This window comes from Heloderma suspectum, chromosome 2 (genome assembly GCF_057233095.1).
Source record: "Heloderma suspectum isolate Gila_16-S chromosome 2, 16-S_ref, whole genome shotgun sequence".
In the NCBI taxonomy this organism is placed as follows: Eukaryota; Metazoa; Chordata; class Lepidosauria; order Squamata; family Helodermatidae; genus Heloderma; species Heloderma suspectum.
This window is the reverse complement of record NC_139459.1, coordinates 258,546,333-258,617,931: the sequence shown is the minus strand read 5'-3', so window position 1 is coordinate 258,617,931 and position 71,599 is coordinate 258,546,333. Positions and strand designations below refer to the sequence as shown.

The following is a 71,599-nucleotide window of genomic DNA, read 5'->3' as shown; positions in this document are numbered from 1 at the left end:
GTATATTGTTACTGTGCTTTTGGATTCTATATTTCAATTGTTTTAAATGGTTCAACTGTATATTCTCAGGGAATCTAGGTTATTGGTGACCAGGGCTGGCCCTCTCATGAGGCGGAGTGAATCCCCCACCTCAGGTGTCAGAGATGGATGAGTGGTGACTTGTGCACTCCTACCCTGCCAGGAGGACCTGTTGCTGCCACTGGCAGCCAGCCAGCCAGCCAGCCCTCCCTCCGCTGTTTCCATTGCTGCTGCTGCCGCCCCCTCTCTCCCTCCCCATTGCTGCTGCCTGATCTGTGGATCCTCTCAGAGCAAATGGCAGGTGGTTGAGCTGTCTGAAGAGCCGCATCGTCCAGGAAAGCAGCCAGTGCAGCTCTTCAGAGAGCCAGCCAGGCTGAAATGCTTGGCTCTGAGGGGCCCTTCCTTAGAGCCAGGCATTGTGGGAGGAGGGGTGTCCCTGGAGATTGCCCATGGATGGGGTGGTGATGGGGTAGGGAGAGAGGGGGGTAGGTGGGGGGGGCATGGAGGTAGATAGGTGGGGGTGGGTAGGTGGGCAGGTGTCAGGACCTGTGAGCCGTGCTGCTGTGCAGTAAAAACAGGCAGAGACTCAAACTTCCTGTCAACACCCCTTTATCGTGCCAACAGCGGCCTTTCAGACTACTGAAGTCAGTAGGGGCCAAGGACTGCCCCCAGGGCCTAATTAGCCAAGCCTGAGTTCTCTGTTAGGGAAAACCCCAGTAGGGAAGAGAGTTGCCCCTAAACTAACAAAAGGCTACAACACAGACCTCCAACGGCTTTCTAAGATCCTCCTTCAGGGTGGGTCCTCCCTCCCTTGTCTCCGGCGGGTGGCCAACCTGGCAGAGAGTCTCACTCTTTTCATAAGTTCCACCCTCTTGGATCGACGGCGGACTCTTGTGTCTGCCGAGTTGTGTGCCTCCTCCTCCTCCGCCTCCTCTGTGGGAAGCTGATTCTCACAGGGAGAGGACAAGACGGTATCTGCATCTGACCCTCTCGACTGCTATGCCTTTGGGAAGATTCTCCTTCTCTCACTCCTGGAGAGTCTTGGGGAATTTCCTCCCCCACCCTCTGTCCCAACTGTTCTTCTCCTGGCCCTGCGCCTGAATCAGAATCTTCGGAATCTTCGGACTTCACAGGGAACCTGGGCCCAATCCTGACACCAGGGAGGGAGGGAAACAGACATGGTGGGAGGGGGAGGGAAAGAGAGAGATGTGGCACGTGCGGGGGAGATCGTCATGGCAGGCAGGGGGGAAAGGGAGACAGATGCAGGGGAGGGGAGGGGGCGGTGGCAGTGGCAGTGGCGGCTGGTGGCACATGTGCCGTCCCGCCTCAAGCGGTGGAAGAGCTCGTGCTGGTGCTGTTGGTGACTATTAACAAACATAACAAATAGCGCATAGGTAAGATGGGCAAGTTCTGGGGGGTGCTTTTCAAGGGCCTGACTATGGACTGAAACCTCCATCATGTCTGAGTCAGAAGGGTGAAATGGTGTTCTGTGCATTCTACATTAATATTTTTGGAAAGTTTATTTCCAAAGAACTGTCTGCCTCCATGTGCATTTGTCTGTATACTAAGAACTTCAGCAAGGGCCTTCTCGGTGCACCCCTGCTGAGGTGGTGGCTACCTGGGGAAAAAAAAGGCAGTTACAGTGGTGGCAGCCCTACTTTGGAATGCTCTTTGCAGAGAGATTTGTGTGATGCCTAATTTGATGTACTTTCAGTGTCATTTAAAACCCTTTTTATTTTCTCAGGACTTTTAATCTAATTTATTTTACCTCTGCTGCTGCATTTAGGTTGCTTTATTTATTTATTTCAGTTTATTTTATTTTATTTCAGTTATTTAATATATGTGTATCTCACATTTCTTCCCTCATGGAACTCAAGGCAGCGTACACAGGGTTCCTAGGCAGCCTCCCACCCAGGCACTGGCCAGACCCAGACCTGCTTAGCTTCAGCGAGGCGGCTGCATCGCATCCCCTCAGGCCACGCATATAGTTTTTGTATGTTTTTAATTTTTTTAAATGTCTTTCTAATTTTTTGCAAGCCACTCAGGGAATTTGTTTGTAGGGCAGGGTAGAAATAAATATTTAGCTGAAAATGGCAGTAATAGAGCTGGACTGTATTGCTGGCTGAAACAACTGGCAAGCTGCTCTGCGTTTACAAGGGTGCCACAAAGTGATCTGGCAGGCTTAACAGATGGGCCTGAGCAGCTGTCTGTCAAAAGAGAGGCCCTGCCTCTATGATAAAATCCAGGAGCTGAGGAGGGACTGAACACAGCCTCACTGGCACTTGGGCCTTGTCATTTAGGGAGAAGGCAGTTAGCCAGAGAGAGACAGACACAGAGAGAGAGAAGCCAGGAGATTTGACTTAAGCCTATCCTTGTGACGTATATAGTTACAAACATAAGAACATAAGAAGAGCCCTGCTGGATCAGACCAAGGGTCCATCTAGTCCAGCATTCTGTTCACACAGTGGCCAACCAGCTGTCGACCAGGAACCCACAAGCAGGGCATGGGTGCAACAGCACCCTCCCACCCAAGTTCCCCAGCAACTGGTGTATTGCTTCTGGTGCTGGAGGTAGCACATAGTCATCAGGACTAGTAGCCATTGATAGCCTTTTCCTCCAGGAATTTGTCCAACCCCCTTTTAAGCCATCCAAATTGGTGGCCATCAGTATGTCTTGTGGTAGCGAATTCCATAGTTTAACTATGTGCTGTGTAAAGAAGTCCTTCCTTTTATCTGTTGTCTTAACCTTTAAAAGGTTGTCTTAACCTTTAAATGACTCTGGATAGCAATAGTATAGCTTGAATTGGTAACAGGGCTGAGGGTTTTTTAGGCTTGAGGGCCTGTTCTGTATGTTAAACCTTGTTTTCTATTTGTAAACCTTGTCCTTTTGGCTTATGAATGAAGCAAGTCCCATTTTTAGTGAAACCTGTGGTGTGCCTCTTTACTGGAGATTCCTTCGCTACTGGCCTCATGTCCTCCACCTTGACTACTATGTAGATTGAGAAAGTTTAAGGGTGCTCCCAGCCCAGCCAGGGGAATGTGGCAAGTAAGTCAAGCAGTGGTGGCAGTAACCCTACCTGAGAAGAAACTGGCAATTTTAGAAAATGTCTTTAAGACTGGAGTGCCTCCTAGGTCATAGGGAGGCATTAGGGATCATATAGCCTTCTGGTGGCGTTTTAATGCATATAGGCTATATACGCGATGAGTGAGGAGCGGGGATGAACCTGCTGGCTCTACCCTGGCACCCTTCACATGTGGAAAGTGACTGTCTGCAGCAAGGACCCACCTCTATACATGGAACCCTGGAAAATCAGAGTTCTAAATCTTGGGGAGAGGGTCCATGGATAGAAGGGCCTTCTCTGAGGTGGCCCCCACTCTGGAACACCCTCCCTAGGGAACTCCGCCATGGCCCCTCTTTAATGAGCTTCCGCCATGCATTAAAAACATGGTTGTTCAGGCAGGCATTTGGGGTGGGTTAGGGTATTTTTTAGAAAAATGATGTTTTTACTGTAGAATTTTATTGGTTTAAACTGTTTTATTATATATTCTGTACATTGCCCAGAGTGGCTGGGTGACCAGCCAGATGGGCAATTAATAAATTTAATAAATGAATAATAAATAAATAAATAAATAAAAGGCTCCCCATTGCCCTCTACACATGGAGGGTGACAGTCACAAGAATGGTGATGGAGAGGGAGCAGACCTAGCGTGTTCATCCCTCCTCCCCTTCCGTATGTGTAGAGTTTATATGCACTAATAACACCTGCATAGGCCTAGGGTGACACTCTGGTTTCTTTTCTTTCCTTTTTTTAGTGTCAAGGGTGAAAATAGAATTAGGCTGGATGAGAACACAGGTCCATCCATCTGGACTTCCCAGTTGATCTTCTTTTTACTCTGGTCACCCCTCCAAACAGATGAAGCTTAGTGCCAAAGTTTGCAGCGTAGTGCAAAGAACAGGAACCTGCACATTCAGAACTCATTGCCGGACTATTTAACAAGCTGGGCATGCATATATATGCAACGCAGAGATACACACATACATCACATAGAGACTCTAAATTAGAACTTACAGGTATGATTGAAAATCAGTTATATGCAAAGTCCAGAGGTTAATTCCTTGTATGTCTACCACTATAACAGCTGAAGTGTTTCCACAGGGCTCAGTGACTCCATGGACTTCTGATGATGTCCAAGTGACATCATAATGTTCATATGCTAGTTCAGTATACCTTGTGTCCAGAACAGAAGGGAGATCCAGACATTTTCACATATACTCATTAAGGAAGAGATACAGGCTGTTACGGAGAAAGTGTACAACAAAGTGGTTCAAGAGGAAAAAGTGGGGGACTCTGTTGCTGGAAACATGGGATAGGCAACAAAGGAGAGTGAGGCATCATGCTAGGAAAGCATCATGAGGAACCATTTTAGAAGCCAGTTAGTAACTAACCTGTTAGACCCAAAAATGTGAAGGATGCTCAAGCACAAAGAAAGAACTGTGCCCAAACTTGAGGGCAGTTATAGGTTTCAGAACAAACAGTACAAAGAACGTGATGGTTCTAAGGCTGGTTCAAGATGAGTCAGAATAAAGAGAACAAAAGTTCAGCTCTGGGGAATGAAAAGAAAGTTCAGGGCAGTTCTTGGCCACTTGACTGAGTTCAATCTAGCTGTAAGCTCAGTACAATATTCAAATCAAAAGATAGCACTAGGGTTGCTCAGGTGGTATCTGAACCTGTTGACTTATGTAGTGTGTAGGAATACTTTAGGATTGGACCATATTTCCTGCCAAGGCTCTGGATTGGCCAATTTAAAGGTACCATTGTACCTTAGCTAGCTGGGCAATCAGGCAGGCATCTGTAGCTATATAGGGATGACTCCTTCCATTATATAATCAATGGAGGAAACACATACACATTTACTCTGCAACAACCTTCAGGTCCTTATCATTGTTCCTGTCAGATTTCCATGCACCTTCTTCTGGAACAAAATGGATTCTTGAGCCAAGATGTCAAGGTAATGTCAATGAAAAGCATAGCACAAAATATATGTGTTTAGAGAACCAGGACGTCTGATCTCCCCTGCAACACATTTCACAAATGGGATGCAACAACCACAGAAAAGGCCCCCAGTCACCAGCCACCTCTCTTCAGACAGCAGGGAACACAGAGAAAGTCTTCTGTGGAAGATCTTAAAACTAACGCAGGTTCATGAGGAAGAAGGGAAGCTTTATTTGGTAAAATCTTCAAAGTTGCAACATTCTCAAAAAAGTATTTCCACTTATCCTTTTCAATGTCTGATCTGTCTGGTTCAGTCTTCAAACTGGGAGGCAGGGAGATCCATCCATTGCCTTATGGGCAACTGAAACAGAGCGACTTTCTGCACAAGGCATTTATTGTCATGATTCCTCACTCATGGTAGTTTGCAGGTGCTTTACTCCTCCTCCAGGGCCTCTCCCATACTTTGCAACCATGTGTGTGTGGGTGGGTGTTTTCTGATGAAGAAAGTCTGGTATTTCTGTGAAGGGCGGCATGAAAACCTGGTGTATTTGTGCCATTCTGCTATACCACAGCACCACCTAATGGTTGTGTAATGGAACATATAGAAAGGCAGAGAAAGAAAACCTGCGGAGAAAAACACATGGAAAGGAGCTGCTCTTAATCCCACAATGAATCCGGAAGCAAAAGCCTCGGTAAAGTGGCAGGTTAAAAGCCTCATGTAGAAAAGCTGAGAATCTAGTCATGGCCATTCTCTGCCCCCCTCCCCTCATGAAATTGCCCACATGCAGCACTCTCTGATCTGCATCCTAGACTAGCTGCGTAGGTGTACATCATTACCATGACAGCATCATTACCCTGCCTTCACTGCCAGACACTGGTAATACTGAGGTAATGCTGCATCAAATGTGATATCATATGCCTATAAAGCCCCTCTAGGACACCTGCAGGCAAAGTATGTGCCCATGAGGAGCCATGTCAGGACGCATCATTTACCTTCTTCCCCTCCATCACTGGAGAAGCTGGTCAGTGTGTGCCATGTTCTGCTGGACACTTTAAGGGATGACAGATTTGGGGCAGACATTTAAATTCGGGTCCTTTAAGTTGCTCCCTAATCTGTCACCCAATGTGATGGGTGACAGATCTGTCAATCCTGTCCAGTCTCCCCAATCTGTCATCCTGTCTAATGGCAGGGGAAGTTCAACCATGAAGTTAGTGGTCATCTGTTTCCACCTACCATGTACAACTTTGTGAGTTCGTTACACCATCACTGGGTATAGCACCACTATATGGTTGCAAAGTAACCATAGTTAATTACACTGGCACAAACACAGAACTCATCTCCAAACCTACAAAATTGCAGATAACAAGTTATTGGATGAATTTCCTGGGTTTTTTTTTTTTGCACCATATCCAAGGTACAGTTTAGATATAAGGGTTGGCTGAGAAGTTCTCAGCTTGGGTCAAAATCTAAAACAATTCTAAGTAGGATAAGAACTCTTCAGCCATCCCTTCAGCCTTCCTGGATTTTGCCACCCACCCCTTGCTGCTGCTGCGATTGGCAGGAAGTTATAGTATTATGGCAAGAAAAGGAGCCTTAACAATGGAAACAATTGTAAATATGGCTCTTTCATTTCTTTGACTAAAACACCCAGCTAATCCCACAGATGAAGCATTATTTAGCCATTGCTTAGCAACAGGTAAATTGCTGCTGCTTTCTTCACTGCTTTGCAAATAACAAGAAATACACACTAAGAGTGTCTGCTGTAGGAAAACACATCCGCTCAAAATACTCTAGCCATCACAGTGAAAAGGAACCCACCCGCCCTCAAAAGCTCAGATGGGATGTACCATATGTTCTGGTTATACACTCACATCGCAACAAGAACAATCATAATGCCAATATGAGAGATTTCCATCTCTCTTTAATGCTAATTAACACATCTGTCTTGAAACTGCACTTAGGAATTGCATCACGTCCTGTGGCTTCAAATCCAGCTTTCAGTAATTAAAATGGTAATCAGAATGAGAGCCGTTATTGTTTCCAGTGGAGTGTCTTTGCCCTGGAAGTTCTCGCTATTCCGAGTCTTTGATCTGCTCATATGTTCTGCCCCTGGACATCGCTTAATGTGATGAAGTTACTGTGGAAATGTTGATGCGTTCTTTGGGTGATTTTTTTTTTTTAAAGTAGTTCTCTTCATGGCATGTTATGGAAAGACTGCCTCCGTCTGGGTAGACATGTGATATTCATGCATGTGTGTAGTGTGTGCACACACCATATACATACTCATCTCCAAACCTAAGAAATTGCAGATAACAAGTTATTGAATGAATTTCCTGGGGGTTTTTTTGCACCATATCCAAGGTATAGTTTAGATATAAGGGCTGGCTGACAAGTTCTCAGCTTGGGTCAAAATCTAAAACAATTCTAAGTAGGATAAGAACTCTTCAGCCATCCCTTGTAGATTGATCCCTTGCTTGGGCTGCAAGTCTTTTGTTGCAGGGATCATCTGTCTTTTATGCTTAGTGTAGCAACATTGACCAAGGCGACATGCCTCAAACACATGTGTGCCATTGAGGTGGGGAGGCTGCACCAAGGGCCTGGGATGCTGAATTCCACAGCCCTGGATTCAGGAAGTTCTTCATCATAGCAGTAGTAGTCATAGAATAGTAGGGCTGGAAGGGGCCTACAAGACCATCGAGTCCAACCCCCTGCTCAATGCAGGAATCCAAGTCAGAGCATCCCTGACAGATGGCTGTCCAGACTCATCTTGAATGCCTCCAGTGTGGGAGAGCCCACTGCCTCCCTAGGTAATTGGTTCCATTGTCATATTACTTTGACAGTCAGGAAGTTTTTTGTGATGTTCAGCCGGAATCTGGCTTCCTGTAACTTGAGCCCATTATTCCGTGTCCTGCACTCTGGGATGATCGAGAAGAGATCCTGGCCTTCCTCGCTGTGACAACCTTTCAAGTACTTGAAGAGCGCTATCCTATCTCCCCTAAGTCTTCTCTTTTGTTCAGAGCAGAGCCAATATCAATTGTTCTTGACTCTGCCATGCTCTCTGGGCCCATTCAACAGAGGCAGCAGGAAGGGGACAGAGAACTCCGGCAGAAGTAGTAGTAAAGGTCAGCAGGAGGAGCCTGTCTCTTTTATATGGACTCTGGAGATTTGTGAATTCAGGTAGTGGAGTTTCCCCACCTTCCTTGGTTGGTGGCTCTTTCTAGTAGTTGTCCATTACTTCTTTCTCTTATGTTCTGATCGGAAATCTATAGAACTCTCCATACCAGTTCTCACTTCACAAATGGCCAGAAGTCCAGGATGGGGCATTTTCCTACTGAACATCTTCCTCCTTACACAGTAACCACCAGCCACAGGAGTCTGCTATTGTGAGAGGTGTACATTTCCTTTCTTGAATACGGGGCCATTTAAAGAGTCTGCTAAATCAAGGGGAAAAGCTGTTTCTACTCTACCACTTTCAGGGTGCAGATGGGAGACAGCATGTCCAAGCACTCTGCCATTGAAACTGTCCTTGTATAACTCAACCTAGCGTGAAAGGAGAAGGATTTAGCTTAGCATCTTCCCTGGCATGTTATGTTTCTATATACATGCATGTCTGTATGTCAGAAGCATTAAGACATGTAACCACCATCCACTTGCAACCTAAAGTGGTAAATGTAGAGATGTGCCCAACTACCTTACAGAGTGGGCCAATCTGCAACACTTCTACTTTCTTATTGCTGCCACTGTTCCTCAATTTGCCCCCAGAACTTGACTGACAGGAATTCCAAAGTCTATGAGGTTTTACCTGGGAGGGTAGCAGCTACCAGCTAACTCCCAAGTCACCGCTGTTTCCACTTTGTCTCAGAGCAGCTAGCATGGACAAGCAATCTAGCACACAGGGGGAAAATCCTTGGGTGTTCAAGGTATACTGCCAATTCCCAGGTACCAAATTAAGAAGCTCAGTTCAGATGAGGGAGAAGTCAGACAGATAACTCATAAGGAAATAAAACCATTTATTCTCTTAATAACCTGCAGTGATCTGATTGAGAAACTCCAAAACTTACTTATGAAGCAAAGGTCATGCCCAGCATTCCAAGGTGACAAACCTTGGAATTCCTGGAGAATTCTTCCTGGAGAATCAGGAAGGGGGCTTATGTGAAGTGGTGACATCTGAATGCCTCCAAACTGGGAGGCATTCAGTCCCAATGCCAAACCACTCTAGGCATTGGGAGAAAATAAGAGTTGAGAATATTAAAAAACTTTTATCTGTATCATGGTAATTTAAATTACAACTTGAATTGCAGGGAAAATACTTTGAGTATCAGGAGTCTGTATGGGACCAAAGGACTTAACTTGGGGAGGGCACTACAGACTCCAGATATAACCCCTGTATAGTTGCCCCCTTATACTATAAACCGGGGGAGCACAACCTGCAGGCCGCAGGCCGCCTCCAGATGCCTGTTGTGCAGCTCCAATGATTGGTCTCACCCTCCCCTGGGTCTCTGGGAAGTGGCTGAGGAAAGCCCCCCCCCCAGTGTCTCCAAAGCAGCGGGCATCACTAGAGGCTTCCTAAGAGAAGGCTGTGAACTTCTATGGGAGCAGTGCCTCCACACAGACTATTTCCATAAAGTAGCACAACACATTTATGACGCTGCCTATGAGAGAGGAACAACCGTTTTTGTAAGGGAGACTGATAGCAGGTGGCGGCGGGGGGTTGGCAGACATGACTGCCCCACACAAGTTAATGCCCTGGACCTTATTCACCTCAGTCATCAATTCTACAGAGTAATGTATGGCACAATCTATGAGAAGAAATTGACAAGAGATTGACTGCCATCTCCTGGCTGGTTATGTAACAATACATTCAACATAAGTGATTTCAACTAGGGCTGTGCACAGACACCCCCCCCGCCCCCGCTTTGGATGCTGCTTTGGACCTTCTGAAGCAGCCCCACTTCACTTCGGACTGATTCAGACCCAACCTCCTTCAGTTCAGATTCGGATCCGAAGCGAGATTTGGGTATCTGAATCATTTGGATTTGATGTTTTCCCATTGACTTGCACTGGAAAACAGAAATGGCCATAACGTTTTTAGTTTTCATGATAAATACATGAAATTTGGCAGCCTCCAGGGAGGGGATTCTACCTGCCAAATGCCTGACGCTTTGGTCCAGTAGTTTTTGTGCTAGGCACAGGTGAGATTTGATTTTTTTTCAACAAAAACTCTCAAAGCAAAGAGCTATAGCTTTTCACTGTTTCCAAAGAAGTACATGAAATTTGGGGACCTGTCAGCCCCTATGGAGGGGATTCCATCTGCCAAACTTTGCCCTAGTGGTTTTTATGCTAGGCACAGATAAAACGTGCTGTTCTCAGAAACTCAAACCAAAGGTCATAAAGGGATAATCAGAGAAGTTAGGTGTTTAAGTGGTGATTAGGAGAAGGTCACTATCCCTAATCTCTGCTGTAGGTTTCTTTGAAGTGCAAATAACCCCTCTTCCTTAGTACTACTAAATTTGGTTATCTGGGGCCAGATAAAGTTGGCATCCAGGCTGTGGACTACCAATTTGCCACCTTGGACTTAAGAGATGATTGATTCGTGCAACTGCCCTGTGGTAAAAATTTGCTGGATTTTTAAAGTCTGGTCAACTTAATGTGCCGAAATCCATCTTTTCTAAATCCATATAACTTCCCTCTCTCTCTCTCTCTCTCTCTCTCTCTCTCTCTCAAGTACTCTGTTTGTAACAGTAGGGATGTTGGAGAAATCTGCAACAAATTCAAGACACTGAAGATGCCTCATATTGGGCTTGCTTGCTTTGCCACACATTGGAGTATTATTTAAATAATAGATGTAGTGCTTTGCCCACTGTATTTTGAAACGTGGACGTGTGTAGTGCTTTGCTTGACCACAGCATAAACACACACACACAGACACACAAGAGCAAAAGAAAAGCAAATTCAGAACTACCTACAAGCAAAGAAAAGGGTTTTTGATTTGTTTTGCTTTAGATAAAAGATATAGAGTTCAAAAATGAGAAGGGAAGGAATACAGGAATTGAGAGGGGTGGAGGTGGGGGGAGAGCCAAGAACAAGGAAAGGAAGGAAAATACTTAAAGGATCTAGGAAGAAAGACAGGGAAAACTATGAAGAAAGAGTTGAATTGAGAAGGGTGGGGAGCCAAAGAACAAGGCAAGGGAAGTAAACTACTTTTTAAATATTTCTTGGTTTTTTTTTAAAAAAATAAAGTATCTAGAAAGAAAGACAGAGAAAACTAATAAGATGGTTGAATAATTCTGTAGGGCCAGGGGCGGGGTGGGGCTGTAGCCAAAGAACAAGGCAAGGAAAGGAGGAAAGCAATGATTTTGGTTTTTTAAATAAATTATCTAGAAAAGAAAGGAAATAGTTGAACTGAAAAGGGCTGGGTGGGAAAGAATAAGAACAAAGTTGCAGTATGACACTCTCTCTCACACACACACCACAGATCTAGCCAACTAACCAACATCTCTCTCCAGTAACCACCTCTCTCTCTCTCGCGCGCGCAATGAAACAAACACAGGCTTTTCTCTCCAATATATACAGTATTCCTCCTCCTCCCACCTTCCAGTCAGTGTTTGGAGGCTGCTGGGTTAAGTTCAGTCCTATTTGGCAACTAGAGTTGCCATTCGTCAAAGCAAACTCCCTCCTCCTCCTCCTTTCCCCCTCCCTCCTCCTCCTCTCCCCCATCCTGATCTTTCTCAGGTTGATACATTTTGGAGACAGGCTGACTGGGCTTCAGAAGGCATCAGAAGAGCTCTGAATCTTTGAGACAGACTGGGGTGCTTTGTTGGTGACCCACTTTGCTTTGGAGTGCCTCAGTGCTGGTCTATTTGCTTTGGATCACACCGAGGCACCCCCAAAGCACCTCAATTTGCATCAGGATTCAGATTTAGCACCAAAGCGATGCACAGCCCTAATTTCAACTGCTGTCTTTAACATTTCTTTATCAGGCTTAGATATGGCCTTAAGACTTGTATTCAGAACTGTCCAAAAATGCACATCTCTGCAGCTTTTTAATGTTCAGACACGTTATCTGTTTAAACATAAGACATGCATGGAGATCCATCACTTTAAGAGAATCAAAATTGCTGAGAGATCTGGCCATTTTAGAGGTATTTCCAGGTGTTTTCGTATAAATCTATGAAGCAGTCTTATACAGTCAGACCATTGTTTCAGCTTCTGTTTGGACCACTATAAATCATGGATTGAATCCATATTTGGGCATGTGTGACTGGGCTGGAGGAAGTGGACACCTCCGTCCCTCTCCTCCCCATGGAAGCACCCTGAAAATGCTAAAAAGATGGTCAGGGGACCCTGCTGAATGGAGTGAGCAGTGGTGCGCGGGAAGAATCCTTGAAAATATTGGGCAGAGGCACTTCCTGTGGGTTGGATCCAGGATCTGCCTTTTGGAGGAGGATGGGGCTTTCCACAAGAGAAAGGGCTCTGCTCATCAAAAGTTGTTCTGCCCAATTTTGAGGGATGCCCCTCTCCGCACACCACAGCTCATCCCATTCAGCAGGGTCTTGTCATTCTCTGTGTAGCATTTCCAGGGCGCTAGAGGGGCTGCTTTGGGGAAGAGTGGGTGGGGAAGTCCACTTCTGTCAATACAGTTGATCCAGGGAATATCTGGATCCAACCCATGAGCGGAGCCCTTGTATCAACAGAGGCATACCTCTGGACCAGCGGAAGGCTGCTCCCTACAAGCTCCCATATGCCACTCAATGTCCAAAAGGTGGTTTGTGCACGTCCAGTGAGGGCTCTGTGAGCTACGAATCAGGAAGCTGCTGCTTCAGAGCTCACACTTGATAAGCTCACTAGGAGGTCATGTTGGAGATGGAGAAAGTGTTCCAGGCAAGAGGCCTGACACACAGCAAGAGCTCACAATGAGTTCATATCGGTGCAGAAGCGGCCTTGCTAGCGTACCTGTCCATGAACTGGGGAAGGAGCTTGTCCTCTGTTCACTTAACTCCCAGGAGGGGAGAGGGGTTCAGTCCACTTAGCCCCCATCTCTCAGGGCCTCTCACCACATATCCTCTTGTGTGTGGGTCTTCTGCCATAGCTCTTGTCAAAGACATTTGGCCTCATACTGGGGAGAGGGAGTGTTGTCCCAGGTCCTCTACACCCATATTGCCCAGGGGAAGAGGCTTTTGCCCCAGTGCCTTTTCCCTCCTTCTCCCACCTGGGAGTTTGCCTCTTTAGCTTCAGCTTTGCAAGGCCTCTGGACAATTGAGAGAGGGCGCCCGTCTATCAACAAAACAGTATATGCATTTCCCAACTTCACCCCCCCCCCCCGTGTACACGTCACTTTTCAGCTGCTCATCCAAAGTAGCTGACAGACAAATGGTAACATCAAAATTAAGAAAAAGTACATTAATAAGAACAGCAAAATTGACAAACAATGGGGTGGTGGGGAGATCAGACAAGGTTTGGAGGAAAGTGATAACTCAGGGCCAGTCCTACCACTGGGCACAGTGAAGCACGTGCCCCACACAGCAGAATTTGGGGTAGGGGAGAGAGCTCCTCTAGAGTTCTGGCTAGTTCTAACTGAAACCCACAATGGATTCACAGCCCCACCAGAATCGGAGTCACCAACCTCCACTGCTTCCCTCTCCATATAACCCCACGTATCTAACTAGCTGCCTGATATTTTCACTTGGGATGTTTCATCATAGACTAGGGGCTTCTCTACATTAAGCAAAAATCCCACAACCTTCCCAGGGCTTTCTTCTTCTGGAATCTTTCCAAATTTATGGTTGGCCCTTTTAGGTGGTGAACACATGATTTGGAATTGAAAACTTCCCTTCTTGGCAATGGCAATGCTCTATATGTTCAATGAAACAGCACCATCTAGTGGCTGAATTATAGCATGATGTTGGCATGACACACTGCTGATATCATGCCATTACCTTTTATTACAGCTTACCTCTGATCTTTTTGAAAGCAGGATAATGGGGGGATAACGGGGGGAAAGTGTGGGAGATGTTCTGGAGGTTGATGACATCGTGTAAAGGACCCGCAAACCTGTGAATGACCAATCACGAGCATGCAATGAATTGCTCATGTAGAGAAGCTCCTGGTTTGCGTGTAACAACAACCTACAGGTTTAAAAACTGATTGGTTGTGCCTGCCTCTTCTGCTTTTACTCAGCAACCCATGGTTGGCTCCTGCTGAATGTGATGTCCGAACCCAGACTGCTGGGTTGTTTAGCCTCTAAACTCCCCAGGGGACTGGGTTCAGACATCATGGTTACATGGTAACCAATGGGTTACTGTTACATGCGAACTGCCCCATAGTATCAAATTCAATATGTCCAGGACTAAGTTTCCCATTGTTCCTCCCAAGCCTTCTTTTCTATGTACCCTCTTCCTATCCACTGAAGCTACCATCCTGTTGATCAGCCATGATGCCCTGATCCCCCCACCTCCTTTGCCTCCCATATTCAGTTCCTTGGCATTGCACTGACTCTCCCTGTGAACAGACGGCCGTTCCTCTCTAGATCTCCCACTATGACAATTCCTTAATTTAATTTATGAGTCGCCCTATAGATGAAGCTCTCAGGGCAACATACATAGTAAAAACGAACACAACACAACCAATAACATCATTTAAAAACAAAAAGTTAAAAGCAGCAATAACAACATTTGAAAAGTGAAGGTTGGCCAAAAGAAAAATTCCCAAAGGGGAAAAAATGCTAAAATCCATATTAGTGAAATATCTTTATTAGGCCAATTCAAAAGTCACAAAATACTGTGCAAGCTTTTGAGTTTGTCAGAACTCTTCATCAAGCAAGATGGTAAACAAAGCAAAAACAACAACGACCCCAAAACGAGGAGGGGGAGGAGGGAAGGAAACAAGTGGCTTATGTTCAAGCTATGGAGTCTGCCTTTGATTACAGTCTTAAGATAGGAAGTGGGAAGGGGCTACAGACATTCAAATTAGGCTCTTCCAGATACTGAGATGGTTTCAAATTACACTAGGGACCTTCCCAAGGTTGCTCGGAAAAACAAACAAACAAATGTAGACACACACCCCTTTGCTCCATCTTTAGGCAAAATATACAGATTCCTTGGTAGGTGGAAACAGAACTAGAGAGAAACTAGAGAGTTTCCATATGGACAAGCTGAAGATAATTTGAGACAGTGTACTAGAGGAAAAAAAAAGCAATGGAAACCAAATTGGATAGTTTGACCTAGTGGCTGAAGGGGGTGTCCCCTCAGAAAATAAAGGCGTGGCTTCATATCGTATAAGATCATATTCCTCCAGTGTAGGATTCCACTGTTGAACAATGGAGGGAGCAATCCTATGGCTGCTAGTCAATGGCTAGACAGCCATAGGATAGGTCGGTTCCCAGGAACCAACCTTGGAGCCTGCACTCCAAGGTTGGTTCCCTGAGAATCGACCTCCACCCCCTCCCACGCTGCCCCGTAGGCAGTGGGGAACGGCTCTGTTCTCCGTGCTTGGAAGAGGAACATGGAGTGGCAAAAATGGACCCAGGAATCCGAGCTCTCTGCCCCCTCCCCCACACAGCCAATGTGGAGAGAACTGTGCTCACTGCCTCCCCAAGGTCACAAAGACAACGTTGAAGACAGAAAGGGGGGTTTCCTGTGGGCAGGGAGGAGACTGGGGAAGTGGGGATACAAGCTGTCCCCATCCTCCTTCCCTCCCCCTCCCCAACGCCTCAGCCAGATGGGCCAAAACGCCTGTCTAGCTAAAATGCAGAGTGCGGGGAGTGCAAAGGTAAGGATTGCCTCCGCAGCTCCTCCTGCTCTGCACTGGACGGCCATAAACCTCTGAGCTTGGAGGCTTACAGCCATCTCCATAGGATTGCACCCTAAATGTTGTATTCTCCATGTCACACAATGCAGCCTCCTCCCATTTTCCATCTTAAGACTGTAACCAAATGCAGACTCCATGGCTTGAACACTTCTTTCCTTCCCCTTTTTTGCTTTGTTTACCATCTTCCCTGATGAAGAGTTCTGAGGAACTTGAAAGCTTGCACACTATTTTTGAAAACTTTGAGCTGGCCTGATAAAGGTATTGTGCTCATATGGATTTTAGCATTCCCCCCCCCTTTGGGAATTTTTGTTTTGGCCAACATGGCTACCTTCTGTTCTTGTGTGATCCGGAGAGTGCCATGTTTACCAGTTCAACAGCAGGTTAGGGAGACATTTTACTTCCTTTTTCATAATACTAGGACCTTGGGTCATCCAGTGAAGCTGAGTGTTATTCCTAAAGCAGAGGTCAGAACTGTATTGTGTGTCAGAACTTTGGCCATGTTGGCTAGGAATTATGGGGGTTGTTGTCCAACACAGTTGGAGGGCTCCCGGTCAGAGGAAGTTGAACTAGACTACCAGAACTGATAAATGTTGTTGCTTATAAAACCCTCCCCCCATGACCACGGTGTGCTTCCATGATGCATAGGTAAGAAAATGAATTAGGAAACTTTTTTTTTAATAGGCTCTTTCTGAAAACCTGTCTTACCAATTACGCACCCTTCTCAGTTTGGGTAGCAAAAGTAGAGTAATGCACAAGTTATGTATAAATTAACTTGTGCATAATTCTACAAGATAAGGGGCTCAGCGGAACAGTTTCCTGGCTGTCCAGGAATTTCAGTGGGTTTACTGTAAGTAGGACTAACATTAGACACAACCCTTAGGAACGGCGGTAAAAGGGAACTATGAATTAATTGAAGCTTAAATCCTGCAACTACTTGTGATGGCGTTACGGGAAAGTTTCGCGTTTGCGCTCCAGCAGCCCAGCAAGAAACCCCTTTACTTGGAAGCAAGCCCCCCCGGCCCCGATTCACCTCACTGGCAAGGAAGTATGGATCGGGCTGCAAGGGTGCTCAAGGAAAGGCATCTCCTTTCTTTTTTAACCTCAACAACAGTATACAGCCCCCCTCCATCAATGGAGCACCGGTTAATAACTCCGAGGATGCCGGAGGTTAAACTGAACCATCGACCGAGCGCTCGCCTGCGCGGCGGGCAAGCCGGCTAAAGCGCCGCCAAGCTCGGCTGCCCTCGGCCGTGCGCAAGAGACGGCGCCCGCAGATTGGCGGAGCCGCTCCCTTTGCGCGGAAGGCCCTGCCTCGCCTGTCCGCCTCTCCGGCGCTCAGCCTATCCGCAGCCGGGGGGCAGGCGGGCAGGCGAGCGTCGGACGGCGGTGAAGTCACGTCCCTCTGCCTGCCGGGGCGGGTCCATCCGTGTGCGTGCCAGACAGCGCCGGGCTCCGTTGCTCTCTCGCTACTATGCTGGCCTCCGCGCAGGGCAGATCCGCCCCGTTCCATTCCGCCGCCGCCTCTGCCTCGCTCTCCCCAGCTGCCATTCATCAGAAGCCTTGTTGCGGCCACGGCAAGGACCGGGAGAGCACGGTAAGGCCAAGCACAGCCGGCCGCTTCTTCCGAGGCATCGCGCCAGCCCAGACCCTGGGCCTGCCGCGCGGGGATCGGGAGGGAGAAGGGGAGGAGGGGCGGGAGGGAGACGGGATGCCGGGCGGGAGCGGGCGCCCATCGAAGCCGCCTAGGCTCGCCTGCTACGCCATTTCTGCAGCCGCAGGGGAAAAGGATGCCGAGGGAGGAGGCGGCTTTGAGTCACCGCAGCAGGCCCTGGGAGATGGCAGCCTGGACTGCGGCGAAATCGCCTTGCCCTCCAGGAGCGACCCTTGGCGCCCTGCCCTCTCCATGTCAAGGCCGCGCGTGCTGCGTGGTCGGCGTGCCGCAGGCCTCAGAAAGCCATCGGGGCAGCCGCCTACCTTGCTCCCTCCCCAGTCATCACCACCAAGAAGTTAGAAGGGAATGGGAGAAGAAGCCCCTTGGCGGGCATCTGCTTCCTGAAGCTTGGCCATTAAGTCCCCTTAAAAACGATCCCCCCCCCCACCTAATCCTTCGTCCCCAGACGGCGACGCCTCCGCCGTTGGTTTCCCTAGCAGGCCCGCCTTGCTCGCCGTTTGGCACCTATGTTAAGCAGCGCCATTTGCTTGCCTGCCCATCCCCGGCTGTGGCTCTGGGAATGTAGGGAGGAGGAGGGCGTTTCGCGAGGGGAGCCGCCGCTTCCTTTTCCTCCGCGCTCAGCGCGCAGAGCTCGAGGTGACCTTCTCTGGAGGCAAAGCGCGCTTTGCGGCGCCGTCTTTGGGCTCCGTGTGCACGCTCGCTCCTTCTCTCTCGCGCTCGCTCCGCATAGGCCTCGAGCGGAATGCTAACAGCGCTTACGAGCAGCACATGCTCAAATCCTAGGGAACAGCAAGGTCGCACAGCCCTGCCGTTGGCCACAGGAGACAACGAATGTGTGGTTTGCAAGGGCCAGATGCGGCCCATAGATACCGTTGTCAGAGCAGTTTCTGGTTCCATTCCAGCCAGTCTTCAGCTTCCTGACTTGGGCTTTCTCCTTGCCCTCTAAACGCCCTTAATGTTCTTGCCTGCTGTCCTTCTATCTGTAGGAAGAAGGCAAATATGGTGGATGGGTGGAGAATAGGAAGTCTTGAGGGTTGGCCCAGATAACGTCCTGTATGTTGAATGCCTACAAATGGATTTAGACTGGTCCGTATCAGTGAAGAAAGCTGCATGTCTTAAAAGGTATCTGGAGGCAAATAGGATCTAGATTTTCAAATAAAATCTAAGGGCACCGTCTAGTCAAAGTTGACCACTTTTTTGGGCCCATTGATTTCATTGGGAAAGATATACACATAGCTAAATCTCTTCCACTCAAGTCACTAGGAATTAAAAGTGCTTAGTTTTGGCTGGATCATGGCTTAAGTATTTAGTATGCCATTAAAAACCACCACCACCACCAGATCTTCAGTATTTGAGGGGCACAATCAAGCCAAAACTAAGCACCTTTATATTCCACTGATTACAATGGGAAAGACTGAAGCATGTCCTTGGTTCTCCCGTTGATATTAATAGGATACAAAAGTACTTTGGCTGAATCATATCTAAGGTTCTTTGATAGTAAATGCTTTCTGGACTTTCCAAATGTGACCACACATTTGATTTGTGTGAACACTGACAATTATGGCTGGGTGTAGATCAGCCTTCCCCTCCTTGGTGCCCTCCAGCTATGTTGGACGGGCTGGGGCTGATGGGAGTTTTAGTCCAACACATCTGGAGAGCACAAGATGACATAAGTTGTATTTGCTGCCCTAGGCTGAAGTCTACTCTCATTCATAAAGTCAATAGAATTGCTGAAGTTGATAGAGTTGTACAGCGTAGAAAATGGACAAACCATTACTTATACTTGGGGAAGGGTTTATCTTTCTCTGTATATTCCTTTTTGTATGTAATAGAGTTAAAATATATTGACTATAGCACAGATTCAAACCCATTAGCAGTCAAAAGCACAGGGATAAAACATAAGTGCATGCTTTGAAAATGTGCTTTGGTATTCAGCAAAACTGACACACCCCATCCAATTCTAGTCATGCTTGTAAAATATATTTGTGGCCTGAATATGGAGGAAGAGAATGCATATTCAAATGCACATCCTAGTGAAAGCAGTGGAGTGCAGATAGATGGTGTTCACATTCAGATGCACATTCAAATGTACATCAGATTTATGTTTACAGTCTCTGATTCAGCAAAGAAGAAGCCAGTCCAAAGATCTTAGCTGGATTGGGGTGACAGATTAGAAACTGAAGTGGATTGAAAGCCACTCAACTAAATAATGATGTAAGCTGTCCTGTGTGTCTTGCCTAGCTCTCAGTACAGATGCCTGCTTCCAAACAAGTCTCCCAGGAGCAAAATAGACTCATGTAGCCATTCACATACTACCTGCCCATCCCCCGCTGTTGGGATATTTTACATACCTTTCCAGACACAGATACTGATCTCTGTGGGACGTAACACTGAGGCTATTGTTTCCCAGTTGTTCCATTTGCATAAGCCATTGCTCTTTCAGCAAGGAGGCATGCACTGGTGATGTGCTTTAGTTTTAATACAGTCCTTTCAGTAGAATATGTCTCATATGGGCAATGTTGGTGTATTCTCCAAGATACGTCATTAAAACGCACTGCAGTAGATTTAGAAAAGAGAGATCTGTTTAAACCGCTCCCTTAATATAATTTTAAAAATCCATGGAGATTCTGCAAACAAGTTAATGATAATTTCATCAGTATGACATTTTGTTGTTTTGGAAAGTAGATATTTTAAACACAAAACTTTATTTAATTGATAAATAGTGTTCTTGATAAATTCAGCCATTCCTGTTCCCTTCCCATGTTCTCATCCAGTTTGGAGGGTGGAGTCAAAACTGAGTGTTTACACTGTTGCATTCAGATTTTATAAATGGGTATCTGAAGGGGTCTCAGTGGATATCAGTATTGTAGTGTGGGTTCCAAAGTATTCAGAGAGAAGGCTGAGAAAACCCTAAAATGGCCAATGGAGTTTTCATATAAAAACACTGACCCAGTGAACCATGCACTCACTTGTCCTTTTACCCACTATGGATAACAGGACTTGAGTGCAAACTATTCCATCTTAGATAAGGTGAGATGGACAAGTTAGGGATGGGTAGCAGTCAAGGACTGACAGATGGTAGTAAAGTTGAGATAGGAAGGAGTTTAGGTGACAGTGGAGGAGAAGGTAACGTAAGGTCTGGATCTCAAGGAAAGATTTAAAGAGTGTTTGTGTGCATGTACATGGTATGTGGGAATAATGGCTTGATGGATAGAGAGAAAAGCTGCTCCATTTAAAAAAATTGGTGCATCTGAAAAAATTGGAGCACTAGCAAAACTTTAGATAATTGAATAAAACCCCATACATATAGTGGGAAGAACTGCTTGGGCCCCACTGGAGTGTGCATACCGGTTTAGCATTAGTAGACTTCATCCCTCAATGACATAACATATATCTAATTTGAGAGTCACTAAAATGCAAACATTTGCTTAGCAAAACTATTAGCAAGTCCTTCTTCTCCTCAGGTCTTTTGTATGGGCAGATCTTGTCCCATGCTAAATATTACTTTAGTCCACATGACTGTGCAGCCTCCGCTAACTTGGTGTGGGTTAAATCTGGAGTTTATGTCCATTGACTGTGGACAGGAAGCCAGGACCGGTCTTAATCACCTGCATCCCTTTTGTCTTCAGTAACATGAATGTGTACATCTAACTGAGGCTATGATCATATGAACTCTGTGGGGTTATGTGCTTAATTTCCGTCGCCTTCTTCGCTTGTTCACACACCACTACTTGGGCACCTTGTAATGTTACTAAGGTAAGCAAGCAAAAAGGCACAAGCCATTGCACTCCCACGTGAAAACTTCACTGAATTTCTCCTGCCCCTTTTCCTTTTTTCCCCAGGGACAATTGTTTTTTCCCCTCCTCCCCCATGGCTGAAAAAAACATGGGTTGAAAATATTGGCACATTACTGATTGCTGGCTTCTTGTTATGGGAAATACTGCAATTGATTACCTTCTGGCTGTTCTTAGCAGTAAGGAGAGCTAGATTATGTGGACAAAAATACACAGTTACGTGATGAAAATCAGTGTGAGAACGTGTTGTGCCAATACGGTAGTTCCATAAAATTCTGGCTACCATATTTTGCCTTCATTATCTTCAAATTGTCTGAGCACCAGACACTGTGCAAAAACCAGTCCTGATATTCTCTGACTGCTGGTCAGTTTGAATTCTGTTACAGTTATCAAACTCTGTGAAAATGATCCTTTATTTGTTACTTTTAACACCCTGATGTTTATGATATACGTAGATCTGGGATGGGGGAATTGTGACCCAAGGGCCGTAAGCAGCTCTCAGCCTAACTTTATGTGGCCCTCAGCATCATCCAGCTCTCCAGATATTGTGGGCCCTCTCTTGCTGCGTGGTCGTAGGTCTGGGAATCACTTCCTCATCTGCTTTGTGAGCATGTGCGCGCGCGTGCCTGTGCATACAAGATAGAGAAGAGATACGGAGGCACAGAGAAAGGAAGAGCATGCAGTGCTACAAATTCTGCCCACCATTGGCTCTGGCTCCTCCCACCTTTGACTGTTCCCCCTCCCAACTTTTCCCATTGGTCAATGGTCCTTCATAGGGAAAGTGTTCCCCGTTCCTGATAGACATGGTAGCCACTTGATCATCCCTGACCTTCCATTGCCAAATGCTTGTGATACCTTTAGATATATTCAGCCTGAAGAAAATGGGAACCTTTATGCTAACATCATTCAAACACAGAGAGATGTTCTTTACAGAAAAAGGTCTGGCCGGGGAATGCTGTGAGTTGTAGGACTTTTTTCTGCCCAGACATGCAGAGGATTGTGCCTTAAATGTTCCAAGGCCAAGGATCCAGAACAATGTCAAGCTATCACATCTTCGTGACTGTGTAGGTTTATATTTATTTTCAAGGAAAGCTCTTAAGCCTTTTTATCATCATATAAGAATGCTTCCAGTTTAGATGTTGTGTCACACGGTTTGAAAAGGTTCCTGCATTGGAAATTGTGAAGGTAGAAACATTAGGAAACAGTGTATCATGCTTTAGAAATATAATAGTTTCAAGATACAATCTGTAGTTACTACTACTTAAGTAGTAAGGCTCCGGACTCTACTGAAAGCAGAGTCTTGGAAGTTCTTGAATTTTGATGAGACTCAGAATAAGTGTTCACATTTTGCTCTTAGATGTTAGTTTTGATTTTCACATATATAGTATCTTTTGTAAACCAGGGAAAGTAGTAGCAATTCTCAAGGGTAGGAGAAGAGAGAGTTGCTGTATTTCTCTCTCTCTCTCTCTCTCTCTCTCTCTGTCTCCCTCTCCCCCCCCCCCGCCCCAGTTTAGACATCTGTATTTGAGACACTGCCCAACAGTACATTCACTATAAGGATTGTTTCATACATGATGTGGTAGCAAACCTGGGGTTTGCTACCACAGCTATGGATCCCCAGGTAATGCACCTGTATGATGCATGTATGTTTGCATAACATGTTCATCATATTTAACCATTATATTTTAAAGTGTACGCTTTACTTTTCTTAGGTGTATTCCTATGATCTATGTGTGAAGTGGCTTTAAATTTGTTCCCCTCATTGGCTTGAATGAATGATTCTTCAGAATATAATGAGCTATCGTAACTGTCCTATAAAGTAAAACGGTGAATGCATAATTGCAGAGAACTATCTGGGACTGCATTTGTATGGTTTTGTCTTCCATAACATTTAAAAAAAATCATTAAAATCTGTATATAATTTTTGGAATCATGAGGAGATACTAGTCTGAACAAAGCTCTCTGTTAGTCTCGCTGTGGCAGGAACTCCTAACACTGACTTGCATTTTGTCCTGCTATTTCTGTCTTGGCTATCCTTGAACAGGGATTGAGTCATGTGATAGCTTTATCATCTGCAAGGCTGGGATTCAAGACACCGACATTCAGTTTCACTTGTGACCCAGTCAGAGTTCATATTTGCAGACCCTAGAAGTGATAGATAAGGGCACTTGCTCAATATACTCTCGGCTCCTGCAGTATTAAGATCTTTTCACACTCTTTAAGCATATCGATCTTGCAACATGTGGAAGCTGAGGGCTTTTCCTTTCAGCTACAGCAGCCTAAAATGATTGATCAGGTCTTGCAAAGCGGAAGCAAATATGTTTTTCTTGATGATACATATCATCATCAAGGTTAACCAGAGAGAACACATTGCACTATGCTTTTGAAACCAGTTTTAGGTAGGGATGGAGGAATCTGTCCATTTTAGTTTCTCTCACTTTCTCCAATTTTTCCAGTCTTCAGTTCATTCTCTCCTGCTTCTACATCTTAAAAAAAAGTATCTATGAAAATCTGCGTGCATTTTTTTACACATTTCTCCTAATATACTCATTTTCGTATGCATTTCCCCCCAGTATATGCCTTTTTTTGCAAGCAGGTTTCTGTTTTTTCTATCAGTATATGCATTTTTGTGTGTACATCCCCCTAATATATGCATTTTTTGTTCCAAAGGCTGCATTGCAAAATCCTGAGAAGTGAAAATACTGAAGGATAGCTCCATTCCAGTTCACATATTGATTCAGGAAATGCAAATTTAATAAGTTCTTATCAAAATGTGAACTGAACCAAATTCTCCGCTATCCCTAGTTTCAGGCTGTAATCCTATACACCCTTACCTTGGAGTAAGTCCAGTTGAATTAATTGAGGCTTACTTCTGAGTAGACATGCATAGGATTGCAGTGTCAGACAGCTGATTCCTCATGGAGCTGAGAGCTGTTTTAGAACTAATTTCCTGTTAGATCCAGGATTAGCTCTTATTTTTCCTTAATTTCAGTAATTGCATAAGATGGGATTTAGGCATCTCCCACTGTTCTACAGAGTCATAGTTTAGACTGCTGCATTAAAGTGGCATGTCATGGTTGATTCATCACTCAGCCATTGCTGAAATTTTCACGCTGTGAAAGCTTGCTTGTAAAATCAAGCTGATATCGGGGACTTGGCTCTCTTCAATTCTACCTATCTGACCTTTAGAATGGAGTTGCAAGAGGTTGGAGTCAAAGCAGTCTGACTGATAACTGTAACATGAGATAAGCAGAAAAGCACCCTTAGGATGCAATCCTGTACACGCTTAACTGGGAATAAATTCCATTGAACGCCATGGAGCTTACTTCTGAGTAGACATGTATAGGGCTGCACTGTTGAGAATGTAAAATACCATGGTGGGTGGCATGAAATGTTGGCTGGGAGCTGTTCCAATATCCATATGTTGTTTCCCTCTGCTTGCAGAAGTGGTCTACTTGCATAAAAAGTATAGCTCTGATGAAGGAGACCTCTGGAGATAAGCTTCTCTGAGCTGGAATTTCTGGTTTTGGAGCACACTGAGGCTACTCTGTGGAATTCGAAGAGTTCCCTTCTTTGATGTACAGTATTCAAATGGCATGTGAATGGTTTGTGTAGTTGTTAGTTTTTCCCAGTTTTCTTGAACATTTCTTATACAAATCTGCTTTTAGTTTTAGCCCTTCAAATTGACATGCTGAGTGTAGGATTCTTGGAGACACAGAAGGACCATCCTGCTGGATGTATGGGTGTGCTTGATCCTCCAATCTTTCCCTTCCCCAAAGATCTGTCTAGCTGAGGAGCATCCATTTTAACTTTACTGAGGGATGTGGGAGGCTGGGAGTAGCAGCCTCAGGGAGTACCCTGAAGGAGATGGTCACATAATGGTTAGTTAGTATCTTCTGATGTCTCTCTCTCTCTCTCTCTCTCTCTCTCTCTCTCTCTCTCTCAATCTCTCTCATCTAATGTAGGCTCAGGAGCCTCGACTATGTCAGCAGCCCTACTATGCTTCTTTGTAACAAGTTTTATGGGTATGCTTGAGTCAGTAGTTCAGTTCAAGCCCAAAGAGTGACTCTTGACTTATCTAACAGTGGTATCCAGGTCTGGCGTGCTACAACTTGTTGCACTTAGTGCTTCAGGCTGGAAATAGCAGTTAAACTACCTATCTGACATCTGTGCATTGGTATTGCTCTTGTAAAAAACAAATTGTTTCTGGTCTAGAGCCAGAATAAGCAACAACGCAGTCACTGATGATCACTCCAAAGAGGTTTAGGGAACCATGTCGTGTCACGTTTTGGTACTGCAGGTTGCTATTGGGAATGCCCATGTTTACCTCTTTGGCATATTCTTACATTTGCTTGCGTTTTCCTTTGGTAGAATTGTGATAATTCATACTATAAATGACAAAGGATAGTCTGGCCACAGTGGTTCATGCATGCTCTGGTAACCTCCTGATTTGGATTACTGTAGTGCGTTGTACATGGGGCTGGCCATGAAGACGACTTGGAAGCTTCAGCTAGTGCAGAATGCAGTGGCCAGAATTCTAACTGGTACAGCCAGGTGGATTCACATCACAGCCATTCTGAAGGAGCTGAACTGGCTGCCTATTTGCTTCCAAGACCAGTTCAAGGTGTTGGTGCTTTAAAGCCCTAAACTGCTTGGGACACAAATATCTCTGGCAGTGCCTTTCTCTATACCAGCCTGCCCATGACTAAGATTGTTAGGGGAAGCTCTTCTCCAAATACCTTGGGTACATTATATGCCAACAAGGGAGAGATGCTTTCATGGTTGCAGCACCCAATGATGGAATACCCTCTCCATGCAGGTATGACTAGCATCAGCTCATAACCTTTTTGTGTAATTGGCTGATTCTGTCTGTTTTACTGTATTGGCTGCCTTTTTTGTTTCATTCCGATAATGTGGTCTTTCTGTTTTTATTGTTTTAATTATATTTGCCCCGGTATCCACAAGTATGAAGGGCAGTTTTCACATGTTGTAATAAATAAATAAGGCCTCTGGAAGATGAAATCCATCCTCAGCATCTGTCATTTACAGGCAGAGAGGTGGGGATGTTGGCAAAAGAAATTAAGGGCACAGTCCTATGCATGGTTAGATATGACTGTCTGGGGAATGCTGGGAGTTGTAGGACTTTTTCCATCCAAACATGCATAAGATTGTGCCCTAAGCCATGTACAATTTCCAGCCTCTTGAATGGAGCTGGTGGACTTACTAATAGATCTGTTGGTCTGTTAAAGAAATGAGGGTGAAATATTTAGTGCTTGAAATAAACTATCCTACATTATGTGTAATGAGTGAGGTAAGCTGCTAAGTTCCTTTTTCATATTCATTTAGATGAGAAGCGGAATCTGCTATGGTGTAATGGGTTTTGTCCTTCCTGGCTATTTCACCTCAGCTTTGAAACTCACTCTCAAAGCAAGCTCACTACAGCCTGACATATCAGACATTTAGGAGAAGGGCAGCAACCTTTAAAACGTTATGTCACTCTGCTCTTTTATAAGTTTGTTAACTGCATGTGTCCTGAAAGCTAAGCATGGGGTAATGTGGATCCTATTGTTATGGAATTATTGTTTTTACACTGACTGTTATGTGTTGACACTTAACAAGGTGTTGGATCCGGCCACAGTATTACACAGTCTTGATGGCTTTATTTTTTGTGTGCTTAGTTTTTCTGATGGATGCTTTAGGCTTCCAGACTACTTATTAATTATTTGTTATTAAAATATTTTAAAATTGCCACTCATCTTTGTGGATATACTAGCTGGAAAAAGTAGGATTAAAATGCTTAAATAAATGATACAGCATCCTTCCCTTTTGGAAGGAGAAAATGTAAAGTGTGTGCTCTATATGGGGAGAACAGTTACATTAGCTAGGGCAGATATTAGGTGGCATTTACTGAAGTGGTATTCTAGGACATGTGTGCCCAGCAGCTCAGTTCTTGTGATCTGTTGATATGGAGGAGGTGTTTGTGTTAATGATCAAGTTGTAAATCAAAGCCACAGAATATTTAATCTTGTCTTAATTTTCTTTAACATATTTTCAGGTGATGACTATTGATCCAACATTACAAATAATGGTCACAAATCTAGTGCGGAGTTAAGTGTTTATTGATTTCAGTGGACTTAATTCTGCAGTTTGTTATTCATAGAGCCATTGTGGTGTAATCGTTAGAGTGTTGGACTGGGACTTGGGAGATCTGGGTTCTAGTCCCCACTCGGCCATGAAGCTCACTAGATGACTTTGAGCCAGTCATTGAACCTACCTCACAGGGTTGTTGTGAGGATAGAATGGAGAGGAGGAGGATCATGTAAGCTGCCTTGGCTCTTTGCAAGAGGGAAAAAGGTGGAATATAAATGTAATAAACAATAAAATAAAATAGTGACCAAAGGGAAGGAATGCCAGTGCCCTAACATTAAAAAGTTGCTGTAGATGACTTTGTTGTTAAGTGACTTTTGGAGCAATAAAAGAGTAGCTGTGTTTGGATTATTGGCAAAAAAGTCATTCTAGTGTCCTTCTTTTGGCAGAAAATGGTGGTTCCCCCTGCTTATGCTGACCTAGGAAAATCTGCTCGAGACATCTTCACCAAAGGATATGGTAAATACTGCCAAGGGGAAATGGATGTCTTTCATTGGTTACCTGGGTTGTTGATTTCTAGGATTTACACAAATGTAGTTGCAGTCCTGGGGTGGGTGTGGGTTACAGCATACAGTCAATAAGCATAGATCAAACTGTGCCCCCTGAATAGGCCTTCCACAGTCCGTATGCACATGCTGCTGGGGGCAACATTTTAACTCAGGCTGTAGTCCTTTGGGAGTAAGGCTCATAGACAGTATCCAACGCAACACTACCGCTAACATAAATTACATTGCACTAGCACAAACAACCTCTAGTGCAATGTCAAATATTTGCATAGCCTATCGCATGAAAAAACAGGGACGCAAATGGCGTCCACTACGTAGTGGACGCCATTTGTGTCTGGAGTTAGCCCAGCGAAGCGATACGGCATGGAATGGCAATGGCGGCTGGCTGTATCGGCAGTGATGCGGACCCGGTGGCCAGCTCCGCAGGATCCCCGTGGAGCTGGCCCGGTTGGATTCCGGGTGGGAGGGACGGATTGCTTCCCCCCCTGCGGACCCGCTCCAGACCGGAAAAGTAGGGGATCCGTACACGCCTAGTATTACCTAGTGGTTGGAGAGGATGGAACCCTCAGCGCAAAGTCACTTTTCATGTGGTAGAAAATCTTCTTCCTCTGGTGGTAGATTGTGCCCTAAAGGGTCAAATCCAGCATTTTCCAGAGCAGAGCAGAGTTACAGCCGGCCTTTGTGTTTTAGAAATAGAATTCAGCCATAGCGTCTCTATCCCAAAATGCATTACTAGGGGTGAACTGATACCTGCAACATGTACCACTGACTATTATGTATTTATTTATTAATTACATTTCTGTATTGGCCAATAGCCAAAGCTGTCTGGGTGGCTCACAAAAATTGTGACTAATTGATTCAGACTGCAGATCTCCATTTTGAGACTTGGTGTATCTAAACTGCAGAACTCATGTCCATAACCACAGGCCAGATTTTTGGTCTTTTCTGCTTCCGCCCAGCCCCTGCTTTTTGTACCACCTAGCTCTGGAGAACTCAAAAATTTGCACATTTTTGTGGAATTTGGTTGGTCCTAATAAAACTATTGCCCAGCTGTGGATCTTGTTGGGTTTTTTTTTCCTCTCATGGACCAGTATGGCTCTCTTTAATTTTTGGAAAAGAAAACTGTGTGTGTATATATTATAAAATATGCTGGATTATAGACTTTTGCTGCAATCATTTTTGTTGGTTTTGGGTTCCATTGTTATTGATGGTTAACCTGTAACTTAGGTTGTAGTCCTGTGCATGTTTAGACTGGCTGGGGAACGCTGGGAGTTGTAAGACTTTTTTCTCATCTAAACATGCATAGGATTGCACCCTTAGTCTTGCTATTGATTGCTGGAGCTACTTGTAAGTAGCTCATTACAGATTAAAAGTGGAATCCTAGACATGTCTACTCAAAAGAGAGTTCCTCAGATTTCAGTGGGGCTTACTCCCAAGTAAGTGGTTATAGGATTGCTGTCAACTAATTGCAGTTGGGTAAGGTTGCCTTATTGTAGTAATCTAACAACCTCTTTATTCTAAAAGAGCAGGGCTGTAGAACCTCAGGCCTGGAGGACAAATCTGGCCTGCCTAAGGTCCCAGTCCAGTCACACCCCATTCCCCTTTCCCCCAATTGTTTAATCACTTTCCAACTTTTGTGCAGCCCCCCCCCCCATTCTAAAAGGTTGAAAGGCCTCTCCTAAGGCTTAGTTGCAGTAGGAGCTTCAAGCCACAATATGCTGGCACATTTGACCCTGCCACCTTTCCCTTTGGTACCGCCCGCCACTGGAGTGCAGTCCCAGAGAGCATCTTTGAAGTGGACATTGACCCTTGGGCTGAAAGGGGTTCAACAGAGTATAGTAAAAAGTGCCCAACTCTCCCCCCATCCACTTCGTGCCAGCAGCTAGTCCCAGTGCCGCTCTTGGTGTGAGCCTGACTAGGTAAGAAGGACAGTGCTTCCCCCCATCCCCGCTGTTCAGAGTCCTACCTGCCAACCTGTCTTTCACCGCTCACAAAGAAGGGCGCTTGTCGTTCTTAAAAGCTCAGTCCTTGCAGCAGTGAAACCCAGCCCTGGTTTGTATTTGTGTGTTCGGCGATGTGGGCTTTGTTTTGACAACCCCTCCCATTCAGCACTTGGTAGCAGCACCTCCCTGCTTGTGCAGCGGGAGGCGGGGACGATTGGCGCCTGCTGTTGAACTTCAGGAAGGACTCTGCAGGCTCCTTGCTGTCCACGGTCTGGAGTAGCCTCCGCCAATCGGGGGCCTTCCAGATGTGGTGGATCACAACTCCCGGGACCATATTGGTTGGGGATGATGGGAACTGTAATCCACCACATCTGGAGGGGGCAACCAGGTTGGGAAAGTCTGATCTGGAGTTTGAAACTACTACACTACACTGCAAGTAATCCTATTTGTTTCAATATAGGTGTGAATACTGGATATCTCAGTTTACTTTTTGCAGGTAATGCTACAAAGCACATCTGTTCCCAAGTCTATGCTGGTAGTCCTGTAGCAACATAGTCTCCTGTGTAAACAGAGGGAGATAACTTTTCTTGCAGAGGGAAAAAGAAGCAACATAAAGGGGTGTAGCATCTTCAATATTCCTCTTCTTGCACAGAAAATGCATGTTTTAGAAAAGATAAATCGGAAACACCTCCCCCCCGCCCCCCTGGATGGGTACTAACACAGATGTGCCTTTTATTTTCTTAGGATTTGGCTTAGTAAAGTTGGATTTGAAAACAAAATCTGAAAATGGACTGGTGAGTAGAGAGAGAAAAAGGAACCATTTTGTTACAATATTGCTTATATTGACACTTCTAAAAATGAAGTCTGAATCGCATCTCTGTCATCTTACCATTTTAAATGGGTATGTAGAACCTTGTATGAATATCACAGAATCATAGAATAGTAGGGTTGGAAGGGGCCTACAAGTCAATCGAGTCCAACCCTCTGCTCAATGCAGGAATCCAAGTCAGAGCTTTCCTGTCCAGCCTCATCTTGAATGCCTCCAGTATGGGAGAGTACAGTTCCTCCCTAGGTAATTGGTTCCATTGTCGTATTGCTCTAACAGTCAGGACGTTTTTCCTGATGTTCAGCTGGAATCTGGCTTCCTGTAACTTGAGCCCATTATTCCGTGTCCTGCACTCTGGGATGATCGAGAAGAGATGCTGGCCTTCCTCTCTGTGACAATCTTTCAAGTACTTGAAGAGCGCTATCCTATCTCCCCTCAGTCTTCTCTTCTTCAGGCTAAACATGCCCAGGTCTTTCAGTCTCTCTTCATAGAGCTTTATTTCCATTCCCCAGATCATCTTTGTTGCCCTCCTCTGAACCCTCTCCAGCTTGTCTGCATCCTTCTTAAAGTGCGGTGTCCAGAACTGGACACGGTACTCCAGATGAGGCCTAACCAGTGCTGAGTAGAGGGGAACTAGTACTTCCCGGGATTTGGAAGCTGTGCTTCTATTAATGCAGCCCGAAAGAGCATTTGCCTTTTTTGCAGGCACATCACATTGTTGGCTCATATTCAGCCTGTGATCTACAACAATTCCAATATCCTTCTTGCTTGTAGTGTTGTTGAGCCATGTATTCCCCATCTTGTAACTGTGCATTTGTTTTCTTTTTCCTAGGTGCAGAACTTGGCATTTATCCCTATTAAATGTCATTCTGTTGTTTTCTGCCCAGCGTTGCAGCCTATCAAGATCATTTTGAATTTTGTTTCTGTCTTCCAAAGTATTAGCTGTCCCGCCCAATTTTGTGTCATCTGCAAATTTGATCAGCATTCCCTGAACCTCCTCCTCCAAGTCATTAATACAAATGTTGAAGAGCACTGGGCCCAGGACTGAGCCCTGCGGTACCCCACTTGTTACCTCTCCCCAGTTGGAGAAGGTCCCATTGATAAGCGCTGTTTGAGTCCGATTCTGTAGCCAACTGTGGATCCACCGGATCGTTGTTTCATCTAGCCCACTTTGAGCTAGTTTGCTTATCAGGATATCATGGGGCACTTTGTCAAAAGCTTTGCTGAAGTCGAGGTATATTATGTCCACAGCATTCCCACAGTCCACAAGGGAGGTGACTTGATCAAAAAATGAGATCAGATTAGTCTGGCAGGATTTGTTCTTCACAAATCCATGTTGGCTTTGAGCAATCGCTGCATTGTTTTCAAGGTGCTTACAGACTGATTGCTTTATAATCTGCTCTAGAATTTTCCCAGGGATTGATGTCAGACTGGCTGGTCTGTAGTTCCCAGGTTCCTCTTTTTTACCCTTTCTGAAGATAGGGACAACATTAGTCCTCCTCCAGTCATCTGGCACTTCACCCGTCCTCCATGATTGCTCAAAGATAATAGACAGTGGTTCTGAGAGTTCTTCTGCCAGTTCCTTTATTACTCTAGAGTGCAGTTCATCTGGCCCTGGAGATTTGAACTCATTCAAAGGAATTAGGTTTTCCTTGACCATATGCCTATTGATCTCAAGCTGCAATCCTGTCCCTTCAGCCTGTACTTCGCCTTTGCCAGGGGGCTCATAGACCCTCTTTTGGGAGAAGACTGAGCCAAAGTAGGAATTGAGCACTGCCTTTTCCTTGTCATCTGTTATCATTTTGCCATCCTTATTTAATAGCTGAACCACCATTTCTTTCCTCTGCTTTTTACTATGCATGTAGCTGAAGAAAGCTTTTTTTGTTGCTTTTAGCATCCCTCGCTAACCTCAGCTCGTTCTCAGCTTTAGCCTTCCTGACATCATCCCTGCAATTCTGTGCTACCTGCCTGTACTCTTCCTTTGTTGCTTGGCCTTCCTTCCACATCCTGTATGTGCACTTTTTTGTTTTCAGGTCATCTCTAAGCTTTTTGTAAAGCCACATTGGCTTCTTCTGTTGTCTTCCACCGTTTTTTCTTGTTGGAATTATTTGTGATTGTGCCTTGAGAATTTCCTTTTTTAAAAACTCCCACCCATCTTGGACTCCTTTTCTCATTAGATTCACTTGCCGTGGGACCTTACTGATCATTGTTCTGAGTTTATTAAAATCAGCTTTCCTAAAATCCAGGGCACGCGTTTGGTGGCTACACTCGACTTTTGCTTCCTTTAGAACCAAGAACTCAAGTACAACATGGTCGCTCTCCCCCAGAGTTCCTGTAACTGCTACTTTATCCACTAAGTCATGTTGGTTAGGATCAAGTGAAGGATAGCTGATCCTCTAGTTCCTTCCTCTACTTTCTGTAGGAGGAAGTTATCCGCCACACAAGTCAGGAGTTTCCTGGAGGGGCCATGTTTTGCAGAATTTGTCTCCCAACAAATATTGGGGAAATTGATGTCCCCCATTACTACTACATCATGCTTCCTTGAAACATTGGCTATTTGCTTTTCAAAAGTTTCATCCTCGTCTTCTCTTTGATTGGGTGGCTGTTAGTAGACTCCGACCACCATGTTCCTTTTATTCTTTGCTCCATTTATTTTAACCCACATGCTCTCGATGGGGCTACCAAGCTCCATATCAGCTTATTATAATATCAGCTTATTATAATAACTGGCTTGTTAGTAGGCTTCCAGTGTCTCAAAACATTATTTCTGGGAATGGATAGGGAAAAACAAAGAGTACATTAGGCCCTTCTTCAGGTGATTGTCTCCTCCATCTGTTCCTTTAGGATTTTTTTTTAATCTACTGTCTGCTCTAGCCCATTCCTCCAGCCACCTTGTATCCGGTCCCTTTCCCTTATCTTCCCTACCCTCTGGAATGGCTTTCCAGGCCTTTGTCCTCACAAAGGTGGAGTAATGCAAAAACTCTATTGCTGACAACTTCCCTCAGCTGGCAGAATATATATGAACATTCCAAGATATGACATCAGCTTAGCCAATAGGAGCAAAAGTGCCATTGCCACTAAAACTGCTGCAACTGTCTTAGCATGTTATAATATAGATATAATTACATAGATGATAATACAGATGATAATATAGATGATATAGAATAATCAAACGGGAATAATTTGGGTTTGTTACATATTTTTGTCTCTCATGGGAGCACTTATGTAGCTAATAACTTGTCATTAGTCTATTAGCTGAAAAGTTTGTGGGTTGCAACTGTAGGCTTTATATGTCAAATAGAGATGCAAATGTGCAGGAAATGTTGAAGCCATGGTGGTGAGGACAGCTTTTTACCCCTTAGAAAAAATGTTAATAGGGTAAGTTAAAATCTATGCATACATGTCTTATTAAACTTAAGCTTACGTTGCTGCTCTAATAACCTGAAATGCACCATGTCTAATTTAGTTAGCACTTAAAAATGTAGGGTTGTATCCAAGGTGGCCACTCCACTGATGAAAGCCAGTGGAATGGGGGGGGCAACTTTTAATGATGTCCCCTCACCCCCGCAGCCCACTTGGCACCTCCAAAATCTACTCTAGCAAATCCCCCGACCCATCAGAGCAGATTTTTTTGTGGGGGGGGGGCTGCAGGGACAGGGGAATTGTTGAAAATCCTTACCTCATTTTGTATATTAGCATTAACATGATGTGCTATCCCTCCCTTGAACTGCCTCATCCTTTTTCTTGTAGAACGTTCAAGGGAGGGCTAGCATGTCCCATCCTCCTTCTGAGTCTTTTGTGGCCTCATTTGCAAGGTGCATGAGGGCTGCTGCACTTTCTAGTCCTTCCAAGGGGCTAGAACCTGTTAAAAGGGAAAAATGTGTTAAAAGGCAGCCCTTGGACCACCTCATATAATTTAGGAGGTGGGTGGATTCCGGAGCAAACCCTGTTCCAATCTGCAACCCATTTTGGGATCGGCGGATCAGGTGAGTTCACTCCAGATTGTAGGTCCTCTGAATTTCTCAAGCATCCCTGTTGCTTTCATTTACTAGTTTTTGAATCTTGAATATAGGAGTTTTACTGTCGTGCAACAAGGGGCAGTATCCAATACTGCCCATATGCTAGTGGGGGACCTACCACTAGCGCAATGGGAACCTAGTGGTTCCCTAAGCAATTAGAAAGGAGCAGAAATGGTAGTTTCCCGAACAGCACAGGTCAGTGAAGCTTGCAGAAGGGAACTCTGCTGACCTGTCCCATTCTGGAAACAAGCATTTCTGGGGTTCCTTTAGGAAGTGCTAGTTCCTGCTGTGCTTATGGCGAGTTCAGTGAGCACAACAGAACCAGCTGAGGCACAGCGGGAGTATAGGATACATCCCAATATTATTTTGAAATACTATTTTTGGAAGTATATCATTTGTCATTCTGAAACATTACGAATGTTTTCCCAAACTCCATGATGGGGGAAAAAAATCAGGTATTCCTCCATTTTTTTCTGGGTTTGATGGGTGGTGGTTTTGGTGCATATGGAAGTGGTTACCATTTCTAGGGTGTGTCAGAGTTAACAGAAGAGGCATGTGAGAGTATGGAAGAGGCTTTGAGAGACTACAAAGAGAATTTCCTCTATGTTTGATTGTAAGCTCCTGGGGGGCAGGGACCTGTCTTTCCCGCCCATTGTAATTCTGTAAGGTGCCAGTGTAAATAATGAAATAGTTTTGCCCTGTATATAAATATGTCGCCTGTAGGAATTTACGAGCTCAGGATCAGCAAATACAGAAACAAGCAAAGTTACTGGAAGTTTGGAAACGAAGTACAGGTGGACGGAATATGGTTTGACATTCACAGAGAAGTGGAACACTGACAACACACTAGGCACAGAGATCACTTTAGAAGATCAGGTGAGTGTTAAATTAAATGGCAGTAATTGATCAAATATTTAAGCAGTCTCCTTTCAAACTATAAATGCAACTGTTGATTTTTTTTTCTTCTGTTCAGCTTGCACAAGGACTGAAGCTGACCTTTGACTCCGCATTCTCTCCTAACACTGGGTAAGGAATGTGTACATTGGTACAACAGAATCATCTTTTTTTGTTGTTAGTTGCTGGAATGCTGCTCAGTTCTCACATCCTTTCCAATCTGAAGTACAAGAGCATTTAGTAATTATCATTTGCATCTGATCAAACCGTACCTCCCCCTTTCAGCAAATCTCCCCCTCTCTTTTAAAAGAAATTATTTTATATCAAGGAAAGTTTTTAAGTGTAATGCTGTTTAAAAATACTTAAAATATTTGAGCTTGTTGTCATAGTTGCTACTAATTTTGGCCTAAGATGCACATGCGGCTCTTATAAGGACAAAATAAGAGTATTGATGGTTAGTAGTGCCAGATTTAATTAGTACTGCTTGTCAATTAGCATCCTACTCTAAACAGCTCAGTTGTACCGTTTGGGACCTCTTTGTCTAGTCTAAATCCTTGCAGACTGATTTCTAGTCTAAATCCTTGCTGTCTGTAACACTATATGGAATCGGTGGAATGAAAGGTTGTTGCTGTGATTCCTTTCTGCCTGTTAAGTGGGCCAGGAAGATTAAGCACCTGGGAGATTATATGCAGTTAATATGTGTGTGTTCATTTTATCATCCTTTCTAAACACTCTTGATGTCAGAATACTACAAAGCTTAAAAGTAGCGCACTGCATTTCCAGAAATGAGGGCTGTATTTGTTTTGTATGTTGTCCTTCTCTTTAAGTTGTGCACGTCAGCCTCAAATGACTGGACATCCCCTCTGCGGCCGTCACGTTTGGGTTAGCAGCTGCTTAGAAACTTGGGCTTTCCTAGCAAGATAGGAAAAAGCCCCGGGTGCCTGCTGTTAGCAGTTATAAGATCAAAGATGCAACAGCCAGTGACATGTTTTAGCTTCACATCTACTTTGGCCCTTATTAACAAAGTTGCAGCTTTCAAAACAGCTTAATTACTGACACAGAGCAAGGAGTGCCACAGGCTTATTTATCTTCAAAATAAATTAAAATAAGTTCTCTGTGGGTTGGGTACAGAGCAGTGGCTGAGTGGGTATGGAAAGGAATACTTGCACACTGGTAGTATTCAGTGGGACTCTGGCAGTAGGATTCCTCCTTGCAGTCATTTGTCAGTGCCTTCGCACTGATTCATTAGTGGCATAACCAGTAATGACCGTCATTTCAATCCCACCATTCCCATGGAACAAGGGTTTACAGACTTCGGCCCACCTGCATAGCCAGCCAAATGTGTGGTCATCACTGACTATGTTCCTCCCTTGACTTGGTGCTTCTAGGTGCCTCTGACACCCTGCATGAGGTCAAAGAAAGTCACCACCCATCTCAAGTGGCAGTAGAAGCAGGCGAGGTGGCTTGTTCCAGAGCTGTGGAGAGTGGCCCACTATGGCCTGCTGCAGAGCTGCACAGAGGAGAGTGGTTTCCTGTCTCTGGAACCACTGTAGCGTTTTCCAGTATGCCCATCTGGTTCAGTGGAGAAGGACATGCTGGCGTGGTTGCTGGGCCACTTGTGATACACCCTCTTTTTGTTCCTAGAGCCCTCACTGGAGTTTGAGGGTTGGAGGAGAGCGTGCGTGGCATGCCTGGGAGCTGGAAAGGGAGCAGGGGAATGGCCAAGGAGGCTTTTCCTGTGGGAGGGTGGGTGGCAGCTTTCCTTGTTTGCTGACAGGAGTGTCCATGGCCCATTTCCCCTCCACCACTGCCACACAAGAATCCTGTAGGGGAGTGAGTGTAGCTTGGGGGTACATCACATGCCTCCAATCTCTGGCATCTCCAGTTAGGAGAACAGGTCTCAGGTCAAGGGAAAACCTCTGCCTGACACCCTGGAAAGACCCCGCCAGTCAGAGTAGAGCTAGATGGACAAATAGTCTGGCCTGATAGAAGGCAGCTTCCTACCTTGGCTCTTTTGAAAAGCTGTGTTCGGGAGCCACAGCTGTTTAGCTGGGCCAGATAAAGATAACCTCTTGCTTAATCACAGGGAAACTGGAAGCAAGCCAGGCACCCTTGAATTAATTATGTGGTTAAGTGACACTGTTCATTCCAAGGAAGATGAGAAAGTGTTGCTTGATAAGGACCGGTGGGGCATCATCTGAGTTAATGATAGCACTTGTAGGTGATGAACCTTGAATTGTGATCTCTTGAAACTGCTCTGAGGCTTGCCTCTTCCCCACACTCCAAACGGCAGTACCAGTAAGTGAGATGGGGATATGTCTGCCTTGTTTGGTGTAGGCTACTGCAGGGTTCACCTGCATGGGTTGAAGGTGACATTGAAGGACCAGCTATTACACCAAGGCGTGCTGGTCTTGTATTCTTTGTTCTGTTCTCTGTGGCTTCACATTTGGCTTCACTGTAAAGATCCAGATACTAATTTTTGAAATAGGCTTGAAGGAATGACGAAGAAACAATGTTATTGTTGGACTGATCACAGATGGAAAATGCAGGCCCTATCTATCTAATTTGGATTGTACGTCAGCTGGGGAGGAACCATGTAGCTGTCAGTGATGAAAATGTGTTATTGTCTTGCTACTGCTTGCAGTAATCTTTGTGTTTGTGCAGTTGCTGTTTTCCATTTTCTGTTGAGAGCCTGGCAGTTTGTTTTTGATCAGGATTTACCCAGCTCTAACCTTCTGGACTGAACATGGACTCAGACGCAAGCTGCAGTAGTAGTCCGCACATTTCCAAGCTTGCAGTGGGATTTGCAGACCAAAAAAGATGCATTTGACAGCATATATACCTTTGAAAAATGCACACAAATACATTTGAATCAATGGGAGAAGAATGTGTACATTTCAAAGATATGCACAGTTGATATGCACATTTGGATAAATGCATAAAAAATGCACACAGATTTTCATGCCCCCCCCCAAAAAGAGCTAGTAATCTAATATGGACTTGATACAGACCTGATACGAGCTTCGAGATGGAATTTGGAGAACCTCAGCAAGCTTGTGTTTTGCTGATTTGCACATTCCTACTGGCAGAACAGTGGCATGGTTTAATATCTTGGCTTGTTCTGAAGCTGCTAACCATAAGAGAGCTTGGGCTATTGGGCGGTATAAAAACATAATTAATTAATAAAATAAATGAATAAATAAATAATTCCCCAGTTCGGATAAAATGGGATACTGTAGTTAAGACTTCTTGCTTGTTTGCTTGCTTGTATTTGCCTGGCCAAAGGGCTTTTTCACATCTTGGCTTATTAAGCCAAGATATGATCATCCAAACACATCCTTGTGAAAGTGTAGATACTATAAAAATATGCTGGGATAGTTGAGCTGGTGTGTTTGTGACATTTGTGGGTCGTATCCAATGGTGGCATTCTGCTAGTGCTAATGATGTTGCACTAGGAGAAACCAACAGTGGTGCAATGGGAAGAGTGAGTGGGCAGCCACTCTGGAGAGCAAATACCTGACTCTGAGGGGTTCTCAGAGTGAAGCATCCACCTACATGGCAGTCCAGAGAACCGTGCTGCCCACTCCGCTGCTGCTGCTGCTGCTGCAAGCACCCCGCACAGCTCCAGAGATCTCACCTGGCCCAAATGTCTGGCTCTGAGGGGTCTTTCCTCAGAGTGAGGCATTCTGGGTGAGGTGGCCTTGGAGATTGTACTGCCTCAGCACAGGTGGTCTCCAAGGCCACCTCCATACCAATGCCTCACTCTGAGGAAGAACCTTCTCAGAGCGAGGCACTGAGCGGGACACAGGTGGCAACAGCAACATGCCAGCACTGGATATTCCCCATAGTGAGCAAGTCAGCCAAGTGCACCTTGACTGTACCATGTTGATGGCATTTGGTAAGTGTGGACTACCATATGTTTTTAATGGGCTAACCTGTTTTGTGGCAGAAGTGCTGTGCTCTTGAGAGGTAAGTAGACAGGTGCAGCTTTTCCCCATCACTGCCTGTACAGGTTGGAGAAACTGCACCTTTTTGCCTACCTTCCATAGATTAAAGGTAGAGAGCCCCTGGTGCATAGGTGTAAAAACAAAAGCATTTTTTAAAAGAATGGATAATATAAAAAGAGTAATGTAAAGCACTGTTCTCCTTTCAGAAAGAAGAATGCTAAAGTTAAATCTGGATACAAGCGGGAACATATCAACTTGGGCTGCGACATGGATTTTGATATTGCAGGTCCTTCAATACGTGGTGCCTTTGTCTTTGGCTATGAAGGTTGGCTGGCTGGCTACCAAATGACTTTTGAGACAGCTAAGTCCAGAATAACTCAGAGCAACTTTGCTGTTGGTTATAAGACTGATGAGTTCCAGCTTCACACCAATGTGTAAGTATTGGCAGCACCGTGTGGGAAAAATATTGTAACAAAGGAGAAAAAGCTATCAGGGCATTTGGTGTAGAGATACGATGCCTGTTTCGGCCACTAGTAGCTTTTTTGATAGCACAAGCGCTTGTATACTTGAATATTAAAGTAGGGAAGAATGCTAAATATTTTTAAATATCCCACAATTTTTTTTACAAATGGCATGTTGGCACAAGCAGACAGTTGTGCTGCTTGCTACCAGTGATGTCATATAGGCACAATCCCATATAAATAGCTATGGCACATCATGACAAATCTTTCCCTAATAAGGTTTTCATAAAACATAAATGTTGTTCTCCTTACAGGAATGATGGGACAGAATTTGGAGGTTCAATTTATCAGAAGGTGAATGATAAATTGGAAACTGCTGTCAATCTTGCTTGGACAGCTGGAAATAGCAACACTCGCTTTGGAATAGCAGCCAAATATCAAATTGACCCAGATGCATCCTTCTCGGTGAGTAACATGTGGAGACTCATTTTGTTTGAGATTGATTCCATGACTGAAATTGGTTATTAACTCTTCTTAAACTCCAAGGCCATTTGGAGCCTTAAACAGATGATTTTACATTTCAATAAAATATTTAGTCCTCACTGCTTCCTCTTGCTTCACAGAATTGTGTCTTTATCAGATGACCAGGTGTAAGCAAGGAAAGAAGCACTGAGAGAAAAAAAGGGAAACTTGTGTCACAATATCCCTTGATTTATACTGATTCTTAGAATGCTGCCTTTTTCTTTTCCACTTGCTTTCCACTCAGAGTCAGCTTTCTACATCGATTTCCCCTATTTCCAATTATGTATGTTTGGTCTATATAATGGTTTTCTTTTGTCTCACTGAAGTGTGTATGTTGGATAAGGGAAAACTACAGTCCTGTATATTTAGCACATTGCCTAGTTGCCTATGGTGAATAACTGTCACCTCGAGGAAGGGTGGATTGATTTAAATCAAGGTGATTTGCATCATTGCTTTAAATCAACAAGAGAAAACCCTGATTTAAATCATTGATTTAAATCAAGTTGCCACTGATAGTCCTTTACATATTTCTTAAACAATAGTGCAAATTTGATCACTAAAACATGTTAATTTGCACCTCAGTACAACATTTTACAACATTGAGGGTATACCCTGGGTAGTTTTTTTTTAGGTAACTTCATTTCTATGAATTTAAGAAATAGTACATAATACTCATTACCTGTGGCAAGCTACAGATGCAGCAGCAGTGCATGAGGGATGGGAAGAACTAAATAACACACACACAGTTGCACTTTTCCCTTCCAATCTACTCCACTGTCCCTTTCTACTCTGTATCCAACTGTCCCTTCCTATATTGTCTCTCTGCCTTAACTAACTCCTTTGGCTTGCTTGGCCCAGTTCTACCACCACATAAGCACAGAACAGGATCAGTCTTAGCCAGCCTGTGTCTTTGCACATGTGACTTTGGTCAGAGAAACAGAAATGGAAAGCCCAGAACTTCCATGAAGCAAGAGCTGGTCATTAGGCTGGACAGAGGCATTTTCATGAGATGAAAAACTGAGACGAATGCCCATGTTTAATGGGCGGGTAGCTTTATTTTTATGAGATTAAGGGAGCAATCCTGTGGCTGCTAGTCAGTGGCTAGACCGCCATAGGATATGTTGGTTCCCTGAGAACCCTCGCAGGCAGCGCAGAACAGCCCTGCGCTCAAGAGGAGTGCGGAGTAGCCAAAACGGGGTGTTCTGGGGCGGGGAAGGTGGAAGTGCCGGTACGACACATCCTATGTGTCGTCCGGCAACGTCCCCCCCCCTCCGACTTCCTGTGGCTAGACAGCCAAAATCAGCTGTCTAGCTGCAAATGCAGGGCAGGAGAAGTGCGGAGGGAACGATCCCCTCCGTGCTTCATCTGCCCTGCATTGGCTAGGTGGTTGCCTCCGAATTCGGAGGCGGCCACCTATCTCCATAGGATTGCGCCCTAAGGCTACTATCCTCTGCATGCTTAGATAGAGAAAAGTCCTACAACTCCCAGCATTCCTCAGCCAGCCATGAATTTAAATTTTAAATTGGATTAAAAATTAAAAAATACAATGTAAAATTTTAAAATCTTTTTTTTTTTTTTTAAACAAACCATCATGGATTTTTTTGTCCACCCTGCTTCCAGATTATCATGAGCACCCTCACTGCTGCTGGGTAGAGATGTGCGTGCAACTGCCATAGCATAACTCCCCTATGTTAATATGAAAACTGCATATGCAATTTTCTCAACTGTTTTAACCTGGGGAAAAATTAGAAGGGAGAATGAGTTTAAGGCTTAACTTCCATAGCACGGACCTGTGTGTGTGGGCTTTTTAAACCGGCAGTGTTGTGAAAGCTACACATATGGCTGGCTTATTCTCCCTTGTATTTGGTGACACCCGGACTCCGAGGCTAGAAGGAAGATGAAGATATCTGTGCATGCAGACTCAATAGCGCTGTTGCTTTAAAACATGGCTCTGTGCTCTGGAGATTGTGCATGTTTTGTTTCCGTTATATCCATGGTTGGACAGGTACCTGACATAGCCTCAACTGGGGGCTGGTGGAAGGGTGAAAACTGCAATCAAATAGGCAAGCAGAGCAAGGGTTGGCTGATCACATCTTCATTTATGATTTACTTGCTTGGATTTGTGCATGACACACCCACTGTAGCTATTCCGGAGAGTGGGAAGTCCTGCTTCTTTAGGGCCAGTCCACATGTTAAGTCTGCTTTTCAGAGGCTGACTGGCAAGTGGATCACTTGTAGGGAGGTTTTGAGAGGATTCTGAACAACATAAAAGCTATGCTGAGGCTTCGCTTCAAATGTAAGGACACGTTTAACCGTGGGGTAAAATTTTCATTTGTCTGTGACTCCACGGGCAGCAAACTAACATCCTAGGCTCACTACTGCTTGTTCCATTTGAACTGCAAGCACAGTATTCCTGTAAACACCTGGGGATAAACACTTAACAGAAGTGGAGAGAGGGAAAAAAGAGATTTGTGAGGGTTTTTCTCACTAGCATGTCCTGCTTTGAGTTGCTGTAAAGCTCCCTCTTATAAGGCAGCGGTGAGGAATATGTGGTCCTCCAAACATTGTTGGACTGCAACTCCCATCAGCCCTAGCTTGCATGGCCAGTGGTGAGGGGTGATGGAAGTTGCAGTCCAAAATCATCTGGAGGGCCACATATTCCTCATTCCTGGTATGTATGTATGTATCAGTGCAGTCTTCTGGCTCCAGTGTCAGTGAGGCGGTGAATCCACTCCAGGTTTCAGGCAGAACCAGTCAGAACTCTAAAGGAGCTATCCAAGATGCACCTTGGATAGCTAATTTAGAGCTCTGACTGAAATTTGGAGCGGATTCACCACTCTACTGACATTGGAGCCAGCAGCTTCCACTTGTGTGTATGTATTTATTTTAAATTTTTCTTGGCTGTCTTTCAGGGCAGAAGTCCTCCCAAGTGGCATAGAACAATAAAACACATAAAACCAATATAATATTAAAAGTGATAACAACACAATAAAACAGTAAGAACACGATGAAAACAGCAGGTGGCAGTCCTGTGAACACATATCCAGAAGTAAACCCATTGAACTCAGACTTAAATTTTCAAAGAACCGTTCAAGGAATCAAGCTATATTTGTTCCACACTCTCCATTTCCTCCCCCTGACCCTATAACTTATCAATTTTGCTAGTGTGCTATGGAACAAGAACTTTGAAGAGTAATGTTTGTGATACGTTCACTTTGTTTTGCAGGCTAAAGTGAATAATTCCAGTCTGATTGGTTTAGGATACACTCAGACTCTGAAGCCCGGTATGTGCAGATAACACTGTATTTGACTGATTTGTCCTTTTCAATACAAACATTCTTTACTGTGACAAATATGTAATTTCATTGCGGGCCACATTGTGATAATTTTTCAGCCTAGTGACCAATTCTTCCAGGCTGAGTTCTCAAATATTGTAACGTATTTTACACAACCCTAATTACAAATAGTGATGCCACAATTCGTAGAATGTGGAGATGTTATTGGATACCACAGCTGTAAGCATGGAAGGTTTTTGTAATATTGTGATAAATGAAAACCAGTCCTTAACTGTACAGGTCCCTTAGAGATGGCAGTACTATATTATGAGGATGATGGCAAGTGAGATAGGCTGGACAAAGAGAAGGCCTTTGTAGAAAGCCCACTACTTCCAACCACTACTGGTTGGAGTTGGCCTACTCTATGAAAATGATTAGCCTTCAGTAATAAGAGAGGCATGGTGAGGTGGCAGATCCTTTTTTTCTTTGAAAAGAGAGAAGTTAATAACATCACTCTGCATCTTTCTCTTCTTGGAAGCATTTAAGAGAGGTAGTGATTTCATTTTTTTCTCTTGACGTCATCATGGATAAAGGAACCATGCTTACTTGGAGGAACATACATTTCTTTAGAGACATAGGTGCTCTTTTTCTCCATTCAGGCATGTAGTCATACAACTTCCACATTAAAGGAGCAATCCCAGCGTCTGGGGGACATAGGATTGTTTGGTTTCTGGAATCCGATGTTGGAACCAGGGCTCTGACCTTGGAGCCCTGAAACCGCGCTCCCCTCCCTGCCATCATGCAGACTACGTCTCTGCATTCATAAATAGAGCCCAGAGATGTGAAAAAGGGGGCGGGGATGGGAGGAGACTGGGGAAACTGTGTTGTGCAGCTTCCTGTGTTTGCCCCAGCCTCCTTCTCCTGCGTGGAAGTGCTGTGGTTGGATGGGCGAAATTCCCCATCTAGCAAAAATGCAGGGTGGCTGGCCACCCTGCATTGGAGACTTGGCAGCCCCCGACTTTGGAGGCTGCCGACGATCTCCATAGAATTGCACGTGAAGAGAATTTTTTTTACAAATCTTACAAATCCTGCAAACAATTGGCCTACAGAATGTTTGAAGAATAAGCAGCTGGGATAAAAAGTTCTGTCCGTGGGAAACTTGTCATGTATGCCATTGAACAGAATCTTTAGGGGATTGTTATATTGGACTTGGCTCAAAATGCACCCAGAATACTAAGATGACTATTTTTTTCTGTGCCCCTGTTTAGTGACCAATGTATTTATTCTGTACTTGAGTTTCAGTGACCTATTGTTGAAGGTCACTGAATGCCACTTCCTCTTGATTCATAATGTTACTTGCTTGAATACCCAAGATAACTATTGCCATTTATCAGTTATGTTAAATCTAAAACAATCAAATCTTTCATGTAAATTCAGTCATGTTAAATCTAAGGTAGCTATGTAAATATTATCAAACCTTATTGCTGTCATTGGCTTCAGTCAAACTTCAGATACTTAAGAGGGTGGGTTGAGAGACAGTTTTGCTAATGTTGATAACTCAGAAATGGTGGGTGGACATTTTATTGACTACTGGCATTTTTAGTAGTCATGTTGAACTTGTTGGAACATCTGTCACAGGACTGGGCAACTCGTGGCCCTCCAGGTGTTTTGGCCTACAACTCCCATCAGCCCTGGCCAGCAGAGCCAGTGGGGAGGACTGATGGGAATTATAGGCCAAAAAATCAGAAGGGCTACAAGTTGCTCACCCCTGCTCTATTATGTATCAGCAAAGTAGCAATTAACCGTACATGTCAGTTTAAATGCGGGGCGGGGGGGAGTTGATGACACCCCCAGATCTTATACAGCTCTCAGAACGTTTCTGGATCAGATTGTGTGAAACATTTCTAGGTACTGAATGCTTATATCTTTCCTCCTACTGTTTGCTATGCAGGTATCAAATTGACATTGTCAGCTTTGTTGGATGGGAAGAACATCAATGCAGGTGGCCACAAACTAGGTCTAGGACTGGAATTTGAAGCATAAAAGAAGGGATTGTACCATCACTAATTCTGAAATACTATACAGCATAGCTACCTTCCGAATTTAGTGTACTTTTCAATGTTTTATGTCTGGGATGCAAGTATTGCCGTGTGTCAGTCATGTTGAACCTGGTGAAAGAAGGCTAAGCTTCAAAGTGTGTGTTTTCCGAGAAGGATGAGAATACCTTCTCCGCTTCCAGACCTTTGGGGAATGTTGCTTGTTGAAGCTCCATACTTAACAACTATCATATGAAGGCTTGATTCTGTCTTTTACCTTTTCCTAAGATAATGGCTACTGTAAAGGAAGACACATTTGAAATTCATGCTTTGAGAACAGCAATCCATCATAGTGCTCAGGAAACGCAATTTCCTGTTCTTGAATGAATCAGGTTTTCATTCTATGAAGGAGTGCTTGAATTTGTCGGATAAGGGGCTGCCTAGGCAGATACATCATACACGTTTAAGTCTTACTTAGTTCTCCCTCCTACACCTACAGCTCTCTTTTTACACCAAAAGCTTGTCCTTGGAGTGCTTTAGAGTGTTCACTTTGTATAACTTTGGCGTGTAGAAAGTTTGATGTGACTCAGCCAGTACTACTTAAAATTCACATCCTGTGTTGTGGTTCCTTTCCCTTGCACTAATTATGGAAAAGCTTGTACAACAGAGCCATAAGCAGGGAAAAGTCTTTGTAATTGTAATCACCTAGTGGCATTGCATTAAACAAAATGGACTTTGTTTTACCACTTTTTTTTTTAGCAGTTTTAATGGGTACATCTTCAGTCTTCCATTCTTTTGTGTGGAACTAGACCCCAAATGCTGTACTGGACACCACTTAAAATGAAAAAACCCCAACTTGAATAAAACATTGAAACTTCATCTCTAATTGTGTCTGTGTTCTTCCATAACATAGTATCCCTATCTAGACTCTTATAAAAATACTATTGTAGCATTTCTCTTGACAATGCATGGGTGTAATTTTCCCTTTTGGCATCTGTTTGAAATGGAACAAATAGATCAATAAATTTAATAAATTTTCCAATATAAAAGAAACAAGTGATACCTACAACAAGATGTCGCAGTGTATTTTCTCCTTCTAACAGGAATGCTAGCTAGCCAGTCCGTCATCAGGACCCTCCGTTCTATCCCCACCATTTTCACGTTTTCTTTTCCAGCTGACACTCAACATTCTGTAGGTATTGAGCATACTTAGTCCTCATTGGGTTGCCGTTTTGTGTTAAAAAAATGTAATTCTGCTGAGCTTGCTAATATCTCCCTCTTCTTTCTTTTTAGCTACATTTTGGCTCCAGTCCTGTTGGCACTCACCACCTGAGTTTGCTATTAAAAAGTTTAGTACAGCATTATGCTTTTTTATTTCATCTGGTGCAAACGTAAGGATATAAATACTGGCTTTTTATTTACTAAATTATAACTACTATGTATCTCATAGGCAAAGCTATGCAGATCCTTCGCTTCACTGCTTGATTTCCCTTTTCACCAGTGCAGAGAGAAATAGGAACACCTACAATATTCCATACAAAAGCTGGTTGTACAATTTATGGTTTGGGAAAAAATGCAGAGCAACATTGTTGTTACTGTTGACTTGAAAAAAAAATACAGTCCCTTTTGTGTACATGGAATTTCCAGAGTAATATAACCAAACAAGAAAGATTGGTCCCTGCCTTGAGGAACTCATGATTTATACCAGGGGCGGGGGGGGGGGAAACCAGTGGCCTTCCAGATGTTCTTGATTACAACTTCCATAATCTCTGAGCATTGGCTATGCTGGCTGGGGCTGATGGAATCCAACAAAATGTAGAGGGCCACAGTTTCCCCACCCCTGATGGGAGACAGAGAGAGGGCAAGAAAGGGAGTCTGAATGAGAACAGAGATGTGTTTGAGACTCTTTGTACTGAGATTTTCTACTGTGGAATTACAAGTCTGCTTTAGAGATCTGCTTGTTTCCCTGCACCACAACTACAGTGGGTAAGCTTTTCATGTAGTGAGCAAATGAACATTCTTTGGACTTCATTTTATATCCTTATCAGCAGATTTATGACCTTGGAAAGGATTGTTGATGTTATGTGCTCAATAACCTGTCAACGGTTGTATTAGAGTGTTCCTGTTCTCTTGGATGTTGTGCATTTGCCAATCTGATAAATATGTCAACTGAGTCCAAGTTGTGATGTTAAAAAGGAAGAACAAGCAGGTTTTCTTAGATCAAGGAAACACTAGTGATGCTTTCAGCATGTAAGATATATATTGTGACATTTATGTACAAATATGTATTCTGTGTTTTTTAAAATAGCCCATGGAGTTTTTAAAAACCTGTGTTTCTTGGTTAACTTCTTTTTAAAACCCATTTTGATGGGGAGGGGAGATACCTCAGTAGAAAGACACATACTTTACATATAGAAGGTCCCAAGTTCAATTAGCAGCATTTCCAGTTAAAAGGATATCGGGTAGTAAGGTTGGGAAAAGACCTCTGCCTAAGACCCTGGAGAGCTAGAGACAATCATAGTAGACAGTATAGGAGATGGACCAATGTTTTGAGTAGGTAGAACACAGCTTTGGGGATTGTCTTCAAGTGACCAGTTGAGATGGTAAAGGAAATGCTGGGCCTATTACAGTTGTGCTTAGGGTGGATAGCAGAAGACAGGTGTCAGAAGAGGATAGGCCACCTGTCATATTATTCAAACATGGTTGGTTTTATTTATTATATTTAATAGATTTTTACACCACTGACCATATTTAAACATATCTTTGAGCCATTTACAAGAAAATTAAATACTTTAAATACAATTAAAATACATATCAACTGCTAAAACATGTATATAAAACAATAATATTAAAACCAATACTTACAAACAAACTGGGCAGCACCCTCACTCTAGGATGCTCTGGGTAAAGAAATGGGGCTTTAATTGGCACCTAAAACATGTTACAGTTGGCACCTCCTGAATACCAGGGGGAAGACATTCCATGAGGTGGGCACCACCATGGAGAAGGTCCTGCTTCCTGGTTGCTGCAAGATGGCAATCTGCCAGTAGTGGTACAGCCAGCAAGGCCTCCTCCGCTGATCTTCATGATTGCATAGGTCTGTATTAGGGAATTATTAATTATTAAATTTGTAGTTTGCCTTTTCACTAAAAATGGTACTCAAGGCAGCTAACAATAATAAAATACAGATAAAACATGAAATTTTAATGAATTCCATTACAACATAAACAAATTAAAAATGCAGTAATCAGATGACTTGTCCATGCAGATGCTTGCTCAAGTTGTCAGTTATCTACATAATGCATGTTTTTATGTTGTAGCTTTGACATAATTAAGGATTATTTTCTGTGTATACCAGTCACCTCCTTGTATGACATCCCACATAACTGAGCGAGTTGAGCTGATCTGATTTGGCAGTGGTGCCTGTACTTCTCTTTTCAGCAGCTTCAACGTGTAGTTTTGGCCTTCCATAATAACGATAGGTTTAAGGATAGTTGGGTGAACACATAAAGAACACATTTGATTTTATATGTAGCAGTTACCTAGAAATAGACCTTACAAATAATTCATTATGAGTTTGGAAAGGAAACAAGTGATGATCAAGCAAGAAAAACTCAAGACAATGAATGATAGCAGAACCTGTGAGGTAGGGTGGGCTAGGCCTTCCATCACAGGTTTCTCATATAATGGTCCATGCAGTCATCTCTGGCAATGACCAAGGGCGCATCTGAAGGACTTGTGCCTGCCTACTTCTGCTTCTGGAATTAAAGTGATTGTGAATACAGCATCTGCATACAGGTGGCAATTCGTACAAATTGAGCCTCCAATGTTATTCTGGCCAGGCATTTGAGGGAGGGGGAGCAAAGATGGTGGCTTCCATATGATCACATCTATGAACTAGCCCCGAGGGTGTTCTTGGTCTTGTATCTTTAAATCATTACATGATCTTAGGCATGTTTTTCACCTTAGTCCACTACGGAACAAACATTTCTGACTGTAATACATTAGTGATTGAGATGTCTACTGTAGTGCATTTGACACAGGATAGGCTGAAGCTAATGAAAGGTACAGCTGTCATACTACCAAAGCACCTTATATCAGTATTTTGGGGTTTGCTGTGACATCTTATTCCCTGCTGGGTATGATACAGAGTCAGCATCTTGAAAAAGAAACAGCTTGGCTCTACAGCAAGGGTTGGCAATGTAGTGCTTGTGGGCACCAATGCACCCACAGACAACTTTCTTGGCACCCGCCAAGGTGCCCTACTCCTCCCACTTCTTTAAAAAAAAAAACCTTACTGGCAGCTGGGATTGCTGTGAAATAGGTTTTTGTTGAGGCTGAACATTGTCGGTTCAAAGGAAGTGAAAAACTGTGGGAACCCACAGAAAACCTTTTGAGTTCAAACTTAGCAGTCATGGAATATGAGGAAGGGAAGGTCCTCTTATAGGCAGGTAACTGCCTAAAGAACAGAAAGCAGAGAGTAGAAATTAATATTAGATTCTCACAATGGAAGGGTAATCGGGGAACCACAATGGGGGTTCCGCAGAGATCTGTATCTCTTAAAACAAAAAGGGATTGCGAAAGAGCTCCAGAAGGATCTCCAAACTGGGAGAATGGGCATCAAAATGACAACTGCAATTCAATGTAAGCAAGCGTAAAAGGAGGCACATGGGGCAAAAAAATAAACTTCATGTACACGTTGATGGCATCTGGGCTAGCAGTGACTAACCAAGAAAGAGATCTTGGGTTTGTGGTGGATAGTTCAATGAAAATGTCAACCCAGTGTGCAGTTGCTATGAAACAGGCAAATTAGGAAAGCGTAATTAGGAATGGAATTGAAAATAAAACTGCGAATATCGTACTGCCCTTATACAAATCTATTGTGTGGCCACACTTGGAATACTGTGTATAGTTCTGGTCACATCTAAAAGAAGATACTGTAGAGCTGGAAGTGGTGCAACTACAACGATTTGAGGGGCTGGATAAACTCTGCAGTATCAGTTTTTTTGAAACGTGACATTCTACAAGAAAGTTCTGAGAGGTCTGTTAAAAGTTTAGGATCACCTGTATATGGAGTTTGAGAAGGTGGTATTTTTCTCAGGCATGTTTATAGCCATGTTATAGGAATTCACTCATTTGTTCATTTGCCTGTACACAGAATGGTAAAGTCTACCCAGCCACAACTCTACAGAGGTAAAATGAGCTTGAACCAGTGGATGTCTCCAGGAAAAATGTTTCTAGTTTTGTGCATGTTGAGTGCATTTGTGCTCAAAGCGCAATAGGAAGGGCAACGGCAGCCCATAAATGTGTATATAATTGTAATCTAAATTACCAGTGAGTAAGTCCCATTGAACTCAATGAGACTTCTGAACAGACACGCATAGGATTGTGCTGTTAAGTAAGTACCCAGTTTGCCATCTTAACGGTGGCATCTTGTTGCTTAAAGTGACATGCTCATAGTTGGACCTAGCTGTAAATAAATATCCCATCTTCTGAAGAACAGTGTTTGGCCAGACTGTACAAGGAGCCATGATAGGGAAGCTGAGTTAGTACCATTATTCTGAGCTACTGATATTGCACAACAAATTCCAACAGTGGATGGATCCCTAATCAGTGGATCCTCAGATGAAGTGCACATCCCTGGACCATAGCCTGTGGAATATAGTGTGGACATAACCCTCAGGTGGACACATACCCTGACTTTATACACAGTGAGTATTATTTGTTTACAGTAGAAGCAGTGCTGAAAGTGAAGAAGTATAATATTTCCCTCAGGATTCTAACAATCTTGTCAGCAGTGTCATCTTCAGTCACAGTGACTGTTATTGCTGCAGTAACTCTGCATCTACCCACCCACCACCCCTTTTCCTACCAAAGAGAAGTTGCATGCCCATTCTGACTTAAAACCGGAGTGTAGCGGAGGCAGGGCTCACAGCAGTGCAGCGCTGGCACTTTTTAATTAGTGGGGAAGCTGACATCATCTGCCACTGCTGCCCTTCAACTTCCCTGTTCACTGAGCTTAGTGCAATCCTCACAGTAGCTGGAAGGAAATAAACTTTCCCAGCAATAATGGGAAAACTGTAGTGCAAAGTATTTTGGGGTGTCTTGGTCTTGAAAGGGCAATTAAGATCTATTAGCATTACAAAAGACTTGCTCCTGGTGGAGATACAGCTGCTGGAAATGGTTTGTGGATACGGATCAACACATCTGCCTGCAATTTTGGACTCTCCTTCCAGGTGTGGCTGGTGGACCATCATTGCTTCAAAATTTGCCACCACACCACTTGTCGGAAGTTACTGTTTATCCATGTATTTAGAGGCTGCAGAGTTTCCACTGTGACCACCCACCACATTCCTGAAACAAACCAGAATTGTTGAGCTTTCTTCCTGTTACCACAGCTATCAGCGAATGCAACCAAGGGGGAGTCTCATAAAACAGTGCCATCCTAGACATGTCTACTCAAAAGTCAGTCCTGTTGACTTCTGTGGGGGTCCAGGTGATTATAGGAATGCAGTCTAACAGCACAATCCTATGCATAGCCACTCAAAGTAAGTCCCTTGAGTTCAGTGGCACTTATGCCCAGGTACATGAGTATAGTTGCTGTTCAGTCGTGTCTGACACTTCGTGACCCCATGGACCATAGCACGCCTGGCCTTCCTGTCCTCCGCTCTCTCCTGGAGCGTGCTCAAGTTCATATTCATTGCATCGGTGATGCTATCCAGCCATCTCATCCTCTGCCGTCCCCTTCTCCTTTTGCCTTGAATCTTTCCCAGCATCAGGGTCTTTTCCAGGGAGTTTTCTCTTCGCATGCAATCCTATGAAGTAAGTCCTATTGAGAGCAATGCAATTTACCCCCAGGCAAGTGTGCGCTCGAAGCCTCCTACTTTCCGTCTTTCCTGCGTACTTATTCCGCCCGGATTCATCAAGAGAACATTCGGGTTATACCCAAAGAAGGTGGCGGCATTCGATTTTTACTGGAAGTTCCTTAGAGACAGAAAAATGAAGAGTGACACACAGCCTGAATTTCCGGGTGCAGTACAGCATTTCTCAAACGGAAATTCCCTCTTCAGACCGTAAGCTACGTCACGCCGTTTTATCTATTAACATACCTGTTACGTGTACGGAGGGGGCGGTGAAGAGCTTTACGTCAGCGCGTTCCATTCGCGTCGAACGCCGTTGCCTAGCAGCGCGTGGACGGCGGTGGGCCGGCCGAGGCGAGGCCACGTCCCCTGGCTACTGCTTGGCAGCAAACATGGCCGCCAACGGGCGAAGGACGGCGGCGGGAGAAGCGCCGTCGCTGTCGTCTTTGGGCCGGACGTCTCTCTTCCTTCTGTTTGTGGCTCTGCCGGTCCGGGGCCACGCTGCAAACGGTGAGCGAGGAGCGGTCGGTCACCAGGGCGGGATAAACGGTGGTGGGCCAGGGGCCGGGAGGGAGGGGCGAGCCCGGGGTTCCGGTTGGCTCTCGTCTTTGCCGGGCCTGAAGGGTTCACGCCCTGCCTCATAGAATGGCTTCATTCAGCGGACCCGCCCCACGGCCCTGAGTCTCCGACCGTCTCCGCTCCTCCTCTCCCGCAGGTGCCCCTCCCGCAGAGATGTAGAGCCCCGCAGGCTTTCCTGAAGGCCTTCCTCCACTTTCAGGTGTCTTCCGTTCCGACGGACCTTGCCTGTACGCCCCGCACCCCGCCGGCTACACTTAGAATGAAAAACCCAGAGCCCCCTCCTCCCACCAAGTCCTATATCAACGCCGCAAAGTGTTACACAGCGCTGTATTGTTCCTTCGGCATTTGAAAGGTTGTTCCGAATGCCCGTTCTCGCGGTTAAAAGTCCGAGAGAGACATATTCAGTCTTGGGCCCCCCTCCACCCCTCCCTTGGAATCTCTCCTTTTGCAAAAGATCTTCTGCCATTTGCACTTCGTGTGGTAGACAAAACTTCAGTGGGTACAGTTTTTTATGATATAGCATCACCATACTGAGAAGTTGCAGCTGATGAATTTTCAGCTGCCAGTGGGGAAGGGGGCAGTGTTTACAATTGTCCTCAGTTTATGAAGCAAAGCCATTCAGAGCTTCAAAACAGGCATGAGGATGGAAAGATTGCGGCTTATTAGACATTTCATCTTGTTTCTTGACAGCGACCATAATTCACAGAAAGCACACACACCTTGTCTACAATTAATACATGTACACTGAACACATTTTGACTTGGTTTTCTTCAGCAGCATGAAACTATTGGAACAAGCTCAATAACTAGTGCTAGCTTAGCAGTCAATTTTTTTCTTCAGTGTCCACAAAAAATTCAATACCATAATAGGCATTCATTCAAAAAGCTGTATAGCTTTTGGTAACACTGTCAGGAATGCAACCTGAAAGCCAATTATTAAAAAGCAAATTACACAGCCTTCATGGTAAAGTATTTGAAAATCTCTTCAAAACTGTCACAATTTGTAGTCACAAAAATATAGTCACAAATTGAAGATAAACTAATATCCAGTCCCTGCTCAGTTACCAAGCTAACCATACTCTGCAGTATGCAAAATAGAGTTGCTAAACTTCTGTATGAAGAGAATTAGCATCTGTATTTAATAATTATCTGGCTCAATAGAGTGGCCTGTTATAGCCTAATTTAAAGAGTTATTGCTGTGTTCCTAGAGTTAACATGTATGTTTCTCTGTATGTACTTCACGGGTGTCCCAGGTCTGCCAGATACTGAAATTTGTGTTTAATTGTTTTCAAATGCCATTCACAAGGAAAGCGAAATTTACCTACAGTAAACTTTCTAAGAGAGCAGCCCATCTGTTGGTAGACAGAGGGCTCTGAAATCTGAGCCCTCTGTCTTATCCTATGCCCTGCCAGCAGGAGCTAAACAGGACAGGAAGAATGACACAGGTAATTTTGCCTCCTCTTCTTCCTGACCCCCCCCCCCTTCAGATAGGCCTCTGAGCCCATTTAGCTGACTTATCAGTGGCGGCACAGCAACAGACTATAGGATCTTGCAGGTCCTTCCCCTCCCCACGTGTTGTCTTGCCCCCTCTTCGACTTCTTCATGAAAGAGCAGCTGCTGTGGTGCTTTCCATGGTGGCTGAGAGGAGGTGGGGCCAAGGGAGGGGGAACGGCCTAATGTTGAATTCCCTCTTCTGTGGTTGCAGGAGTGCTACGCCTCGGGAGGGGGAATCTGACACTCTCCCAGGGACCATAGGATTGTTCTGCCCATATGTTTTCTTAACTTACGTTAAAAACACCGTTGTGACAACAGTTTATCGCAAAACCTACTATGCATAAAAAACACACCTATAAAATGATTGGCATAATGCAGAAGACCATTTGTCCTATTTAGACAGAGCAATGGGTACTTAGTTTCTGTTCAAACTTATGTCGTCTAAGGGTACAAGTAACAAAGGCCTTTTACTCTTTCCACTGTTATTACAGACATGCATAAATTGTGTATGTATCATTACTTCTAACTCCAATACAGTTCCAAAGCACACGTTTTCTTATCAATAAACTCCATTAATCATCTTCATTCATCATTCACCAAGGGATCATTGTTTTCAGTTTGTAACATTCTTTTAGCAATTCTTATAACTCTGTTCCTGAGAGATTCTACGTGCACCAGAATTGTAGCTATCTTTCGCTATGTTGATCCTGAAGGTGTCTAACCAAAAGGACTTGAGTCTTTTCTCTTACAATACAACTTTTATGTTCTTCTATTTTGATCCTTATTTGTATAGTGGTCAGTTCCAACACTGAACACCACATGAACTCCTTAAGGTTGTAGTCCAATAAGAACATAAGAAGAGCCATGCTGGATCAGACCAAGGATCCATCTAGTCCAGCATTCTGTTCACACAGTGACCAACCAGCTGCCCATGGGAAACCTACAAGCAGGACATGAATGCAACAGCACCCTCCTGCCTATGTTCCTCAGAAACTCGTGTACCTAGGCATACTGCCTCTGATACTCGAGGTAGCATATAGACATCAGGAGCAGTAGCCATTGATTCTCTAAGAATTTGTCTAACCCTCTTTTAAAGCCATCCAAATTGGTGCCCATCACTATACATACTTACCTGGGAGTATGTCCCATTGAGTACAGTGAGATATACTTCTGAGTGAATCTCAATACGACTGTACTGTTAGTAGCATTCTTAAACAAATCCTTGATCTCATATAACTTACCTGTTGGATTAATAAAGGGATTCTCTTACAGTTTTCATAGGCACTACATTGACCTCATGAGAAATGCCTACGTTAGTTAGTTATATTTATAGCCTGGCTTTCTTCTAAGGAGCTCAAAGCAACATACATGGTTCTCTCCTCACCCTGTTTTATTCTCACAACGATCTTGTCAAGTAGGATGGGCTGAGAGATAGTGACTGGCCCAAGGTCACCCATTGAGCTTTGTGGCCAAGTGGGGATTTGAACCTGAGTCTCCCCTGTCCTAATCCAACACTCTAAGCCAGGGCTGGAGAATCTCACTCTTGCACACAGATCCACTTCTGGGAAAAGATGGTGGTAAAGTAGGAGTTGAACAGTTCTGACTTCTTTTGTTACCCATTAGCATTTCACCATCCTTACTGAGTAGTGGGCATATCATCGCCTTCCTCTTACTTTGAACATACCTGACCCCCCCCCCCACTCCCCCAGTTGTAGTTCTTAGCATCATTCTGAGCTTTGGCTTTTCTGACACAACCCCTACAAGTCTGGGCTAGTCATTTGTACTTGTACATTGACCTTTCATTCTGTGTCTTTAAAAAAATAAATCAGCTTGCCGCTAATTTTTTGTGCAGTCATGATGGCTTTTTAAAATTGTCCCATTTGTCCCTCTTTGGAATGGCTTGTTATCTTGCCTTTAGTGAATCTTTCTTCAGGAGCTCCCACCCATCTTGAAGCTTTTCCATGCTAGGTTATCTGGCCACAGAATTCTACCTGGAATTTCTCTGAAGTTATTAAATCAGCTTTCCTCACATCCATATACATGTTTGACTACACTCACCTTTAGATCAAAAATCACCAAAGATCAAAAATTTCAGCATTACAGTGGTCACTTTCCCTAACTATTCATATAGTTTGATTAATATCTGTGAACCTTGAATTTTTGTTTTAAATTCTAAGATCAGGTTAATATAGGAAAATTGCTGTATAAACAAGGAACAGTCTGTTCAGCTGTTAATTTCATACACCATAAATGGCAAGATTGACTCCAATATCTATTTAATTTTTTATTCCATAGCAGTTAGAAGCAAGTGAGTGTTTCTCTATTCCCTACTGTCAGATAATGCCAAGCCTCAGAATTTTCCAGAATTTTCCTATTTCTTGACATTATTGCATTTAATTGCTATAATCAGCAGTTAGTCCATTTTTTAATCATGTATTTTTGGTATATAAATATTATTTCATCCTAATTTCACTTGGAGCTTACCTGAAAGAAAATATCTCCCTGAAATATTATTAAGCTTATGTATTGCTAGTGTAATTACCAATTGATTAGCCTTGCCAAAGGCAGAGAGAGATGATCCAACAATTTTTGCTCACATAACGTTGCATTCTTGTGGCTTGTTTGCCCTGATTTTGTAATCTGTAAGAGCAGTGTTCCTGAACCTGTTGCACTGTTTCCTTTGTTACAATAATGGTTAGGCATAGTAGTGTAGTGGTGAAAGTGACGGACTGGGAGCCGGGAGATCCGGGTTCTAGCCCCACTCGGCCATGGAAGCTCACTGGGTGACTTTGGGCCAGTCACAGACTCTCAGCCCAACCTACCTCACAGGGTTATTGTTGTGAGGATACAATGGAGAGGAGGAGGATAATGTAAGCCACCTTGGGTTCCTTGCAAGAGGGAAAAAGGCGGGATATAAATGCAATAATAAATAATAAATAATATTGCTAAATTGGATTGCCATGTTGTTCCTGCTGCTTGGATCTGAGAACCTCTCATGAGTGAGAGTTGCTTGCTTATTTATAAAATAGAATGGGGCTGTTCACACAACATGCTAACCCACACTCAGTGGTTGTTTGTTGAACTGTGAGTTATTGTGTTCTCTGAACGCAGCCAGGGTGGCTTGTTAACCATGCAGTGTAGCTTAATTTTCTCAACAAGCCATATTGAGAACCCATAGGTTGTTGTTGGGTTGTTCAGGGTGGTTAACAAGCCACACTGCATGGTTAACAAGCCAACCTGGCTACATTCAGACAACACAATAACCCATTCTGCAGAAAACATGCTGTGTTCAGACAACATGATAACCCATGGTTCAACGAACAACCCACGGTTCAAAACAGCCTACACTCAACCACTGAGTGTGGATTAGCATGTTGTGTGGACAGCCCTTGTTGTCTTGTTGCTGTAGAATGGGCCATGACGAGATATTAGGAAGAACCATTTCAAATAACTAGAAGCCATCATTAAACTTTTAGGTGGCATATCTGCATAAGGTTGAAAAAAGCATGTTTTTTTTTTTTTTTTAGGAACTTGGGCAACAAGTCTCTTGAGGCTTTTCCTGCTTACATCAAGGGTGCCCAGCCATTTTCTCTACAGCTCACCTGAAGTGCTTCATCTTCTCATAGTTCAGGGGTCTAGAGGTGTTTTTTTTTTGTTTGCCTTGCTAGCCAAGCCAAGTTTTGTAGCCTCCCCCATCCTCTCCTTTCCCACTAGGCTCTTTCCCCCCAGGGGTAGCACACTGGCTTTAGTGCTATACCTTGAAAGCTCACCTAGTGCCTTCCTACAGCAGCATCCAAAACCCTTCGTTGGCCTTTCCTGAAGGAAGAGCCAGTGAGGATCAGCTAGCTGGGTGCTGCTTCTGGAAGGCACTCTGAGCACCTTCCAACAGCAGTGTCCAACCCTGACCTCCTCCCTTTTCCTGCTTCAGAGCAGGAAAGGCTGGTAGTGTTTTTTTTCCACTATGACCCTGTGTGGCCATGATTTTCCAAGTGCCTTGGCCATGCAGCTGCCAAACAACTTGCCACCTTCCTCCCAGCCTTGGAACTGGAGAGGCAGTGGAGATTGCCATGCACCTCTGGGATGATCTCCGCCCTCTTCTGCAGCTTCAAAGTTCGGAGTATGGCTGGCTACTTGTTATGCTCATCAGAAGCTAGCACCACACTTGCCATGGTGAGTGTGGAAAATGGAATTGTTGAAGTCTGGTCATATTGTTCTGCTACATGTGACTCCCCCCCCCGCCCCCCCGCAAAGTCTGTGTGTTCCTCCTTCCTAGATATATGGTGATCTGATCTGGCATGTCCATCAAGAGTGGAAACTGGATGCGTTGATTCTGGCACGCCATTGGACAGTGTTGAAACGCATTGTTATTGTCTTATTCATAAGGTATACTAACTGTCTTAGTTCTATTTCATTCAGTTGATGAAGAAAGGCTTCAGCTTTCTGTTTGCATCTACCACTTGGTAACAGTTGCCCCTCTCCAGAGACTTGTCCATGTAATACCCATGTTCTTCAGTACTTTAGTGAAGTTAGCAACACCATGTGTGGATGTCTTTGCATTTGCATGGTTGATTCCTGTGGAGGCCTGGATTGAATGAAGGCCATGTATCTAGTAATCACTACATTGAAATGACATGGTAACCAGATTTCATACTCATGCTTCCTTCTGATGTCATTATAGGCATACACAGACAGAAAAAGGAGTTATTCCTAAACAAAAACAATAGAGGGAGATATAAAGGTCAGGGCCATTTGAAAAGAGAATTAAATTTAAATTTGAATTCTGCTAAGACCAAATAGATACTCTAGAACAGGCATGGGGAACTTTCAGCCTACGGGGGTTCCGCACCCAGCCCACCAGTTTCTTCCCCAGGCAAAAGGTCTGATCTGTGATCAGCAGATCAGAGATTATCTCTTTTCCAAGTCCAGCACTGGGAATGGCTCAGATCTTTGAAAGGTTCTGAAATGCAAAATTCCTGGATGTTGTATTTTGATATAGGCTTTTAGCTTCAGAAACTGTTTTAAAAACAAACAAACACGTACCTCCACTTTTTAGCTTGTTGGATGATTTGATTCTGATAAGATGATACTATTGATTTGACTAGGCTGTCCTTATCAAATCAAGATATGTGTGAGAATATTTGTTTAAAACTTCAGAGTATCCTAATTTGTATTTTCTCCTTTAGATATTACACATGACACACAGCTGCCTCAGGAAACTGTTGAGTCGATGGACAATAATACATCATCCATTAGTTCAGCAGCTAACCAGAACAGTATGGGGAATGCAACAAAAGAAGGAACACCCCCAACATTTTTGAAAGTAGGTACTTCTCTTGCACCTGGGCCAGCTATAGCAGAAGAAAAGTTAGTCACACCTCCTGTGCCAACTTCTGTGAGTCTTAGTCCTAATTCACAAATGAATATTGATGTTTCAGAAGACACAGATATTAATGAAGATGACATTACAGACAAATACGTGTTCACTAGTTCCCTACCAGTGGCAAAAGAATCTATCGATCCCAGTACTCTTGCAGAATATGAACAATATGGTATCCCACCTGATTCCAAAGATGATCAAGATGACGAAGGAATTTCAGAATTGCCGGAAGAGTTGGCAAGTATGCGCAGCTACGAAAATAAGAAGTCATTTGCTGATGAGATGAAAGACTCCCCGGTCTCAGGATTAGACGATGATAGCCATTTCTTTTTTCATCTGGTTATTGTTGTCTTTTTGGTAGCTGTGGTTTACATCACATATCACAATAAAAGAAAGGTAGGTTTGGCTTTTTAACAATCTGGAAAATGCTAATAATGTTGTAATATGTTTTGTCTGGAAACATACTAGAACCATTTAATAATAAATAGCTTTCCTGAGATTATAAATCAGCATTTGTACTTTGTTTTGTAAATAATAACATGCAAAGCTAATAGCCAAATAGCATCAGAAATCTTGTTTTATATTCTTGTTCATTAATGGAGGTAAAGAGTAGGCAAAGCTGAACACAGGGTAAATTATGAAATGCAGGGTTACAAAGATTAGAAAACAACCAATTAAGATGGGCTCCAGTCCATAATATTGAGATAATTAAGTTAACACCTGGAATTTGTGAATATAAGCAGTTGTTAGTCTGCTACAAATTAAAAACCTTTACAGTATGATACTTTTTGTGAAATTTGCTTTGATATTTTTGGAATGTAAGCAAGCTGAAAAGAATGAAGTAAGGCTGGACAAACAGGTCTAAGGGTAGATGTGACAGTGTATTGTGAGTAGTTCCACTCTCTGTATAATAAAAATGTGTCATACCTTTTTAAGCACATTGTTCTGAGAAATAAAAATACCTTCCCCTTCTTTCCTTTTGTAGGGGCTAGTGTGTTTTATTATTTTTTCCTCTTAAATTAAGTGGATCTGTAATTTAATGTGATAAGACTGAGGATGATATTACTTCCTCAAGTTTTCTAGATTTCTCTCCGTTCCTATTCCAAGGATTCTGGGGTAGGTTATGATGCACGTATCTTGCATTTTATTCCCATGTTGAAACCTAACTCTCCAGAGCATACTGGCCTATTTATATCAGAGGGCCAGTCCTATTAATCATTGTTCCACTTCGATGCCAGCACAGATATTTAGGACACTAAAAACAAAACAAAAACATAGCAGTTTTTCAAAAATGGGATGGCTGCATGTTTTAAAACTGGGAATTCTCCCAGTGCTGAAGCTCTTTTGAGGGTTGGAATAGTTAACATGGACTTCTGTAGCTTAGGGCAGAACCCTGTGGCCACTAGACAGTGGCTAGATGGCCACAGGACTGGTCAGTTCCAGGAACTGACCTCGGAGCCCAAACTCCGAGGTCAGTTCCTGGGGAACTGCCTCCCCACTCCCGCCTCGCCACCTCATAGGCCGCAGAGAGCATCCCTGTGCCCCCCATGCATAAGAGCAGTGCGGAGCAGGGCAAAAAGGGCCATTCCCAGGGGCAGGGAGTGCGAAAGTGGCGGTATGACATTTCCTATGTGTCGTCTGGCCTCCCCACCCCACACTTTGATGTCCTGTGGCTAGGTACCTGAAATCAGCCGTCTAGCTGCAAATGCAGGGCAGCTGGAGTGCGGAGGAGATGATCCCCTCCGTGCTACTCCCACAGTGCATTGAATAGGCAGTCACCTCTGAGTTTGGAGGCGACTGCCTATCCCCCATAGGATTGCTCCCTTAAGGACTTAAACAAATAACTTCTTCCCTTTTAAGACACCAAGTCTAAGCTAGCCCAAAGCAAATATTCCATAGTACCATGTGTGAAACTGCACTGACATTCCTTTTCCTATATGCCCATTCAGTTTTTATCATTATGCTCTGGTTTCCACTGCAGTGTACCCACCTCTCCTATAAAGAGTATATACTAGAATCCCACCATAACAGACATTTTGCTGGAGTAGCAGGTTTTCTCCAGTATCAGGGAGTGGATCAGGTTTTGCCCCTATCTCAACTATGTCCTTAATTGTAGGCTCTTCAGCATCTTCTATGGAAGTATGGGCTGCCATTGACTTTGGTGGGAGAAAGTAAACACCATCAGTGATAATGACAACCAATTTGCTTATTGTTTTATCGTTGTATATAAAAAGTTACAAGGGATGGACATCAATAGGAAAACATAGTGAAGGAAATGGTTGTGACAGATTTGAAAGTCTGACCAGAAAATTAATACTAATATATATAGTAAATGTCTTTTTAACTACATCAATATTTCATCATAATTAACTGATCTTTTCTTTCCAGATCATCTTGTTGGTTCAGAGCAGAAGATGGCGGGATGGGCTTTGCTCCAGAACAGTTGGATATCATCGTTTAGATCAAAATGTTAACGAGGCTATGCCTTCATTAAAAATTACCAATGATTACATTTTTTAAAAGTAGAGTGATCGAGTTTGCTGAACTAGTAATTTTCTTTGCCTTGTTTTTATATAATGTGCAGGTATTTGCCATAAGTAATGAGCATGTGCACACTCTTCTTGCCTTGCGGGGTTTCAGCCTTATATGAAGGCATGTAAAGTTAGTATTTACTTTTGGTGAGAGCCAGACCTCAGCAGCATTGTATATAGTGCCATTTTCAGTCACTTTATTTATCTTCTACTGTATTCCCTTCTGCCTGGAGCAGTCAGTAATCCTAGTTTAAAACACATAGTAGTCAATATTCAACATATTAGTAAATCTGGCATCAGTGAATCATACTAAAAAGCTTCTGGTAATTCCCTATTTGGATCATGTATCCTATTGCTCCCTCAGTACAAACTACTTAATACTATAGGGTGTCCATCAGTGTAAAGCTGGGTTCCTTACTTCAACCTACATTATTTGTATAAGGATCATGCTTGTATTTATTTTCTATAACATTTGCCTAGAGAAGCATTTTAAGAGAACAAAATTTTTCTCATATTATTGATCAACCTATTTTCTTGCATAGTTCACAAATATTAGTTTTAAATACTGGTGATTCTGAGCCCAATTTTTTTCAACCATGTTGTTTGCAAAAACAAACAAATAAAAAAGCCTTTAAAAACCAAGGATTGTGATAAACCTTTTCAGGCTAGAAACTGTACAAAACAATTTCTAGAATAACATCACCTACACTTGCCTTGGTGTGTGTGTGTGTGTGTGTGTTTGTTACAAACATGGAAGCATGTAAACTTGAAAGAGGGTTTTGTTCAACTTTGTCCATCTGCCAGTGAAACAGACAGTGCTGGTGTAATAGATCCCCCCCAGCCCCCTCTGCACCCCCCAGATCTGCTCCACACCCTCCAGAACAGATTTGGGGTGGTGCAGAAGCAAGGAGAGGAAGTCTGTTCTGTTGTGTGAGCAGAAGTCTGCTTGCATGATTTTGGATGTTGCCCTGAGTTTCAAGTATTGGTCTAACCAAGGTAACTAGCTGCAGGTATAAACATGAAATGATGTGAGATTGCCCATCTTCAGAGAATATGGCATCATTTTCTTTAATTTTGAAAAGAGAAAAAATCCCTTCTGGTATGTTAGCAGGTATTTTTTTTAAGTGTAGTTTTGCTATTTCATTTCCTCAAGTTGTAAAGTATATAAGTTCTTCAGCGCACATCCTGTTTGTGAGTGATATCCACCAGCACCTTCAAGGCTGAACAATACGTAAATAGTGAACTATAATTAATGGCTTTATATTCAGGTATTGTAATATTCTGAAAACCTCTTAAACCCCTGGCATGAGAAGAGTTGCAATGGGCATGGCCTTATCTTAGTGGATAAAGCAACTGAGTGCTGGGTTCCTATATCTAGTATTCCTAAACACAAGAACGTGAAGCACAAACAATACATGCCAGAACTGTTTTCTTGCAGTAATTTTTATTTTACTTGAACTTGTATCACTTTTAATAAGATTTTTCAAATAAATTCCGGAACATAACTTTGTAGTAATTGTAGCTTGATTTGTATATTTCCATTAAAGAGGTCTTTATTGGTGAAATCTGCATGAAGTATTGAATTCAAATTTGAATTAATCATTGCTTTAGCTGTAGGGACAAGAATCAGTGTACCAGTTCATGTTAAAGGGGTGTTAAAAGTAGTTTGTGTGCTTACCACAAGATTTGATTCAGACCTCAATTCAGTGATTCAGAAAACAGCTCAATTTGACTTGGAACAATTCAGAGGCTGCCTGACTTGATTTGGGTCTGAATTTCACTTCGGAAACCTGGAGTTCCATTCCTTCTACTGTTTGCAGACAGAGTAGCCCCCTTCACATTTTCTGTATGAAAATGATACACGACATAGAAGTGCCATTAGGAAAGAAACCTGAAAATTTTCAGAGAGATAGGTTTAGGAGGGTTTGCACTAGGTACCTTTAAAGTTGATTGGAGGGGCTAAAAAGGGATTTGCTCCTCCCCTGACCTATGGTATTGTGGGAAATTTGTATGCATACATTGTAGAAGCACCCCTAAGTAAGTAACATGCGAAAGTTCAGAATGGTAGCGCAAGGAGTTTTGTAGAAGAGAGCCCTGTACAGTTTGGGGTTTGGGATGGTAATTTGTATGAAAACAATTTACATCACAGAGGTGCCCTTAGGGAAGAAACCTGCCATATTTCAGAACAATAGGTGCATTGGCTAGGGACTTAAGATGAATGAAATTGTCACGTTCCCTTGGCCCCCACCTTCCTCATGCACACGCACACAAGAAGAGAGGCTTTAGTCTCACGCCTTTAATTCACTAGCAACAGGTTCATTACAGTTGCAAATCCCTGAAGACTTTCAGGCTACAAAGGAATAACAGCAGGGAATCCAAATGGAAGCTACAATGTTGCCAGCAGTTTGAACACGGACTTGCTGGCTAGAATAACTTAGGGAGGGAAACTCCTCCCTTCCAGTAATGCTCCTCTACATCGACCCTCGCGCATCACCAACCGGGTTGACCATCTGAGCGCCGCCTCTAACTTTTCCTGCTTCGCTCTGCGCCGCAGTCTAGCATCCCTCAGGTCATGCCCCGCGCTCTCCTCCTCCTGGATTCTCATGGGGGGGGGGGCTTCAGGCCCAGCCATCTGGGTGTTAGCATCCTGAGAAGCACGCCTATCCATATCTGAACTCGCTCAAGGAGATGCCTCCCCCGGTTCTGCCTGTTCCCCTTCTGAATCTGAACTGCTAACTATCTCCATATGCTCCAAATCAATCCTGACAGAAATAGAGGTTGGGGCTTTTTTGTTCCCAATTGGCACAAAAGTCATAGAAAGCACACTGCAAAGCTGATAGGACGGGTGGATGTGAGCATGTGTCAGAAGCATCCAGCATTTAGACACAGACAAGACACATGCACACCAAAACTGAGAGCACTGAACTTAAAAGCCTGTACAACTAGGATCAGATGGGTAGAGGATAAGGGAAGTGACAGTGATTATGACTAACAAAGGGTTAACACTCAAAACAGACTGAAACAATAGCAGGAATTTTAAAGGAACAAGGAGTCAGGATTGTATTATCTGAAGGGATTTAGGAAATGTTTTGTAATATATTGTATGGATGTCATGTCTTAACTTGCTGGATATACTTCAAGTGCAGACCAAGATATATAAAGCCCTATAAATTCTATATACAGTCAGGGCCAGAATATTGGAACAAGGAAAACTGTTTTGGCAGTTGGCCTCTGTACACCACCACATTGAAGTTGAAAGGAAACACACCCAGATGGGAGCGAAGCCAGGACTTTCAGCTGTAATTCAAAGGGTTTGACAAAAGTGGGACACTAACCATACAGGAAGGACAGTGTCAGGGTGGAAACTGAGCCCATAGAGCCCCAGAGCAGTTCTGATTCTGAGGAGGAACAGCAATCCATGGGAGAGGAGCCAGCTCATCCCTCACAGACACAGCAGCTGGCAGAGATTCCTCCTGCTGGCTTTCCTGAGTTAGATAGTGATCCTAGCAGTGAGAAAGTGCGGGAATGAGGCTTGCTAGATGCTCGACGCAGAGAGCGACAAGTGATGGAGGGTGCAGAAAGGAGGCGTAGTGCCCGTTTGGCACACAAGCAACGGCTGCCTCCCATGGACCCAAGGGAAAGAGGGAGGATCTCTCCCTAGCCCATAAGTTCTGGGTCTTCAAGTGACTCTCTTTCAAATGGCAATCAACTGCCTATTCGAAGCTTAGGCCGCTCTGCTGTTCCTTGCTTTAGTTGCTGGTGATTAGCATCTGAAAGAATCATTAAGTTGTAAAAGGATTAAAGCTTTGAAAAGAATCCTTTCGTCTGTGTCTTGAGTTGGCTATTGGAGTCAACTGAAAGAGGCCACCAGGGAGCTCCTGACAGACAGCCAGTGGCATACACCTCCCCCATCGTTGGTGGCTCATAAGTAATGGAAGGAATGGCTGACAAGCAGCTGCATGGCCAGGTGTGGCCTGTTTCCTGGGTACCCCATGACCAATCAAGCAGATAAAAGGCCTGGAGGTGGTTCTGAGTGTTACATTTGCATTTGGTAGCTGTTCACTGGAACCCCCAACATGAGGTCCAAAGAGGTGTCCATGCGAGTGAAGGAGGCCATCATTAGGCTGAGGAAACAAAATAAACTCATCAGAGAGATAGCAAAAACAGTGGGAGTGGCCAACACAACAATTTCGAACATCCTGAAAAAGAAGGAATTAACTGGCAAGCTCAGCAACAGCAAAAGGCCTGGAAGACCACGGAAGACAATTAAAGTGGATGACCGCAGAATTCTGCTCATGGTGAAGAGGAACCCTTTCACAACATCTAGCCAGGTCAAGAACGCTCTTGAGGAGGTAGGCATGTCATTGTCAACATCTACAGTCAAGAGACGGCTTTATGAATGTAAACACAGAGGCTTCTCAACAAGGTGCAAACCACTGGTAACGCTCAAGAACAGACAGGCCAGATTAGCCTTTGCCAGCAAACACCTAAAGAAGCCTGGCCAGTTCTGGAATAAGATTCTTTGGACTGATGAAACCAAGATTAACTTGTACCAGAATGATGGGAAGAGAAAAGTATGGAGAAAGAAAGGAACAGCTCATGATCCAAAGCATACCACATCATCTGTCAAACATGGTGGAGGCAGTGTTATGGCATGGGCATGCATGGCTGCCAATGGAGCTGGGTCACTGGTGTTTATTGATGACCTGACTGCTGATAAAGCAGCAGGATGAATTCTGAAGTGTATAGGGCTATACTTTCTGCTCAGATTCAGCCGAATGCTGCCAAACTGATAGGGTGCCGCTTCATATTGCAGATGGATAATGACCCAAAACATACAGCAAAAGCTACCCAAGAGTTTCTCAAGGCAAAGAAGTGGGATGTTCTTCAATGGCCAGGTCAGTCACCTGCTCTCAACCCAATAGAGCATGCTTTTCACTTACTGAAGACAAGACTGAAGGCAGAAAGACCCACAAACAAGCAGCAGCTGAAGGCAGCTGCAGTAAAGGCTTGGCAAAGCATCTCGAGGGAGGAAACTCAGCATTTGTTCATGTCCATGGGTTCCAGACTTCACGCCAGCCATTGACTGCAAAGGATCTTCATCCAGGTATTAAAGGCGATCCTTAAGTTTGAGATGTTGGTTTGTTCCATTACTTATGAGCCACCAATGATGGGTGTGTGTGTATGCTACTGGCTGTCCTTCCTGAATCTCAAACTTAAGGATCGCCTTTAATACCTGGATGAAGATCCTTTGCAGTTCCATTACTTATGAGCCACCAATGATGGGTGTGTGTGTATGCTACTGGCTGTCCTTCCTGAATGGTTAGTGCCCCACTTTTGTCAAACCCCTTGAATTACGCTGAAATTCCTGACCTCGCTCCCATCTGGGCGTGTTTCCTCTCAACTTCAATGTGGTGGTGTACAGAGGCCAACTGCCAAAACAGTTATCCTTGTTCCAATATTTCTGGCCTTGACCGTATGTTAAAAGATGCCTTCCTTCCTTTTGTCATCACAATCCTTGCCTCTGACCAAAAGTATCCATTAATAATGAATGTTTCTAGACTCCCCTTTCCTCTTAAGTCTTTCATAAGCTCTTGTCTGAGCATACTTTGGAAGTAGTGTATAAGACTAGTGTATATTTGGATCAGAATGGAATAGCTGTGTTAATTTTCATGTGACCTACAACATTCATCGAAATTGTTCTGATATTCTATAAAGCAGGGGTGGGGAACCTTTTTCAGCCCAAGGGCCAAGTTGGTTCTGGGCAAGCATGTCAGGAGGCCTCATGCCAGCAGTGGGCAGGCCACCCCACTGTTGGCATGTTGCTCTCGATGAGATTGCTCAGACCGCATTAATGCACTCATGCACACACAGCGCACTCCCTCCTAAAAATGCCCCCGACGCCTTTTTAAAAGCCTGATTGTTGTGCGGTAGAGACTTTTTTGAGGGGTGTTGCTGCATTGAGGAGAGGAAGATTATACTTATTACATCACCACCATATATAATCACGCGTGACTGGTGAATTTGGTTGATTTGGCACACTTGGAAGTTGCTGTTCTGGGCTGTTTTTCGAGAATGTGGACTATTACTTGGAATGAGTATCTGAAAGTGGTTTCTGTGGCTGCTTTGTGGCTTATTGCATCCATCCCATGTAGTTATGTGTGACTGGTAAATCTGTTTGATTTGGCTCACTTGGAAGTTTTTGTTCTGTGCCATTTTTCAAGAATGCCTACTATTGCCCAGAACAGATACAGAATGTGTTTTTGTGGTAGTTCTGTGGCTCAATGTGTTCCTCCTGTACAGTCATACGGGAAAAATGGATTTGGTTGATTCAGCGTACTTGGAAGTGGCCATTCTGGGCCATTTTCCAGAATATGGGCGTCTGCCTGAAATGGGTATCCAAACATGGTTTCTCTGGACATTTTGTGGCTTATTGCATGCCTCCCATATAGTTAAGTTTGACTGGTGAATTTGGTTGATTTGGCACACTTGGAAGTTGCCGTTCTGGGCTGTTTTTTTAAGAATGTGGACTGTTACTTGGAATGGGTATCCGAATGTGGCTTCTGTGGACATTTTGTGGCCTATTGCATGCCTCCCATGTAGTTATGTTTGACTGGTGAATTTGGTTGATTTGGCACACTTGGAAGTTGCCGTTCTGGGCTGATTTTCAAGAATGTGGACTATTGCCCAGAACAGGTATCTGAACTTGGTTTCTGTGAATGTTTTGTGGTGTATTGTATCAGACCCAAACAGACAGAGCCCTGCGTGGAATCTTTTTCCTCAAGGCAGCATAAAGTGTGCATGTGTGTTTACATTGGGGGGAAGGCTGTGTAAGAGTGAGAATGTGTGTGTGGGGGGGGTGAGGGGGATGCTGGCTCTGGCCACGCCTACCACGAGGCCAGGACCCGCCTGCCTGCTGATGCCGTTAGCCATGCCCACCACTGGCATGCAGCCCCAACAAACTGCCCATCATTGTATGTGGCCCTCAGGGGCAAAATGGTTTCCCACCCCTGCCCTATATAGATCCTGAGCAGAAGGGGTCAAGCAGCAGCAGCCATTGGCCTCATAGTAAAATGTAACCCTTTGTAGAGGCTACAGGCATTTTATATTACTTGGAGGCTTACCGTTCTGGAGAATCAAAATGAAAGCAACTTGGACTTGGAGCATCTCCTCCCATTTTAAAGATTTTCTTCTGAGGCCCTTCTTCAAGGGTCTCCTGTATCTGAGGTAAGTTATTGAGAGGACTTTGCCCTAAATGGTGGCACTGAAGTGCTTTAATTAAACAAATTACAAGTGAGTGGTCTTCCTCAGCAGTGATGCCCTGATTATGGAGTGCATGCCCGGAACAAGGGTCTCCTGTGTTGCAGTCTTTTGGTGCAAACCAAAAAGATTGTTACTTACCCAGACATATCTGCTCTAATTCCTAGTTCTGCTTTTAAGGGTTTTATTTGCTGCTGTCTTGTATATTATGCAACAAGTTCTGGTTGTTTTATATTATAAAGTCTGTTTTGTACACTGTCCTGAAATCCAAATAGGATGAAAGGCCATATATAAATGTTTGAAATAAAATGATGGCCTCTTGAAATAGAACCTCCAAGTACTGGCCTTGAAAGTAGGCACTGATGTATTTTAGCTGGAGTAGGAGCTATGGCAAGCCAACTGCAAACAAAACATATAAATTCAAGTCGAAGGGGCATATCCTTGGCAGACCCAAATATATTTTGATGCATTGTCAAAAATGATCAAGTACAATATGTTGACTATCCATATAAAAGCCTACTTATTTACTTGCAACATTCATGTACTGCCTTTAGTAGGGGTACTCTAAACCAATTCAGATAGAAGTTAAAAATATAATATCTCAAAATTAGAATCAAAACTAAGAATGCCTAAAAGCCAGAAACATAGCAGCACTCAGTCCCAAAACCACAGCCTTCGCTGCCACAAATATGATGAAGTAGCCAGGTTTTTCACCCATCTCCAAAAAGAAGCAAAGTAAGTTACAATTCTGGCCTTTAAAAAAGGCAAATTCCATAATTCAGGGCCTCTGCAGAAGAAGGCCTGCTAGCGGATAATGTAATGTCAAAAAGTGGTGCTACTGCAACCAGGGCTTCACTGGTTGATCACAAAACCCAGGGAGTGGTGGCGGCGAGGGGGATACATAATGGAGAATGCACTCCTAGAAATCCCCAGGACCCAGATTATCCAGGTCATGTCAAAACTCAGCACCTTGAATTGGTTCTGGAAACAAATTGGTAACCAGCAACTTTGCTTTGGAACAAATATAACATGTTCATGATGGCATGTATCCAACAAATGGGCAGTCTTTTTTTGAACCAGTTGCATTTTCTGGACCCTTTTTAGGGGTAGTCCCATATAAAGTGCATTACAGTTCCCACCATTATGACCCACTCTCCCACCATTCCATCACACATACTGAAGAAATAGGATTTTGGATATAGCTAAGGAGATGAGGGAGTTGGGGTGTACAGATACGAGTAGGATCAGTTCTCAAGGTCTGGGGTCATTGGAGCAGGACGCAGTTTTAGCCCCAATGCCACTGACATCTCTGCACACACTCATTTTCTCATGGTTCACTGTCACTTACAGTGGGGTTATAATCTGACCTCAAGCTGTGCTGGATGGCCCGGCCCTCACTAATAAGGGTTCTGCAGGGGTGATGCATCCTTTGTTCTTCCAATGCACGTTCTTCCATAAATGCTCCCACCTCTCATGATGATGGATGCTGTGATTTTAGTTTGGAGTGAAAAAGTATCCGTGAACTAGATAACTGACTTTCTAATGTCAGTTCTTGACCTGCATAGGTCAAACCTGCAATGGATAAAGGTTACTGTAGGAGCAAACTATACCTGTGATTAGTAATATTCTAAACTGTGGG

General features: G+C 43.9%; 2 protein-coding genes across 4 annotated transcripts; both read left to right on the top strand.

Annotated features, from left to right (window-relative positions):
- Positions 1-17,234: 17,234 nt before the first annotated feature.
- Positions 17,235-48,182, top strand: VDAC1 (voltage dependent anion channel 1). Of its 2 annotated transcripts, none has more exons than XM_084838901.1 (9): positions 17,235-17,412; positions 27,821-27,890; positions 30,625-30,674; positions 35,449-35,601; positions 35,699-35,751; positions 39,773-40,000; positions 40,342-40,492; positions 43,776-43,833; positions 45,776-48,182. In XM_084838901.1, exons 1-9 carry the CDS (start codon positions 17,290-17,292, stop codon positions 45,865-45,867), a joined length of 978 nt encoding a protein of 325 aa, XP_084695027.1. In that variant the 5' UTR covers positions 17,235-17,289; the 3' UTR covers positions 45,868-48,182. The 2 variants fall into 2 exon arrangements, with proteins under 2 accessions (XP_084695027.1, XP_084695028.1); XM_084838902.1 differs by lacking the exon at positions 17,235-17,412 and adding an exon at positions 21,117-21,246.
- Positions 48,183-53,091: 4,909 nt separating this feature from the next.
- C2H5orf15 (chromosome 2 C5orf15 homolog) lies at positions 53,092-63,342 on the top strand. 2 transcript variants are annotated; one of them, XM_084838899.1, is made up of 3 exons: positions 53,092-53,230; positions 59,976-60,565; positions 62,558-63,342. In XM_084838899.1, the coding sequence occupies exons 1-3, from the start codon at positions 53,113-53,115 to the stop codon at positions 62,687-62,689; spliced, it is 840 nt and encodes a 279-aa protein (XP_084695025.1). In that variant the 5' UTR covers positions 53,092-53,112; the 3' UTR covers positions 62,690-63,342. The 2 variants fall into 2 exon arrangements, with proteins under 2 accessions (XP_084695025.1, XP_084695026.1); XM_084838900.1 differs by lacking the exon at positions 53,092-53,230 and adding an exon at positions 59,066-59,175.
- Positions 63,343-71,599: the final 8,257 nt, after the last annotated feature.

Excerpts from the sequence above, each read along its gene's own strand:
- VDAC1 (XM_084838901.1), top strand. The coding sequence starts at position 17,290 with ATGCTGGCCTCCGCGCAGGGCAGATCCGCCCCGTTCCATTCCGCCGCC. Across the intron at positions 40,001-40,341 it reads TTCCAGCTTCACACCAATGT|GAATGATGGGACAGAATTTG; the intron begins GTAAGTATTGGC and ends TTCTCCTTACAG. Across the intron at positions 43,834-45,775 it reads CACTCAGACTCTGAAGCCCG|GTATCAAATTGACATTGTCA; the intron begins GTATGTGCAGAT and ends TTTGCTATGCAG.
- C2H5orf15 (XM_084838899.1), top strand. The coding sequence starts at position 53,113 with ATGGCCGCCAACGGGCGAAGGACGGCGGCGGGAGAAGCGCCGTCGCTG. Across the intron at positions 53,231-59,975 it reads CCGGGGCCACGCTGCAAACG|ATATTACACATGACACACAG; the intron begins GTGAGCGAGGAG and ends TTTCTCCTTTAG. Across the intron at positions 60,566-62,557 it reads CATATCACAATAAAAGAAAG|ATCATCTTGTTGGTTCAGAG; the intron begins GTAGGTTTGGCT and ends TTTTCTTTCCAG.